Below are 72,089 nucleotides of genomic sequence, written 5' to 3'. Positions count from 1 at the left end.
CAACATCCGTATGAATCATATCAAACAGGAATTTTTGAGAGGCAATCCGAGTGTCCAGTTACGTGAACCAATTTCACTTTTGCCTTGTCACGTATCAATGCAGGACGCAGATACACATTCGAAAAACGAGCACTTTTATCCATAGGATGTGTAAGATTATTTGATCCGTTTAGCAAGTGCAATGCATATTTATTATCCTGTTTGCTACAGTTTACAAACGTCTTCTGTGAGCGAACACAGGCAGTTAGGACTTTCATGTTTCTGATTACAACTGCAACTGAGGAGATAATAAACCATACGAGTTGCAGTCTGTAAGAAGAGGATTTTTCCGTGAAACGCTCTTTGTGGTAATTGAACGGATAATCTGTATGTTCAATACAGCTATAGGTTCTTTATAGTGAACAAACTATGTATCGGGCAATCAAAGAATCAAGGCGATCTTAACTCACATGCATTCGTCTAATAAAGACCCGTTGTGTTTCTTATAAACATTAGGTATGCCCGATAGTTTATCTTTAATAAGGTCACCCCTTCATAAGCTGCTTGCCATAATGTAACAATACATTGCGAGAGATACCAGACTTATTTTCCTATCATTTCTCTTCTTGTGAGCTGCTGCAATGCGAGTTAAAGGCATTTTTGTCAAATATAGAGTAGATCACGTGTGCATTTTCAAACAAAATATAACATTTTAAAATCCAGGCTATGAGTGTCAGCCGCTGCCAATATTTTGATCATATGCTTAAGTTAGATGTTGCCTGTTCTGATCAAATCGACATTATCTATAGGTGGAAAATTTCATCGGAACTCCCATCGCGATATTTTAGAATGCAAACAATACTTTACCACCACATTAACTATTAAGACACTGATTTGCGTACTCCTCGCCTTCTTATGCAAACTAAGAGCCAATAACAAAGGAAGAAATAAGCAATGTAGCTATGAATAATAGCGCTTATAAAGGATCGACGGATCTTGTATGTATATTCTTATCTACGAGTTACTGACTGCAATCGTTGACCTATATATACAACTTTATTCATGACAGGAGATGGATATTTTAGTATTAACAGCCAATTATTTATATTATTAAGGTGTAATCTAGATATGTCATCTGTGTCTATTTATAGGTTTTACGGTCGAAACGTCTGATGAGCAATCAACAGTAAATGATGACCAAGAGACCGCAAGCAAAATGACGGGTAAATCTTTTACATGTTTTCACTACTTGTAATTTCGTTTGCCTGATTTTTTCAGCCTCCACCTATATATGAATGTCTAAATCGATAAAACGGTAGAGAAATACAGTATGTGGATATGCAGGGAATTAAGTAAACAAAACATTTGTTAATACTAGGGAATTACGTCTGTCTGTGACGTAAGGGGATGTTGCGTGTTCAAATGTATATAAATGTATTTCTGTCTATCTGCATGTCCGTAACTCCTCTCCTAAACAGATAGACGTACATACTTTTCCATTGTGATAAACATGCGTCACAGAGATACAGAGATACCATATATATATATATATATATATATATATATATATATATATATATATATATATATATATATATATATATATATATATATATATATATATATATATATATATATTCCAGAAGAGGACAATATCTACTCATGGAAACTCATGAGTCTGGTGGTATGTGGAACTGGGTCAGACAGAGCATTCAATAGGAAATGTGAGATTTTGACACTGTTATGTATAGCACTAATATCAGATGGCTATATTGGAGTATATTATGACAAGTGTGGCCTTGTGGCCACAATGATGGATTAACATTAGGGCTGCCATTTGGAAAGTGTGGTCTAATGTTGACATTTGGAATCAACATTTCGTCCATAAGTATAACATTTTGTGACCGCATGTCCTCATGGTAAATAGAATGGGATACTATGGGGACAAACGGAATGAGAAATACGTCAATACGATTAACATTGTCAGACGGTATGTGGGAAATGGGAACTACAATGTTACAAACTTCCATAGAATTAATATTGAGGACGATACGCTAACAAAACTGACTTTCTGCCGGCAAGAAATCATGAACATAAGTCAACAGGAATAACGTAAATAGAGTTCTAGTCCAAATGCAACATATGTTGATAGGTACGTGTAACTCCTTCGTCGCAGACGATCTGGTGCAGTCTCCAGAGGACGACGCCGGAGTTGTGATATGAAAAACGAACCCCAGTGTCCGGTTACGAGGACCACTTTTACTTTTTTGCCTTTCATATACCAACACTACGGAAAAATGGGCGCTATTATCCATTCGACGTGTTTAGCAAGCAATCTACATATACGTTGTAATATTTGCTTCTGATCATATGTCTGAATAACCAGCTGTTAGGACATTCAAAGTCCCGAATGTTACTGCCACTGAAGATAGAATAAACCATACAGATGGCTGCCTGTCTTGAGCGGTAGTCCCAGTGAAGTCCTCTTTGCAGTGGTTGCACGGATAATAGATATTTGCTGGTACAATACAGCTAACGGTAACTTACGGTGAACAAACAATGTATTGGGCAAATAATCAAGATGATCGCAATTCACCGACATCTATTTGCTAAATAAATATCATATATTGTCCCTTGTAAACTTTGAGTATACCCGATTGCTGATTTTTATGAGGACCCACTTCAAATGCTGTTTGTCATATTCAAGAGAAACAATTAGAAGAATGTTATTTGTCTTGATATCACTTTCCATCTTTTCTCTTTCTGCAATGTGAAATAAAAACATTTTGTTCATACAGGAATTAAGTCATGCATCCATATTGTTATGTATATCGATATTTTTTGTTACTCCTGATACATGGTTTTATTTAATTTTCGCAATTTTTGTTCATGGTTGTAAACTGTACAGAATATGTTTTGTTATAAATGGTGTACATAACCTAGCTTTGTTAAGGACGCAAATTACATATGATCTATCAATATCTGTTTGCGTACCTGTTGACAAATATTAGTACTGATCTTAATAATAAGCCTTACAATAGCTATGACTTAATTTATGTGACTGATGGGATTTCTACTTGTTCAAATTGATTTTCTAGCTTCCCATTCCAACTTGATGATACTGTTCTGTATCTCTTGCCAATAGTTATCAATCCTCTTCAAGCTAGATATCGTGGACTTTATACATTAAAAAAAAAAGTGATTTAAATTATATCAACATTACTGGGAGGCGGATACAGACATAAATCCGCCACCAGTTATATACGTACTTTGCAGGAGTATAATGATCGATATAGCTTTGTAAATCATTCAATACATTTAGTTTTTCCTGTCTCAGACAGTGAAGACTTAAATCATGACGTACAACATGAATGTAATAACTTTGGTTATCAGTCTTCAAAATTATGAAATACTTAGAAACCTGGACAATACATTTTCACATCTACACACGTCCAACAAGAGGGGCGACCCGGGATATATCCACGGGGCATGGGTCAGGAAGGAGGCACATGCCAAAGAACACTTTTTAATTTTGTGAAAGAAATAGTTCGTTTGAACAAGAACTAGGACAGGCCCAGCTGTTTCTTACACGAGGGACAGTGATCACTCTCGACGGAAGTGCATCTACAGCCACAGGAGAATGCACTTTCCCGTGTATAAGATTTTGATTTTACTTTATTTTGTATGTATTTTGTATGCTCATTATATTGTGTTATGTGTGTGTTTGATTAATATGAAGAAAAAATCTTAATTGCATAACATTCTTTTCGTTATGATGGGATGTATTTTGTACTTTTCGTAACTCCTGGTACGTGATTTTATTAATTGTTTGTAAATGTTTTTCATAGTTGAAAACTGTGTAGGGTATCGTTTGTTATAAATTTTGTACATAACCTGGCTTTGTTAAGTACGCAAATTTCACTAGATATTTAAGTATACGCTTACGCACGTGTTATAAGAAGACTCAAAATGGCGCCTATGGCGTAGTTTTCAGTGATTACAGGGATTTCTACTTTTCACAATAATTTTGTAGCTTCATATTGGTTGCGCGGGGTCACGTGAATATTCTTTACAATAGTGTATGCTGTCACGTGGGCCCATTGAGAAGTACAGTCGCAATATACGGTGATTATAGGGAGACAATTAAGCAATGAAATTCGTTACGATTTTTTTAATCAAGCATACTTGCTGTGTTCTTGTTCGAATTCTACAGATGTGTTTTTTAATGTTGTACTTAGATATTTTTCTAGAGGAAAAACATTTGTTTGGCCTGTTCAATGGAAATATAAATTGCTCATTATTTGAACTATAGTAATATTGTGGAACTGTTGAAAGTTATTCAAAGGAGTTCTGGAAAGCGACATCTTGACAACGTAACGGTTTTTGGACGATCAGTATATTTCTGGAATAGAGAGTGATAAGGAACTTTTCATTCATTTAGGATTTAGACCTTTATAAGGTCTAGTCCGGATTTACTTCACAATAATATAATTTCGTCTCACATATTTAATTTTGACAAATAATTGTTAAGATCTATGAACTTGTTGGTTTTTCTTCTTTTCTGTTACTCAAGTTTGTCACAATAGAATCGTAAAAGAAACATTCTTTTCTTATAGGGAGTAGCAAATTATAACTTGTTAAACCTAGGCGACGAATGTCAGTCGCTGCCAGTATTGCGATAGTATATTTAAATTAGCTGTTACCAGTTCTGAGCAAATCGACATTATATATAAGTAGACAGTTTCATCTGAGCTCCCATGTGACATTTTAGAATGCCGATACAATGTAAGACACAGGTTTATGTAATTTGTACCTTTTTGTACAATAGAGATGTAGAGACGTCATATGTGTATACTTATAGACATCACGACTGAAACCTCGTATCAGGAATCGACCGAAATTCAAGTCCAAGGGCCTTCACGCATGTTTACAGGTAAATCTTCTGGCGTTTTCCAACCACCTGAGGTATGCCTTTATGTATCTGTCGCATGTCGATATATATATATATATATATATATATATATATATATATATATATATATATATATATATATATATATATATATATATATATATATATATATATATATATATATATATATATATATATATATGTATGGAATTAGGTAAATAACAAAATGTATTTACAGGAGGCTTATGTGTGCGGAAATGATATTTCTGCTTCAGAAGGATTATATCTGCTAGCTGACTGAGTCGTAACCTTGACGGGGGATGTCAGAGAATGTACATTGTCATTATGCATATATTTGTGTCTCCTCATCTGTCCGTAACTCATCTCCTCCTAGACAGATCCATGTACGTATGATGCCCATGTGATTGATATATAGCCTTCCTTCTGGAGTCCATGGTATTGCGTTAAATACCAATTAAAAAGAAAGTGCCATCAGAGGGACATTTTAATAGCGAAATCACACGCTGTATATGCATTCGAAGTAGAGGACGATATTACTGTGATTACCGAATTCGAGATACCATCACTTTATCACTGTCCAATGGGTACGGTTGCCGGTGGATCTGGGATGCTGAGAACATATAATAATTGCATGGGGATTCGCGATGGTTAAGGATATAAGTAAATATTGTCAAATGGATAAATGAAGAATGATTTACTGACAAATGTGGCTCTATGCTCACAGTAAGTATTAACAATACGGCCTCCATTGTGCAGGACTCACAGTACTAATACAGATCCCATAGCAAGTCTTTGCAAACACGATGATAATAAATATTTAGTAACTTTAAATTTTTGAAGGGTCAAAATCAAAACTATGTTTATCAGTATAGAAATATCCATACTGACAGCTTCTGTGTAGAGAAAACTATCTGAACCGCGTCTGTTTGTGGATCTACGTGTGTTTGAAACATGTGTTTAAAAACTGCACTATATAGTCAGCTGCTAATTTCAGTAAAGTGTTTTCCAATTACATTCATTATCAATTAATCGATTCCACCCAAACTAATATGTACTGTAGTTTATGTTCACGAATGTATAGATTGATTTCATTATTCCACACCATTAGCACCATGAGTCCTATATCCACCTATAATTTACCAGACATTCCTAAGATTATAGTAGAACGCTTAAGTCAACATTGCACATAATTTCTACACCAAACTGAGCAATGGTGCATTTCTGGTAACATTAAAGTATTTGAGTTTCAGTATATATTAAGATTCAAATATTGTATCAGCCTTGCCATATTATGCAATAATTGAGTTAAGGTCAAGGTGACAATCTATTTGTGTCTCTATTACTACATAAAAGGATGTTTAACTTATATAAATTACCAAACAATCTGCCATCCCAGATTTAAGTAAAAAGTAAAATAATGGAGGCATAAGTCAATGAAATACAAAACATGAAGTTCAAAAACCTTCATATAACAAAATTGATGGCCATAAAATCATGAGATGTCATCACCATTAAGCATGCTGTTAAAGCCCTAGCTGAATGATAATGTTTAAACACAAAATTAGAAAGTATCATGGAAACTATATACAGGTGCTTGCACATACATTAGCCAATGTGCAAAAGAGTCCACCAAGCATAGTCAAATCAACACACTCTACCCCCCTCCCTATTCAGGTCAAAAGGTGCCATATATGATACATGTCTAATATCCCACTGAAAGATACTTTAAAGTATATATTGTATTGATTTTGCCTGTTCTACACAACTATAATCATACTTTTGCATTGATGGTAAAGTTATTCTTATATAGATATGTAGTAAAAACTCTAGCGTTATTGTTCTCTGTAGCATTCAGAATACTATATCGGTTCCCATTGTAAACCTATGCAAAAGTCATATTATAAATTCAATAAATTACAATTCTAAATTCAGTAATGAGTGTTCCTAACTCAGGTTTGTAAAATGACTGAAATTTCATCAATAAAACATTGTCTCTATTTGTGTAATTTACCTTTTGGAATATGCTCTCAAAGCTGTATGTACGTGCATATTAATTTCAGTATATGTTAATAATGGCCAGCCAAATCCAGATATACTATATTGTACGCTCAGCCATCTCTCTCTCTCTCTCTCTCTCTCTCTCTCTCTCTCTCTCTCCCTGTCTCTCTCTCTCTCTCCTACACACACACACTCATGATGAAAATGAGCTTGTGAAATGTCATGTCGAAAGAAATTTATAAACATATTCTAAGATCACTTTTTTCTTTTATACTTGGACAGGTCGCTGCAATCAGTTCCTTGGTTTGACAGACGGTAACGCTCGTGCCTTAGGGCTTAACTCATCTTCGGAAGATAGCGTCTATTCACTCAGTCATATAGGGCTGAATGACATCGGGTGGTGTGCGTTCTCTGAAGACCTAAATCCATTCGTGCAGGTCATTGAACGTCACTTATAGATCAAATCATGTATTTCCCTAGAACACAAAGTGTAAACGTGAAAATAACACGCTATTGTGAATTACATCTAAAATAATCCTATAATAAGGATCATAATTCCTAATCTATAAAGTTCTGAACAAAATGTAGTGGTATTCCAAAATAAATCCAACGCTAGAAGTGTTGATGTGCCAGTGATGGCTTGTGTCTTGGTGTTGTAACAACAGTTGGATCACAATAATACATTCAAAGCATATATCCTTATTTGCAGTTTCACTTTAAATCCAAGATATGTTATTTCTGACACTTTGAATTTCCAGAGAAGAATATCTTGAATTAAATGATTTGAATAAATACATTCCATACCAATGAAATGCTGGACACAACAATAATACAAATGATTCTACTCAGATCCAAAAGCACCAAAGTCTAATTTTCCAATAAACAAGATTTTTATATAAAACAAAGACGCAAAACAATATCCTGTATGTAGGACAAAAGTTCATTTTATCAAGAACAATACTGGTTATTATGAGAAAATCCTTTATTAAAATTATACTAAAGAAGATGATATACATAATGTTGTTGACTCCGACAAAGATAATGATCGTACTATTGAACCCACACTCTTAGAAAATATAAGCTACGTTTTAGTCTTCTACAGAATTAAAAAAAACAAGGATTTTTGTCAGGTACACAATGAACTTGATTCTGAAAAAGGACATCAACATGATACCAATTTTCATTACTACTAGCATATAATAAAGTTATACAAAAAGGATTGAAAGAACAACTAACCAACAATGCAAATTAAACACGCATACCACAAAGTAACATCGCATAAAACACACAAACAATGCATAATGGTTAGTCGTAAATTGCCAGTTACTTTGTACACAAATGACATGCCACATATTGAGAAAAGTGAGGGGTTAAAGAAGGAAAACCGATACACAAACAAACCGTACATTTGATGTCTAAGCAATCGCATGTTTCTAAGTAAACTGGGTCTGATCACGATACCATAATCATTGAAAATATATGTGCTTAATACTGTTGTATGTTTAAAGCTTTTTAAAGGTCGACCTATTAATTGAGACGATTGTTGAAGGACTGCGGGTTAAAAACCGGCTTTTATGTATCGATGGAGAGGGACAATTGAGGAATACATCAAATATGGCTAGTGGTACGAAGTTTTTCGTTTCATATGGAAATCATGTAGAAGAGCTTCTGAAATACAAAGACGTCAATGATACTGATCCTAAGGTAAAATTACTGCTACGACGATATAATAATAATAATAATAATAATAATAATAATAATAATAATAATTCCAATAAGAATAACACTTATAAACTTTATTGTTTTGATGTAGGTATTGACGACAATTTCGTAAACTTGTTTGCAGATGATATTAGTGTATGTTCTTATTTTACTATCTCTGTGTTAAAGATAATGAATTAATCGATGACAAACTATAAGACTATCAGTAATTAATGTTTTCAGTCAACAAAATGTTTATATACGTGGACATTCAAATGTATAAAAACTAATCAAATTATCTACGTTTATCACCACCAATACGCACATCCTCACACATTCACAATTACGTTTACATTACGGAAAGTCCTTACCCTTTACCTACATAGATTACCCCATCTATCATCCATGTGATGCAGTTGATAGCCATACAGGAAAACAAAAGATATATTTGTCATATTCATTTAAAGACTGGGTTTCAACTGGTTCTTCTTTATGTTTTTATATTATTTGACCTATATTCGTATAATCGACCTTTCGTTTAAACAAACTAAACAAACTGTTTGTACGTGCTCCGCTAGCAATCTTTATGTCTATGTGTATCTGTCTCTCTCTCTTTCTCTCTCTCAATATATATATATAGATATCTTTCTATATAAATGTAATGCTATGGCTCAGCTGAACAATTTGGCATGCCATATTTACGGATAAGCACCAGCAAAACAAATATATGTTTGAGCAAGTCCAAAGAGGTTTGAAAAATTAAATTTATTTAGCATCAAATTATTTAATGTAAATTCTTAAATATATTTCAGATATTTTCCTTGCCTGACTTCGGCTCTACAAATACTTTATTATTTCCTAGACCATTTGCTTCACGGTATGTGAAGCTAGACTTTTTGAAAGCATGGGACAAACCTTGCATGCGACTGGAGATCATTGGCTGCAGAAAATCAGGTGAAAAATATGGATATAGATAGGAGATGCTACACTTAGTTTCCAGTGCAATCGTTTCACCTCATTCATGTAACCACACTCGGTTAAGCATAAGGAATGGATCTTCCTTTAAATCAAACATTTAATATATATATATATATATATATATATATATATATATATATATATATATATATATATATATATATATATACATATATGGTGTCTTCAGAGAAAGGAATACAGTTGCATTATATATACAATTGTCTGCATTGTTCGACAAACACCAAGACAAATTTTAGGATGTCCACTGGTATGGTTCTTATATTCTAGCTACATCAGTTTTGTTACAGAACAGTGGGATAAAAGTGCCAACTTTTTGCTCGATGAATAGTTATTGTCAACAAGATAACTTTGTCTTTTCAATATGAAGGGTTTAATAGGCTCATATGACACACATAATGGGACACTTGATCATAATGAACAATTGTTTATAGTGAACACCCACTCATAGCAGACACACGTAGTTTATGACATAATGAAAATCAGCTTTTTCATGTTGTTCATATTAAATTTACACTGACAACATGTATAATGTTTCCTTCTGTCTGCAGTATTGTATAAACCCAACACAATGACGTCTTTGTTCTCCATGTCAAACCAACACACATGCAAACCTTATCGACATAAAGACTTCCCTGATACAACAAAGTTACATTAAGTGAGAAATATATATTAGACCAGTCATACATTTTTCATAACGTAAAACCTAGTAGACATTGAGGAATTTAAATTTGATAATGTGGATCAGATAAGGACTAACTGGAGAGCACTGAAATAGCGCAATATTTGTATAGTTGAATGGTTTTTATAGAGGTTGCACAATGGAAGATACACAAGTTACTCATATTGAAGAAAGCTGCCATTTTGTTTCAATTGCCATCACAGTAATAACGTACATAATTATAACTATTGTACTTTGGAAAATATTTAAAATAAACAAATTCTACAGCACTTCGGGGCTGCAATATGTGATTTTTCGTTGCACAGTTGGTTAGCATTCCTCGGACTCTATTATTAGATTTTGACGTGCCATGAGGAATTAAGATTCACTTCGCTCATTCATTATTGATGGATTTTGCTGAGGATCTGCCGTTTTGTTTTCATGTTTACGATTCATCATTGTTAATTACAGAGTCGATAACAATAAGGAACATCATGTTGAGTACAGTCAGTGTTATGTTGTTTGTTCCTCCTCTTCATCTATAGAAATACGAGATGTTTTTTATTCTGATTTCTAGCTATCCTCCTTTTCTCAACTATATTTTGGTTGAACGTTTGTAAATCAAAAACCAGCTGCTACTAATTTAACAAAAATATGTCCCAGAAATGTGATCAAGGTGACAGCAATAAATAGCATCGTATAGTGTATTCCTTTTGAAGCACAATATATCTTACTTTTCACGAGTATGTACATAACCCGAACCTATGGAATAGGTACGTGTATTGAATTGTTTAGACTTTCTAAATGCTCCCGCTGTAATGTATATCAACATGGAACCTTCTTCAATAGGTCCTTTGAAAGATTTTCGTAACCTTTATCCAGCATGCAATATACACTATTACAAACGTTGATATAAAGGGAAAAAAACCTGAGCAGTTCCAGACAATATCAGATTACATGTTTCTATATTATTAGTTGTTACTTTAGCATTGTTTGTCTTATTTTGTGGTGCTATCAAACTTCAGAGTTCCCTTCAAATCTCTGTAACATCACAATACTTTTATAATATCCTGGATGAGTAGATATCAGTTGCAATTTATGTTTTATTTTACTTTGCCTAAAAAACTGGGTTTTAATCGTGCTTAGAAGCAGTTTTAACTTAAAATTTATGGGATGTCTTGCATGTTTTGATGGGGAAATAGGTGATAGTGACAGAGATAAATAATATCAGTGTGTGAGAGCATTCATGGCGCATTAGGAAAAATAGCATGGTTCATATACTGTGATAAATAAATAGTATGAAAACATATCAATATATATATGTGCCCTTAGAATGGTATATTTCCTACCGTATTAACAAACTTTATAAATAATCAAGACAGTACATCATGTATAATGTGTCTTCCGAATTTCAATTTAAGTCACAAGCTCAAATCGATATTATTTATGCTATCCATAATACAAATAAAGCTGTATTTTCAGTAATTTGTTTTATCTTATTACATCTATATTTCATGGATACATTTAGTGGATTACAGGTGTAAATCCAACAGCCTCCGCAAAGGTTGGTCTTCCAGTGCTGATGGGTTTGTGCGGGCGTCTAAACTTTATATTCACGGCATAAAGTCTTCAGAAGCATGTGCTGCGGAAGTCGACACCAGAAATGCTGTTGCTTTTCAATATACCCCTGAGACACAGGGATGCATAATTTTAGTGGATAACATGACTACTTTGACTTGGATACAGAAGCAAGACTACATATTAAGGATATGTCCCGAAGGTAGTACACGGGTCCCCTTGTTATAACGCTACATGTTTGCAATAACAACAAGATACACATATTTGCAAATCATTACCAATGAAAACATATTTGTGAAGTTCTATGGTGATCATAACTATTTTCTTTGCGGTGAAATTTATATTTAAATTCATCTATTTGTTCTATTAACTTAACTTCCACTTGGAAATATTAAGTTGGAATTAATGTGTGCATATGTAACAGTAATGGCAAAGACGAAATAGAAAATACATGACTCATGGTAAAATTGGCAAAGAATATTTATTTTTATTTGATGAAGGTTAGTGCGTGAAGGTAAATTATGTTTGCCATACCCCACAGACCGGGGCACAAACCTCAGTGGGAACGAATTGAAAAGTCTCCAATCTGGATGATAATATTCATTCTTAGTTTGCTCTTTCGCTCTTTCATCACGCATCCTCATTCAGAATCCACTGATAACATTAATACCCTTTTGCTAGGAGACATTCGAATTTGCAAGTTTCCGAATCTTCTCCTTTTTACAACAGAATAAATTGAGCAAAACGTTGTACATTTATGTAAAGAAAAATTGAAACATTTTAATCTTTCTAAACTATATTCGAAACAAAATCGAATGCCTGGGAAGTCCTAAATGGCTTTATGGAATTGTTTTTTGTTTTCAATTGCAGTTGTGAGCAGTTTAGAAACGCGGATAATTTCCCAGATGGACGGTCATACAGTTTTCGCAAGTTATGGTTATCCCTTCACTTACAACCGATATGATCGTATGACATGGACTGTAGAGATAGATAAGTACATCTATCCTGACATCTATTTCATCCATATATCCCTTGTACGTACAACGAGGTAGACGAAAATGCATTTATTGATCCATTCTTTCTTAATAAACCTTTATTGCAAAATTAGATTTCCCAAAGCAACTGCATTCCCAATGTAGACGTAATGTGTTCGTGGAAAGGCGTTTTGTGTGCATGAAGTTTTGGCAATTATTTGTTATTACTATGTTATCTTATGTAGAAACGAGTGCTAGCTAACTGTTTGATTATCTATGACATCTGTGTCAAGATATATGCAGTGTTATCACTCGTTGCTTTGATAGTATTCAGCATTATCAACTTGCCTCTGTTTTAACATCTTCTCTTTTTTTCAAAACACAACAGAGTTTTTTGTTTGTTTAGGAATTTCGTTTACAGTTTACATCCAACATCACATTCAATATTTTAATTTTGTTGCTTTTTTGGCAAGATAACACATTTGTATCCGAAGACCCTGAGAATAACATTTCAATCCTATTTAAATGTATGTCTTTCAATTTATTATAAAGTTTTTTGCGTTCAGATCAAAAATTTTAAACATTATTGTAATTTATCTGCATAAATCTTTAGTTTTTAAATTCTCTGAAGATTACAATTAATATCAATTAATATAAATATGCAGACACAAAAAGTAGTTGTTATCTAAACATGACATGTCAACATTTCTTTGCCTGAATTTAGGATATGCAAAGAGACGTACTGGCTGTTTTGGGCTACTTTATACTTTATATTTTTTTATACCAGATGAATTTAGGATTCGTCTAAGTCTGGTATTTTTTTTACAGGATGTCGGGGACACAATTCATATGATGCAAAACAACACATCTACGACAAATAGTTTAGGTTTCCAACACATCATCAACAGTTCTTTGAATGGAAACCAGGTTCGGCATCTCTCGCCTTTCCACTCCTGCACAATCATCTTTGTAACCCGTTCATACCGAAACGTGAATACGAGGAATGGAAGTGGCTTTATCGCGGTTGTGACGTCATCTAGTAAGTATTCGCCACTAAATGTTAAGAGTATATAATTAAATAAAACTGTATAGTTTCCCTTTAATTAGGAGATCTACGTAAGTATTCGATAACAAATGTCAAGAGGATATAATTAAATACAAATTTATTTTTCCCTTTTAAATGAGACATGTACTGTATGATCAAAGTTTTTACTTCAGACTTTAATATCTCATAATTCTTGAAGAGCAAAACTTCACAAGATAACAAAATCAAACCATAACATATCTAAGTATGAATTGTACCTAGCCAGGCGTGTTAATTTTCATTAATTTAATACGTTGATAACTTATACCATTATTAATCCAATACAGGTAACCTCCATTAAAATAGGACTAGATTTAAAAATGCCTATATATTGAGTCACAATTACTCAGGTTAGATATCAAGAAATGTCTTGAGATTAACATGTACTAGTTGTAAACAAAACAAGGCGGGATTGGTATTATATTGACTATTCGTCTGAACAAAAGGTAGTAGCAGAATAATAGCAATGAGATCAAGTGATGTATTGTTGACACGTGAACAAGTCAAACGTACTTAGCAGAAGATCATTGCAAATAAGACTTTCATAGCAGTATGATACCCACTGGTTAATGTTATGTAATCGACAGATTTTTGTTAAAGGAGTCGGTTTAACTCTATTTTGCAGGATACAGACGATATGTCGATGCGGTCAATTACTTCGATGATTTGCCTGGATTAATCATAAGTAAATCTCTACTATATGAGCCAGGTCTTTTCAATCATCGGTTGGAAGAGGTTATAACGTTTGACAATGCTGCTCCTTGTGGCTGTATCTTAGAGTTATACCCCGTCTACCTGGATGCAGTATGCAGTTCATCAATGTTACTTGTCGAGAGGAGCAATTACATCTGGAAATCCACAGAGTCTTGGTGTAACTTGAACAGACCACTCATAACTGAGTCGAAACGGGTCATGCCAAGAGGAAACCTGAAAATCACATTTCGCCCAAACCCAGTCAGTGATAAACAGGAGGGGTTTGAATTGAAATATATATATAGTGGGTACTTGTATAATGATCATAAATTTGTTTTTAATTCTGCGAGTTTCGGTAATCAAAGTCTAAATAAATAGTAGAGCAAAAACTGCTTATTAGGTTAATCTTTCACTTTTATTCCAGCGATGTCGATGACACGTAAACGCATTAAAAATATGCTGCACGTTGAAAAACGGTTGGAAAAGTTTACCGTATTTAATTTTTTAATTTATCTCTGATCTAATGAATACCAAACGTGGCCACATCTAGCAGTAGGAATAATAATAATAATAATATACTTGTAGAGGATTAGGCTTATGCCATTAAGATCTGTTTCGCCCATGTGTTAGAGTAAGACGCGAATAAAGTCATTAACGTCAGGGTAAGAATATAGATCGCTTTCAAGAAATCTTTGATTTCTTTCCTGCAAGATGGAATAAAGTGAAGCACACCCGTTTAATTTTATCTTATTTTTGTATATTCCAGATCACACTACTCCTCAATGCATGATGCTGAATAGTGGTATGTAAGATAAAAATAAAACGTAAAATTGTTTATTCTTGAATTTTAATTAGAACAAACTATTATACAAAACTAATTCATATATTTTATCCTGCAATCGTCATTACTATATAATGAATTACCCTTAACCACTTGTTCATAATTTACAAGACCTACCATATATTTTCAATGAATATGACTGATCGTTTTGTACAGAAGGAATCAATGACCATATTCTGCTATAAAATGGAGTATGGAAGCACACACCTAACAGTCGCAAGTGAATAGAAAGGAACCACGCCACAATAATCTGAGATGAATAAAACGCATATATATATGAGTCATTTGTGTCAGGTCAGTCAGGTCGCTAAGTGTTACCAATTTATATAGTGTCCCATTAGTTTGATAGACTCCATGTCTTTACGTTTATCCTTATTTGTACACCATAGCATGACCAAGAGGTTTTGTCTATCTGTGGAGTTTAATAAACAAAAACCCACGTGGTCTCAGGCGAATGAAATTTGCGTCAGTAAACATGACGGAAGACTCGCTACCCTGCATACAGAGGGAGAATTCCAAATGGCACAAAAACTTGTTCATCACTCAAGAGCATATTTCCATATGCATACCAGTTTTTCTAGCTTTGCTTACATAGGTATGTAGATATATCTTAATCGATATATATATATATATATATATATATATATATATATATATATATATATATATATATATATATATATATATATATATATATATATATATATATGTATATATATATATATATATATATATATATATATATATATATATATATATATATGCATATATATATATATATATATATATATATATATATATATATATATATATATATATATATATATATATATATATATATATATGCATATATATATATATATATATATATATATATATATATATATATATATATATATATATATATATATATATATATATATATATATACTATTATTTAAGGTGGGTCGTGGGCAGTTTTGTCGTCCTCGGACTGGTATCGTGGGCAGATGAAAGCTTCGTGGGCAGATGGAAATCTGCCCATGAAGCACGTCGTCCTTTTCTGCACTCTTGCCACAAATATAAATAAAATAAATGCATATTTACGCTGCTGAATGTTAAATATTCGTTAAATATTCATCTGCAAAATAAATAATTGCCTTTTTACCTATTTATTTCCATTTTTTCATTAATGAATTGAATTGAATAGCACAACTTGAGTTACCTCCCATTATGTACAAGCATTTCTTACATGGTAAAAATAGATTGACCCGGAAGTAGTATGTTTCAAATTTACTGCCCATGATGACAGGGGGTCGTTACAAAGAAAATCAAGGGATGGGGTTCTAACCTGTAACAATATAATATGTTAATATTGTTACAGGTTAGAACCCACATCTGTTGATTTTCTTTATAACGAGCCGCTGTGCCCGTGATTATTATTGTGAGAGATCACAACTGCCCGGGAACCAGGATGTGGAGTGAATAATCTGCCAATGTCGCCAAAAAGCACCATACATAATTACATATATACTATTTATTATGATATCTAAGAAGTTTTCAATAATGCTAATTAGTAATGTACATGTACTGTTTAAGGTACAAAACTGTTTTGCATACTTCATAACTTATTTATCTAATAGTGCAAATAATAGGAGACAGAAGACAGTTAGAAAGAATTAATTTGTCAAAATAAGTTAAATATCAAGATTAGTTTAATGGACGTTTGAAAATTTAGTATTAAAGTAAAATTGCCTATTTTTGAGAGAAAAATCCTAATAGTAATACATGTACTTTTATTTAAATTAACAGTAATGTAGAGGATGCTGATTTATTTATGAAATATACCATAAACGTGTGTTTCATGTTCATTACTCCAAAGTAAAATAGCCAAGAACCACCTCAGAAAATCAGTAATGACATATTCATGTAAAACACAAAACACAATTCTAAAAAAGTGTTGGAGATGCAGTTATCAGCTGTGAGTCACATAGCTAACACATGTTGAGTAGCAGACTGGATGCTTGGTATGGTAGGAATTGTATTTGCCTTGTCAGAATAGTTGGTAAAGATTGTAAGAGGACTTCCTGGTTGGAAAAAAGTGAATTTGAGAAATGTATTACTTTTTTCATCGTATGTGTCCTTGTTTCACTTCATTAATAATAATGATATGACTTTTGACAAATCTTTTTGTCTGCGTGACTCAATGCTGATATGTGTAAAACAAATGTCGAGGCTGCGACAGATGTGTCCTCTGTAGAAATGGGTGTTTATTAAACTAGGTCAAAATTAGGTAGTGTAAAAATGGGAAGTGGAACAATACACAATATGGAAAACGCTCGCTTTGGAAGACATTGGGCGGACATACAGACACATCAAGATGTACTTAATAAGATTCATACACATATTATATACTGTTGTATAGCTGTCCTTGTATGCTTCAGATTTATACTATTAACATTGAAGTTTGTGGTACCGAGGCAAACGGCAATGGTAGATGCACGTATCAAGGATATAAAGATCGTTAAATTCACAACCGATATAGAGTCAAAAATACCAAAAATTTCATATTGCATTTTCTTACATTTCTACTATCACAGATCGATTTAGACTGATGCGAAACCTATCAATTTATATCAAATTTGTCAAAATCGGGGTTTATTTACTATTGTTATGAGTTATTCACCTGTATGGAAAACGATCGTATAGGAAGACATTAGGCGAAATGACAGACAAAGGAAGACATACTTAATAAGATACATACACATACTATTTACAGTTGTACGGCTTTAATTATATGCTTTAGCTATATAGCAATAGCATCGAAATATGTAGTACGATCGCAAAACGGCAATGGTAGATTCACGTAGCAAGGATATGAAGATCGGTAAAGTCGCACCCGATATTCAGTAAAAAGAACAAAACCTTCTATTTTGCATTTTCACACATGTCTATTGGCACCGATCGATTTAGTATGATTAGAAACATATCAATTAAAATCAAATTTTTCATCTGATATCAAATGTGTCAAAACCTTGTTTTTGCGATTGTTATGACTTATTCGCCCATATGAAAAACTTTCGTATGGATCGGATCTAGGCGCACGGACAGACAAATAAAGACGTGCTTATTAAAATATATACACACATTTTATAATATTGTATAGTTTTAATTCTATACTTCAGATCTCTAATATTAGCATCGAAGTATGTGCTACAATCACAAAACGGGAAGGGTGTATTAAAGTAGCAAGGATATGAAGACCGGTAAAGTCGCACCCGATATTCCGTAAAAAGTGGAACTTTTTTATTTTGTATTTTCACACACGTCTACTGGCACAAATCGATGTAGGTAGATGAGAACCTATATATTAATATGAAATTTGTCAAAAGCTGTGTTTGTTTACTATTGGTAAAAATTATTCACCTATATGGAAACCGTTCGGATAGGAAGGCATCGGGTGCACAAACAGACATATGAAACCGTACTTAATAATATACATACACATATTATTTAATGTTGTACATCTTTAGTTATATCATTCAAATCTATAGTATTAGTATCCAAGTATGTGATACTATGGCTAAACGTGAAGGGTAGATGCACATATCAAGGATATGAAGATCGGTAAAGTCGCAAGCCATAATGAGTCATAAATACCAACTTTTTTATTATTAATTTTCTCGACTTTTTTGGGGGACAGATCGATTTAAACTGATGAGAAACCTATACATTGTTATTATATATGTCGAAATATATGGTTGTTTAAGATTGGTACAACTAATTTACCTATATGGAAAATGTTTGTGTTGGAAGGCATTTGGCGCACGGAAAGCCAAATGAAGACGTACTTAATACTATATGTAAACATGTTATATGCTGTTGTTTAGCTTAAATTTTATGCTTGAAATCAGTAGCATTAGCATCGAAGTATGTTGTAACCCCCCTCCCCTTAGTACGCTACTGCAAGCAGACTTTGTCAAATGCTAAGAGACACTAACTTGCTGGAAAATTATAATTTTAATAATTTTGTGGACTCGTATATTATAACCTTATAATGCGCCTTCATTTTCCATCAGGTAGGTCTCCAGGTCAAGTTGTCATGAAAAACAGGAACCAGTATCGTACATTCTTTTCTAAGCGACTTCTCCGATGGTGCAATGTGTCTATAGAGCGTCCGCCTCGGATGCGAGTGGTCGCGTATTCAAACCCCGGCCGAATCATACTAAAGACATAAAAAATGGTACTAGCAGCTGCCTCTTTTGGTGCCGATCATTAAGAGGTTAGTGTTCGGATTAGCCGGCCTGTTGTCAGGATAGTGTGACTGGGTGGGACAAGTTTGTCTTGTGTCCGCTAAAATGCAAAAGCCTACTGAACCAAGTCAACAGGAAACAGGATACGTATTATACAACTTATTTTCGACGTTTCAGCGCCCCCCCCCCCCCACCCCTTAAATGCGTACATTTATTATCAGCATACCTCCATACGCAAGCCTATGCATTTGGGTTACCCCCCTCCCCCCTCTATGCGTACATACTAAATGGACGGCCCCTAACCATTTATGAGATGGTATTGATTCAAATTTATGAGTGCGATTGTGATGTACGCATTGCCCTACACAAACACGGGATGGTATTATTCAACCGTACATGTCCACAAAACTATATATATTTATAGATATATGTATACAACCATGGTACAACAATTAGGTATCTAATTACATAATGACAGTGTAGTGGTTAGCAAATTTGAGAAATATACTTTTTTATTCAGACACCATGCCAAAAGGAAAGAACTAACTTACAGTTTACTCTAAACTAAATTAAATTTACTATTTTTGTTTCCAGCATGGTCGGAATATGTTTAAATGTTTCATATTATGAAACAATTTGCATTATGGCTAAGTATATCTTAGAAGGAAATAAGATGTTCTTACGAACTCTTATTTTGTTGGTGTATTGGTTACCTCTTAACATATGAACCATTCTTTGCCATCTCACGATTATAATCCGTATGTACTTATGTGTTGTCTCATTTGTAGTATTAATTTTTAAATGTATACTTTGCTTGAAAAATGATCCCACTTTATATAAATGTACAAACACCGCAATCGTGATGTGCTTACAGGAATACATTCTTCTGAGTTCTACTGAAGTCAATTATTCAGTATAATTTGTAAAACGATATGGACTGATTGATAAAAGTGACTGTTTTCTTTACTTTGGTTTGTCGCAATATTTTTCTAACACAATACTAATATACACTGGTCACACATGACGCCCCAAAGAAGCAGTTGTAGTTAATTCTTTTTTCCCTGTAGTAATGGGATTTTTACAATATATGGCAGTGGCAGATGTACGTCGATTATCAGACAGTGGTCGGCTTTTGCATTATTCACTTATTTCCCTACTTCGAGTGCGGACTGATTGACCGTTAAGCAAAATCTCAATTAATCTCTGCGATTTATGTGTTATAATTTTGATGCAACGTACGATATTGTCCCCAGTGTTTATTTAATTCCATCATCGTTTAACAAAACTTCTTTTCTTATCCACTCTAAATCAACTTTTGTTGACCAAAGACAATACATTTTATAAGCAAGGCAGAACGCAAAATCACATTGCCCATCCACGAGTACAATGAAAATATATAAACAAAAATAGTTAATAAAATTCCAAAGTATGTATAATATTGTGATATATTTTGGAGTATACGCATTTGTTTACAGCTCTCCATTTTAAGGATTCATTATATACTTGCTTGAATATGGGAAGTCGGTGCTGGGATTATAGTCTTTAGACCGAAATAATTAGCCAGTTACTAGGGGCAAACGTTACGGAGTGAAGTGTAAGTGAGTTTCAAGATGACATGGTTTACTTTTGGTGAATTCAGGTCAGAGCCGCATGAGTGTCCCTGTCACTCAGTAGTCCCTATTCAAATCTAGTTGCGTGAATTGATCGTGTGACTCCAGGTGCAGTATTTATGACTGGAGATTGGTAAATTATACAATGGAATCAACAGGAAAGGACTGTTCCGCCGTCGGCAGGCGCCATTTATTGTTGCTATGGTGGTAAATATGTTACAAAGTTACAGGCGTAATTAAGCAAAAAAATCATGATTTAAATGGCCTAAGGTGGCGTAGTAAAAACGGTTCCCTGTATTAGGTTGTTGAGTTGTATAGTTTCACGGCGTGAAATACTGGTGGTAAGTTACGGAAAGTTAACGAAGAGAAGCTTTGCAGTTGTGACCTTGACATTCAATTGGGAAATTGGGATTTGTGGTCATGTATTAATTAGAGTAACATTATTGATAGAATGGACGCGTTGGACTTTCCAGTTTGCAGAAGTAGTTGTACAGGATTCCTTTGAATCAGGGGAAACTTATGACTCGTAGCGGGATTCGCGCAAGGGCTTGACATCGCTCGGTCAAGAAACCCCTTTGGTTGATACAATATTTCTTGCGTGAGCATAATGCAAATATGTATACTGGCTTGCACTGTTTTCAGCTATGATGTACGATGTTGAGATCTCAGTCGGTCAGAATATTCTTTAACAATGGTATCTTTTATCCTAACACGTCTTTCAATACGGTTCTATTTCAATAGGGTACCATTTACCCCTTGCAATAAAGTATATCAGTTGGAGGTTGAGGATGAACTAATCGATATTGAATTTCTCTAAGTACTGTTTGGTCAATGTTCGGATCTCATTATCTTGTTATTGCAAAAAATATATATTGGTTATAATCAATTACACCTTTAGTTTTATGATTATTTAGACATTCTATTTAAATCCAGCATGGCATTAGTTAATATTTCGACGATATTATTATATGTGACCAGTACATTTGAACAGGTATGATTATAAACAGTAAATATAGGCATTTAAACTGTAGGATAAAAAATTCTACTGAAAAATGTTTTATCAGCATAAAAAAATAAGGATTGTCAAATCCGAGACTAGACAACATTTTATAGTACCTATATTTGCTCTTTTCAGGCCAAGTTCTCACATAATGGCTTGTTTTAGTAGATGTTTGAATTCACTTGCTTGTTTTTGTGTGGGTTTATTTGTGCTCCCACACAAAATGCGCATGCGCGGAATTTAATTTCCGTTGCCATGACGAATAAAAGTTACCGGCCATGCACCAACATTTTTCTTTTTGCATCAGATTTGCATGACATGATTAAAAGTAGTTATACTTGAACAAAAAGAACCAAAAAAAAAAAAACTATCAAGTGTACAGAAAAAATAATTTAATTTCTCGAAATAAAAGTATACATCACTGTTACTTAGCTACGATTTTCCACCTATAGAGGACGCCAGCAGGAAATGACGTACATTTATCCCCACAAGACGAAGTACTGGGGTGGGTGGGGGGTGAAGGGCACCAGACAGATCCCCCCCACTTTTCCAAAAAATTACGGTGTTTTATGTGTATTTATTCTCCCCCCCCCATGTGTTGTATGTTTTATATTATGCAAAAGAATTTAGGTAAAAAGCATTTAATTCTAATTTTTAATGGGGTATTTTTTTTAAACTTGGTTTTATCTATAGGGTTGTTTTCCGAGTAGGTTTCCATCTTTCCATCACCTGACTTGAAATCCCTTCCCTATACTCTTGGTTGACCTTGGCTAGAGGTCGCCTATATCCCGTGTGTGCTATATGTATATATGCTATAGTTTGTGTATGCTATATTTTGCTTCCATGTTGGGATAGCCTATATTTTTTTTCCCCAATTCTCCCCAGTAATCTTAGGACCTTATAATCGGATCAAGAAAAGGTTTATTTTTATTTATTTAATATATTTTGGAATTTTGGCGAAGTAACGGTGTATTATAATTTAATTAAGAAAAAAAAACCTTAATGTGTTCTGTGTGCAAATATATTGTGTCATTATTCACATATTGAATTTGTAAATTGAAATCCGCTGTACTTGAGTTGGAGTCCATACACTTTTTTATTTGCTTGTATTTCTCCCACCAAGAGTTAGGCCGTCTCAAATTATTCATTGGATTTCTGCCAAAATCTCTAAAAATGGTTGTTCTTCCCCCCCACACACACACACACAGTGGGGATTTACCGTGCAGTGCGAGAGCTGCACATTTAGAGCGAATAGAATTAGAAGAGAGACTTATTAGATCCTTTGTTTTCGTGTTTGTATGTAAAGTTTCCTATATGGGGTGTTTTCCCCGACTCTTTCATAGCCCCATGACGTCATTATCTCGTACTTTTCCCATATAGTTTCTCTGTCCCGATAATTAAGATTTGTGATAGGTTGCGTAATATAATTAAAGTCTATTTAATTGTTTAATTTTAATTTTAATGGATAATAAAAAAAAACTGAAGCTTTTTAGGAAAATTTATAAGAAATTAAAAGGGTGGCGGCTACAGCAGATTCCAATCCGGGGTGGGGGTATGGGGGCAAGGGTTCACTTTGTGGTGGTCCCCTTTAAGGGGAGACTATCCATTGCCCCATCTCCCTCCCCTTCTTTTCACCCTTTGCAGCCCCGTCCCTCCCATTCACAAATCTTCCTAGAAGGTCTTTTTTCTAATTAATTTGAAAGGATTACAAAAAAATTGGCCTATTCATTTTTTTATGTTTATGACTTGGTCACATGCCATCATGGTTTTAGTTATGTAATCTGTTATTTTTCCTATTAAATTTTTGTTAAAGTTGCCGTCTTGATATAAAATTTGGTTTCTTCTGTATTCTTATTTCTTGGATATCTCCATAATAATTGTATCCTGTCTTGTTTCCTAAACTCGCACTGTGCTATCGCATGATATTTTGTGGAGTTCGCACATTTGCACATGAGATATTTTACATGTATGCGTATCATTCTCCTTCGGAGTGCCACTTTACCAGTCAGCCATATGTCGTGTAGATATTTGAATATCAAGCTTTGTATTTTTGGAGAGCCGATGTTGGTCCAGAACCTCCAAGGTCTGTCCCAATTAACCGAGATATTTCCTCCTCTACTTTATTTTTAATTTTAGAGGTTAAGTTTTCCCTTATCCAATTATATGTTTCCTTAGATTCAATTCCCCAAAGTTCCTCATTTTCCCTATATTTACATAAAAGTTCCTTTATACTTCTAAAGGTCCTTGGTTTTTCTAGTCTTTTTACCAGTTTATTATTTTTGCTATAACCAAACCCGTAAATGTATAAAGCTTCCTAAGGGGTTTTGGGTTGGATATTTACTTCTTTTACATTATAAATGAAATACTAGAGAGGAAGCCTAACTCGAATTGGGAGAAACACAAATAAATAAAGAAAGTGCGGACCCTGACTCGAATACAACCTGCCTCATTTTGAAAATAGACTTTAATGTGAGAAACGCCACACCATAGTCACTCACATAAAACAATAGGTTTTATTTTAATTTCAACTGGTAGTATACCGTTCATCTCGCCGGAATTCTAAATTGAAATTAATTCAAAAGCAACTAAATTTATACCAGGACAAACAAATAAATTTGAAAAGTCCATAGAAAAATATATATTAAGACAACAGGGACAAATTTGACATAGTATTGCTGTCCCTATACACAGACTATGTAGCATACACACACCATAGCATTGATACACATAGCATACACGGAACATAGGAAATCCTTGGCAAAGATCACTAAAAATCAAGGAAATCTGAAAATGGGAATAAGACCCATGTTTCAGACTACTACCCTTTAGAAAACACTGGGACTAATTATAAACTAAACGTTTGATCAAAATTCCTTTTTTAAAACTTTAAACAAGCACACACATCTTGGGGTATACAAGAGTACATGAAACCACTTTATTTTTTGTGGTGGGGGGTGCATCTGTCTGGTGCGTCCCCCCCCCCCAAAAAAATAAAAATAAATAATAATACTTTCGTAACCCATACTAGCGAAAGATTATCATTTGCAGTCACATTGTATGTTCTTTAAAATAATGATTTTTTTTATTATTTGCGAGATATCGTCGTATAGTTAACCTGGATACAATACAATCTTGGTCCGTTTGCACCTTGTAACTTATCATGCGTGAATGGCAGGCGCCTTCAAGCAATCTGGTGATATTTTCGTTTCTTTTGCGATATTTTTTTTTTATCTGACATTAGCGATACACACACAGTAAGGATGCATACGCATGCCGGCATCCGCTACATTTACTGAGTTCGTTGATATATTTTGTTCTCTAAATTTCGCATGATGAAAAAAGAAGGAATACATTATAACAATGCAAGGTTAGTTTCTTTTATTTTATTTTCAATCAAGTGTTTGTTTATTGTACCGTGCCGGGGTGGGGTGGGGGGTGGGGGCACAAATTCCACACAAAATTAGTTCCTTTCTTATCTGCATGGAATAATGGAGCAAATATGATTGACGATATTGACTAGTAATAACAAGCTTTCAATTTACACACACGAAGACAACTTGAAAAATAGAAACAAACAATAAAATTAACTGGTAACTTCGCACTTGTTCAAGGTTTTGTAGTTACAATGGGGGGGGGATTTTCTTTGCTATTCTTTGGTTAGGCATGACTATTTCGCAGAAATACAAACAAATCTTTTGAGATGAGCATAAAAGACAATTTCTTTTCCTCCATACATTTACGATGCTTTCAAAGGACCCACATATTTAGGTAAAATTATGACCGTTACCAGGCGTTACTGAGTTGAAAAGATGCCGAGTAAACTTACGAATTACGCCACGTACAATGTATAAACAACACTTGGCAACTTTTAATGATAAAAGTTGGTGTTTTTATTTATTTACTTATTTATTTAGTTATCAGAACTCTTTCAGAATAACAATGTAATTGCCGATTATACAGCTCGCCTCTAAGAAGATTTTCGTAGTTTCCAACTGCCATGCATAAAATAAGTTTATGCCAAAGTGATCGTGACCTGCATAATGTTGGCCATTGTCACAGGGCATAACATTCATAAAACAATAAAGAACATTCCTTTTTGTTCTATCAAAGCAGCGGAACCATAATGAGTTGATAAAACACAAGGATATTTGTTGTTGTTTTGCAAACCATTGCTAATAAAATCAGCTTCAGAAACTATTATTATTGTCCGCCCTAGAGGAAAGATTTTACAAGGTGGAAATCACTGACTGTCAGTATCCCTGGAATGACAACCAGTATGACAACTATAACTAGTTTGTGCATCAGTAAATAATCTTGAGTAGCCACTGCACCTGAAATGCGTGCAGTCCATTCATCGAATACCTCCTATTCATTTATTGTATAATACACATTTTACTTACTAAGAATACCCTATCACAGTATAAATGTTTAGTCATAAATCGGGAAAGTTTACAACTGGATATGCATATTTATTTCTATTTTAACCGTACTGTCATAAAAGTACTTCTGTGGAGGCTAGTGTGTATATGTCATGGTGAAAGGTTATGTCATCAATAGTTTTCTTTCTTTGCTCTTTACAAAAAATCAAAATAATAAGACTTTCGTTCATCTTTTGTTAGATTTCATATTTTCTTGAGAAATTTTTTTAAAATGTATCTGGAAAGTAAACATAAAAAAATACGATAATTTAAAAAATGAAATTTGGGTCTCCATCTAAAGAATTTATATATTCTTAGTTACTACTCAGTAATTTTTAATTATTCATAAATGATTGTAAGAGAAATTAGTTTTGCAATGTAAAAGTGCGAGTTTGCTCCGTTTACAGAAGGGTTTACTTGCTTTTCTCTTTGTATAATTCTCCCAGCTTTAAACTGCAGAGACAGAACATTACATAAGACAGCGAATTTCAGTCTTAACCTAAAGCTCGATGCTGGAGAAGAGGTCACTAAATTACCGTTTCCATAGTTACACACTGATCAGATAGAGCAGTCTCCCGCAGGTATCATTCCCTATGGATGAATTAGAGGCCAAGTAAACTGCCTTCATTTCATGAGCTATACTAGTGTAGTATAGATGAAATAAGTTTTAAATTGCAAAAGTTGTCTCTTTTGTAACAAAGTTGTCTCTTTTGTAACAAAGTTGTCTCTTTTGTAACCAAAGTGCAAATCAATAAAGGAATATAATGACATGTAAAATTACATGAACAACAATGAAGGATCTTTTACGAGAGTCGCAAAAGATTGAAACTATTTAATGAATTTCATAAATTTCATTTTAAATAATCTTAAATGTAAGATTATGTTATGTGTATCACATGACAGAAATGATATTCAATAAAAAGCATAAAAATAGGTTACATAATTGACTTTAAATTACATTCGTCATTACACCTTCAATTCATATGTCGTCATGCCGGCATTTGCTGAGTTATTGGGTGTTATTAAACGTATCATATAGTTACGTATGATACTGGAAAATATCATATGGGTATATTAATCTTAAGAGGAACCACATTGGCTCAGTGGTTAGCGTCTCAGACCTGCGACCGAAAGGATGCAGGTTCAGCCCCTGCCATCAAATCAAATCCTCGACCTTATTGGAAAATAATGAGATAACAAGTACATTCTACAAAGACATGGAACCTATTACTTCCACTGAAACGTACGAAATGATCATCTAAATTTGCAAAAAGTGATCAGGAGAAGTGCGATCTGTTGAACTCGCAAGTTTGATATGTTACACGTTTAAAAAATTATGATAAACAGTTACCGCATTTTGAAGTTAGAAATCAAACTTTTATTTCTGCCATCATTATATATAAACAAGAAATTATTGATGTAATAACTAGTCTTGACCTAAACAAAACCGCTGGAACCAATCCAATAAGTAATAAACTTGTACAAGTATAGTTGAAGAAATGTATGTTCCATTGCAAATACTTTTAAATAAATCACTCCCAGCCAGCGTGTTCCTAACATAGTGCAAGCTAGCGTATGACATACCGATGTATAAGAAAGGAGATAAAACACTACCGTCTAAATACAGACTAATTGTTGACTTCGGCTAAATTATATACACTATTCATAAGTCCAACCTTAGAATATACTTCTGGAGTCTGGGATAATTGCTCTATTGAAGATTCGGAAAGATCAGAATAAAGGGGGGAAAATCAGATGGAAGATGCACGGATCGTTCCAGATCTATACCCATTAATTCTTCTAGATAGTCTCTTTATGCGGAAACTGTTTGGTTTGCACAACGAAGGAAAAGGAAGAGATTATGCAGTATGTATTCGATTATAAATACTCAAGTACCTAACTATTTAAGCGAACTTCTTCCACAAAGGAGATATGAGGCATCTAATTATCGTCTACGTTACTCTCAAAGTATCACACCAATCTCTACCAAACTTTATATTTTCACACGACCTTTTACCATATACGATTCGTCTTTAGAACTCTCTCCCTGATGCTATCCGAAATCCTCCAAATCTTTCTATTTTTAAGAAAGGTTTCTCTAATTTAACTAACGGGTCATCACACAAGCAGAAAGACATCTTACTGTAGCTGGGTAGTCACGTCACTTTTCAATGATAAATCTAGACTTAACCAAGAAGTGTGTTGAAAGGTAGAGCGAAAGAGCTGGGATCTTTGGCATTAGGTAAGGGGCAATAGACAAAGTACTCAACTTCTTCATTATCATAAGCACATGCACACGTGAACGAGTTAACTAAATTCACCATGTAAAGGTCGGAATTCAGGAGACTACCTGCTTATCTAAGTTTAGTACGTAGGATATTAAGATCACATTTGTCAGTAGCATAATTTTAGCGTGATGACCCGTTAGTTGAATTAGAAAAACGTTTCTTAAAAACAGAAAGATTTGGAGGATGAGAAACCTATAAATTGATATCAAATGTGTTAACATCGGTGGTTCTTTACAACTGGCATGACTTATTTGATTATATACAAACCATCAAAAAACGGCAAGGGTAGAAGCGGGTGGCAAAGATATGAAGATCGGTAAGTCTCAAGCAATACCAAGACAAAAAAGGCAACTTTCAAGGTAGCATTTTCACACATTTATATTGACACGGGTCGTTTTAGACTAATGAGAAACCAATAAATGGATATCAAATATGTCCAAATCTTTGTGGTTTTTTTTACGATTAACATGACATATTATCCTTATAGAAAACGATCATGTTGCAAGGATATAGGTGCACGGACAGAGAAATGAAGATGTACTTAAGATACATACACATAACTTTTACTGTTTTATTGCTTAAGTATATGCTTCATATCATTAGTATCAGCATCGAGATATGTGATACCATCGCAAAACATCAATGGTAGAGGCACGTAACAAGAATATAAGATTGGTAATAGTAAAGTCGCAAAGGATAATGGGTAAAATATATTAACTTTTCTAGGTTGCATTTTCACACATTTCTGTAGGCATAGATCAATTTAGACTGATGAGAAACCTATCAAATAATACCAGATTTGTCAAAATCTTTGTGTGCTTACGATTGGTATGACTTATTCGACTCTAAGATAAACGTTCGTGTTGTAAAGATCTAGGAGCACTAACATTCAAATGATTATCATCGAACTATATGGTACCATCTCAAAGCGGCAAGGGTAGAGGCACGTAGGTAGAATATGATGATCCGTTGATGATCCGTAATATCGCAAGCGACACCGAGTAAAAAATATCAACTTTTTTACTTGCATTTTCACACATTTATATATTTCACAGATCAATTTAGATTGATGAGAAACTTATCAATTGATATCAAATTCGTCTAAATCGCGTTTTTAAAAAAAATACTAATGTTGTAACTTATTTGCTTATATGGACAACGCACATTGAGAAAGACATTGAGCTGACATACAGACACATAAAGATGTACTTTATAAGATGCATACACATATTATATACTGTTGTATAGCTTTCCCTATATGCTTCAGATCTATACTATTAACATTGAAGTAGGTGGTACCGTGGCAAACGGCAATGGTTGATGGACGTATCAAGGATATGAAGATGGTTAAAGTCGCAACCGATACCGAGCCAAAAATATAAACTTTTTTATTTTGCATTTTCGCACATTTATGTTAGCACAAATCAATTTAGACTGATGAGAAAATATCAACTGACATCAGATTTGTCTAAATCCGGGTTTATTTACTATTGTTATGACTTATTCACCTATATGGAAAACGATCGTATAGGAAGAGGGCGAAAGGACAGACAAATGAAGACGTACTTAATAAGATACATGCACATATTATTTACTGTTGTACAGCTGTAATTACATGCTTCAAATATATAGTATTAGCAACGAAATATGTGGTACGATCGCAAAACGGCAATGGTAGATTCACGTACCAAGGATATGAAGATCGGTAATGTCGCATCCAATATTCAGCAAAAAGAACAAAACGATTGATTTTGCATTTTCACACATGTCTATTGGCAGATCGACTTAGTCTCATGAGAAACCTATCAATTGATATTAAATTTGTCAACATCGCTGGTTGTTTGCGATTGCTATGACTTATTCGCCTATATGGAAAACGTTCGGATAGGAAGGCACTGTGCGCACGGAGAGACAAATGAAGACTTAATTAATAAGAAACATACACACATATTATTTACTGTTGTACAGCTTTCATTATATGCTTCAAATCTATAGTATTATCATCCAAGCATGCGCTATCATCGCAAAACGGGAAGGGTGGAAGCACGAAGCAAGGACACGAAGACAGGCAAAGTCGAAATCGATATCGAATAAATATATACCAATTTTTTAGTTTGCAATTTTACACATTTCAATTGGCAAATATCGATTTAGACTGATGGACAAAATATTAATTGATATTAAATTTTTCAACATCCGTGGTTGTTTATGATCAGCAGGACTTATTCGCCCATATGGACAATGTTCGAATCGTTCGGATCTTGGCGCACGGACAGACACATGAAGACGTACTTAATAAGATACACATAATATTTACTGTTGTATTGCTTTAATTATATGCTTCAAATCATTGGTATAAACATCGAAGTATGCGATGCCTTCGCAAAAGATCAAGGATAGAGGTACGTATCCAGTTTATGAAGATTGGTAACGTCGCAAAGGATACGGGGTAAAATATACCTACTTTTCTAGGTTGCATTTTCACACATTTCTATAGGCATAAGATCGATTTAGACTGATGAGAAACCTATCAATTAATATCAAATTTGTCAAAATCTTTGTTTGCTTACGATTGGTATGACTTATTCGCCTCTAAGGTAAACGTTCGTGTTGTAAAATGCTAGGCGCACAAAACAGACAAATGCTTATCATCGAATTATATGGTACCATCGCAATGCGGCAAGGGTAGAGGGCACGTAGGTAGGATATGATGATCGGTAATGTCGCAAGTGACACCGAGTGAAAAATATCAACCTTTTTACTTTGTATTTTCACACATTTATATTGGCACAGATCCATTTGGACTAAAGAGAAACCTATCAATTGATATCAAATTTGTCAACATCGGTGGTTGTTTATGATTGGTATGACTTTTTTGCCTATATGAAAAATACTCTTTGAGGAAGGCATTGGGCGCACGGACAGACACATGAAGACTTACTTAATAAGATGGATATACATATTATATACTGTTGTATAGCTTTCCTTATATGCTTCAAATTTATAGTATTAGCGTTGAAGTATGTGGTACCGTGGCAAACGGCAATAGTAGAGCAAGTATCAAGGATATAGATCGGCAAGGTCTAAATCGAAACTGAGTAAAAAATACCAACTTTTTTATTTTGCATTTTCACACATTTCTATGGCACTAATCGATTTAGACTGATGCGAAACCTATCAATTGATATCAGATTTGTCAACATCGGAGTTTTAAAACTATTATTATGACTTATTTGCCTGTATGGAAAAAGTTCTTTGAGAAAGACATTGGGCGGACATACAGACACATAAAGATGCACTTTATAAGATGCATACACATATTATATATTGTTGTATAGCTTTCCTTATATGTTTGAGATCTATAATATTAAAATTGAAATATGTGGTACCGTGGCAAACTGCAATGGCAGAGGCACGTATCAAGGATATGAAGATCGTTAAAGTCGCAACCGATATCGAGTCAAACATACAAACTATTTTATTTTACATTTTCACACATTTCTGTTGGCACAGATCGATTTAGACTGATGAGAAACCTATCAATTGATATCAAATTTCTCTAAATAGGGGTTTATTTACTATTGTAATGACTTATTCACCTGTTTGTTAAACGATCGTATAGAAGACATTAGGAGAAAAGTCAGACAAATGAAGACGTACTTAATAAGATTCACGCACATATTATTTACTGTTGTACAGCTTTAATTATATTCTTCAAATTTATAGTATTAGCATCGAAATATGTGGTACAATCGCAAAACGGCAATGGTAGTTTCACGTAGCAGAGGATATGAAGATCGGTAATTTTGCACGCGATATTCAGTAAAAAGAACAGTCTTTTTTATTTTGCTTTTTCACACATGTCTGTTGGCAGAGATCGACTTAGTCTCATGAGAAACGTATCAATTGATATCAAACTTGTCAACATCGCTGGTTGTTTGCTATTGGTATGACTTATTCACCTATATGGAAAATATTTGGTTAGGAAGGCACTAAACGCAAGGACGTACAAATCAAGACGTACTTCATAAGATGCATACACACATATTATTTACCGTTGTGCAGCTTTTATTAATTATGTTTCAGATTTATAGAATTAGCATCGTAAAAATGTGATACGATCGCAAAACGGGAATGGCAGATGGACGTAGCAAGGAATCGATGATCGGTAACGTTGCAAGCAATACTGAGTGAAAAATATTAACTTTTCTATTTTGCATTTTCACCCATTTATATTGGCACAGATCTATTTAGACTGATGAAAAACTTGTCAACTGATATCAAACGTGTTAAAATCGTTCTTTGTTTGCGATTGGTATGACTTATTCGCCCATATGGAAAACGTTCGTATAGGTCAGTAGTAGGCACACGGAAAGGCAGATAAAGACGTGCTTAATAAGATACATACACATATTTTATAATTATGTACAGCTTTAATTCTATGCTTCAGATCTATAGTATTAGCATGGAAGTATGTGCGACCATCGCAGAACGGGAACGCTGTATGAACGTAGCAAGGATATGAAGATCAGTAAAGTCGAACCCAATATTCAGTAAAAAGTACACTTTTTTGTATTTTGCATGTTAACACATGTCTATTGGCACAGATAGAGTTAGACTGATGAGAAACCTATATAATAATATGAAATTTGTCAAAATTGGTGTTTGTTTACTATTGTTATGACTTATTCGTTTATATCGAAACCGTTCGTATAGGAAGGCATTGGGCGCACGAACATATACTGTTTATTTACTGTTTATACAGCTTTAATTATATGCTTCAAATCTATAGTATTAGCATCCAATTATGTGCTACCATCCTAAACGGCAAGGATGGAAGCATCAAGGATACGAAGATCGGTAAAGTCGCAAGCGACAATGAGTCACAAATAGCAACTTTTTTATTATTCATTTTCGCCATATTTTTTTATTGTGTGTGTGTGTGTGTGGCATAGATCGATTTAAACTGATGAGAAACCTATAAATTGATATCAAATCGGTGGTCGTTTACGATTGGTACAACTTATTTACCTATGTGGAACATGTTCGTGTAGGAAGGCATTTGGCGCACGGTAAGACAAATGAAGACGTACTTAATAAAATATATTAACATGTTATGCTGTTGTTTAGCTTTAATTTTATGCTTGAAATCAGTAGTGTCAGCATCGAAGTATGTTGTAAACTCCCCCTCCCCTTAGTACGCTACTGCAAGCACACTTTGTCAAATTCTAACAGGCACTAACTTTCTTGAAAATTATAATTATCAAAAAAATTCTGGATTCGTATATAATAACCTTATAATGCGCCTTCATTTTCCCTCAGGTAGGTCTCCAGGTCGAGTTGTCAAGAACAACAGGAACCAATATCGTACATTCTTTGTTAAGCGATCGCTCCGGTGGTGCAGTGTCTCTACAGAGCGTCCGCCTTGGATGCGAGAGGTCGGGGATTTAAACCCCGGCCGAATCATACTAAAGACTTGTAAAAATGGTACTAGCAGCTGCCTCTTTTGGCGCCCATCATTAAGAGGTTAGTGTTCGGATTGGTCGGACAGGTGTCAGGATAATGGGATTGGGTGGGACAAAATGCTGTATGTTTGTGGCATGATGCCACATTGCTACACATCATTATAAACTGTCACAATGCAGACATGGTAGCGATATGATTGCATTTTTTTAAAGCTACGTAAAAAATTACACACACACACACTTTACTAGGGTATTTGCTATTTAAAGAGATGGAATCTTGTTCATATTTCAACCGCTTTTTATTAATGATTATAGCTGTGACCAACATATACGATAATAATAATCCCGATGATGATGATGATGGTTGCTGTTCATGATTTGTTTTATTACTACTGCTCCATGGTTTTATTATATATCGAACTTGAAAACAGAAGCACTACCAGCAATAAAGTAACTTTGAAAACAAATCGCACTTAGTCGATATAAATAATATTGACATCAAAATGAACGTCAAATGCTCTTGTGCAAATGTATCGAAATGAACTATCACAAGCCGGGTTTTTATTTTATTTTTATAATTTTTTTTATTTTTTATTTTTTTTAATTTACATTTCTAAACCGAAATAAGTAGTACTTCAAGGCTCTGTCTATGGTATAAATATGTTCATGTACACTTTTCCATTGTAACTTTAAGTGTATAGACTGCAAATACGATGAAGCACAAATCGAGGACGTCGAGTGGTAACATTGGAACAATATTACTACTTCGGTCCAGAAGGATAGCGACCTATATATATATTCCTGCCTACTACCATGTAGGATGTATCAAACTGTATATTACTCAAGCGCTCTTTGTCGAGCGTGCTGGTGTGTGTGTAAATATAATAACTTTAACTGAAATATATACAATTAAATTATATTTAAAAGTGATGCGGCACCTGGGAGTAAAGCAAAAATGGAAGAAACAAACTTCCGGATCGCTACTATCAACAGCAAGGGGATATACACAGCGAAAGCAGACAAAATAGCCAAAGAAACAAACTTTGAGATAATAATGATACAAGAAACACACTATGGAATTAAGCCAGAATTCAAAATTTTAGTAGAAGACAAACTTAACGCAATAAAGATATGCAACAATTTTACAAACAATGATATTAGAGTGGGTTGCAACAATAATATTTTTTAATAAAACAGGCAGTAAGCTAGTAAAGGTTTGAGGTGGGGGAATTTTTTTAAGGGACGGTTGCTACATGTTAAAATGTTGAATTGCCATATTATAAATCTGTACATGCCAGCTAATAAAAATAAGAAACTAATTTTAAAGAAAACTTACATACCTACCTACAACAATATTCGATGGAAAATCTAATCATAGGGGAAGATTTCAACTGGGTAGGGGACGAAATTGACAGAACGACTGACCTAACAAGTGACAAAATATACCGAACTGAAATGGTAAATTTATTAAATAAACACAATTTACATGACATTCATAGAAAACTGAACATTTTAAGAAGAGAATTTACCTTTAACTATAAATAAAACCAGTCTAGCAGGTTTTATAATTTTTATGGGAATTTTTATGATCCATTAATATATATTAATGCTGCAATAACCAACCAAAAACTATCAGACCATTTCATGTTCATTATTGACCTAAAAATGAAAAAAAAAAAAATAATAGAAAAATATGGGCCAAATAATAAAATAAAAAAAGAAATTGAAACCTTCAAAAATGAAGAAAATATTAATATAATAATTGATTGGGATGTTTTTGAAAAACATAATAAAAAGAATATATATTCAGTACTCAAATAGAGGGCGGAAAAACAGAAAAAAGACAAACACGAACTCAGATTTGAACTAAGCAAAACAACAAACGACGATGGAGAAAAAAAACGATTGACAGACAAAATTATAATCGTTGAAGAAGACGAAAATCAGGGGAGAATAATAAGGGCGGGAAAATTTATAGAGATCTACAACAAGGCAAAAAACTTATATAAACGAGAAGAATTTAGAAAAGATGGTGATACAATTTTAAACAAAATCAAAATAAACAATGTAACCCATACTGTAAAAGAAGATATCCTAAATAATATTTCCCAATATTATAAAGAACTATACACCACACAGAACATATACTTCAGCACAATCGACAGCTACTTAAAAAATGTCGACTGTGAGATGACATCAACAGAACATAGAGACCAATGTGATGACGTCATCTCAGATGAAGAAATCACAAAAAGTATATCTACACTCACAACAATCGCCAGGGAACGATGGACTCACCGTGGAATTCTATCAAAAGTTCCACGGTGAACTGACCCCGATCTTAAACGCTTTGTATAACAATATATTTTTAAGTAAAAATAAAATGACTAAATCTATGAGGGAGGGAGTTATCACACTTATATACAAAGGGAAAGGGGATAGAGACGAGATTAAAAACTGGAGGCCCATATCACTTTTAAACACGGACTATAAGATTTTAAGTAGTATTTTAACAAATAGAGTAACGGGTAGGATAAACAAATAATTATTGTAAATCAAACTTGTGGGGGGGGATATACAAAACAAAATTTTAAACATTAAAACTATAATTAACTACATAAATGAAACATGTATGATGAGTGTTATGGTACTCTTCGACCAGGAGAAAGCTTTCGACCGATTTGAACAAAACTATATAAAGAATGTTTTTAAAAAATTTGGTTTCAGACCCAGTTTCTGAAATGGACCAAAATCCTACAAACTGGGATAATTTCATGTGTACAATTAAACGGGAAATGCACGAAATAATTTGAAATAAAACGATCAGTGAGACAAGGATGTCCACTATCAATGCTACAATACGTAATGGCAATAGAAATCCTAAGTCACACGATAAGAAACAACCCAGAAATACAAGCAGGGGCGTATTAACCATTAGGCAGACTAAGCACTTGCTTAGGGCACCAGGGCCAAAGGAGGCACCACAAAGTTGAGAAAAGGGTGAAAAGAAAAAAAAAAGCGAATGAAGATTTGTAAAAACAAATTGATAAAACTAGTGCCAATTGATCATAATGTTCTGTTTCTTGATCATGGTACACCCTAGGGTTATCTTCCCAGGTGTACGTTGAAAGGAGGGGTCACCAAGATTTGTCAGTGCTTAGGGCACCAGTGAGCCTTAATCCTCCCCTGAATGCAAGGCATACAAATACCAAACCTAAAAAAGAATAAAAAATGCTCTAACATGCATATGATTGCACCAACTTTATAAGAGAGGGGAAATGCTATATGCATCTAGTAGAAGAATTTGAAAAATTTGGTAAAGCGTCGGGTTCCAAAATAAACCACAACAAGCACGAAATCTTAAAAATAGTTAACTGGAGGGGCAACCACCCTGGATTGACCCCCCCCCCCAGCACACACACACACACCTACTGAGAGACACGGTAAAGGCTCTAAGGGTTTACTTTGGTAAAAAAGAAAAGAAGCTGTAGAAAACTATGAACATATTATCAACAAAATAAGAGAAAATATGAAAATCTGGCCATGGCGCCATTACGTATCATGGAGCGGGCCCAAGTGGCCAAGACTTATTTATACTCAAATATTAACTACATAATTAAATCCATATATATGGATAATACTATTTTAAACAAAACAGACAAGGAAATAATAGATTATATATGGAATCATAAAATGCATTATGTAAAAAAAGAGACATTATATAGGGCCAAAAGCAAAGGGGGCTTGGGGTTGCCGACCCCCCTACTACTATAATTAACTAACATAATCAATAGATCAAAATATTGCAATCAGACCCGGCTACAGCGTGGGAAGCACTGTACATCTACTGGTTCGGCTTCACCTTGAGAAACCGACCAGAGATATACAAAAATAACAAATTAATATAAAAAAATTGAAGTGCCACGCAAATTTAAATATATAAGAGAACTAATTTTAAAATATAGAGACAAAACAGATTTATGGAAAATAGAAATAAGTAAAAGTGACGCTTGGATTAGAGAGGAGGTAACCAAAAATATAAAATGTAGATTAGAGCAGGACAACTGGGGGGTAAATTGGACAAACACTTGGAATAATTGGTGAAAATAAGATCTGTCAAACACAAAGTATAATTTTTTAAATACCTGCACAACACCTGGCTAACAGACGAAAAAGCAATCAAACGTCGTATGCTCAGGATAATACCGAAATGCCCTTTATGTAAAACAGCGAACTTCACCAAACTACATACGATTGCCCAATGTGAAAAAACTAAACATAATAGGATAAAGTTAATAATGGAAATTTGCAAAAAAAATATAAGTATAACAAAAATAACATTTTATTCATAGATGTAGACTACGAAAACAAAATCGTTCTAAAAATGTATAGACTATATAGTAACTACGATGATATCCTGTGAACAGGTGATAAAGATTTTTAAATAGGATACGCCGTAAAAATAAGAATATTAACCACAATACGAACTCAGTACGTCTTACGACGAACAGATACTTACCGTCAGGCTGATATAACGCAATTTATGTTGGAATTGGGGGAGAGAGGAATAGGTATGACAGACCGAAGGGTCGCGTAGCGCAATTGCGAGCTGATGCCATACCCATACCCCCTCCTCGCACCCCACAACAGCCATATTTTAAAGAAAATTTCAAATTATATTTCAAATATTTCAAAGAAACCCATATAACTTTTTTTTTAAAAGAGAAAAGGGAAGAAAGGTAGAAAGAAAACAATAAAAGAATTTTGTAATTTATTTTTTTTTCTTTCTACGAAAAAAAATTCTAAAGACATATATAGTAAGGGATACAGGGAAAATATAAGGGGGAAGTAAATAGCGATGACATCATGGGGCTAAGTCACATGGCGCTAAGCGAAGTGGACAGGCCCATCAAAAGTCTTTGAAAACACGCCATGTAGAACATAAACAGACAAAACAGAGACACAAATACATACTGTATAACACTTAGTTTAAAACCCTACTAACTTCTTCTATATCTTAAAATCCATACAGCTCCTGCACTGCATGGTTGACCACTGTACAATAATGTGGTCTCATACATACGTTTGGATCTTTCAATAAAGCATAATCAGATAAACTAAATGAAGGAAGCCTAACGCGACCCAGGAGAAACACATAAAGAATAAAGAAGCGTGAACCTTGGATCGAGCGTAACCTACCTATCAACATCTTTTAAACCTATTATGAGGAACGACACATATTATCACTCGAATAATAAAATGAGAAATTATTTTTTTTAAACAAAATCTAAATAGTACACCATTCCATCGTCAAAATTAGAAAACCATAAAACAAATTAAAAGATACAATATAACATCATAAAGGAAGAAATACAACTGGGAAAGATAGTTGATCTATACTTGCTGTCTCAAACATAAAGAAAATATAGCATACATACAATATAGCACCATTACATATAGCAAACACTGAGACCTAGGCGACATATAGCAAAGGTTACAAAATATTTCAAGGGAAGGAACTTCGAGCAAGGTGAGGGAAACCAGACTCGGACGAACAACCCTTTAGATAACACTATGGAAACATAAATACCCCATCAAAATATCTACAAACTAAATTTTTTTATATAAAATTTTGTTTTAAATAAAACATACAACACATCTGAGGGGGAAAGACACAAACATAAAATACTTTTTAATTTTTTGGAAATGGGGGGGGGGGCATATTTCCGGCGCCCCCCCCAAAAAAAAAGTGTGTTTGTGTGTGCGTGTGTGTGTTACTATACCCATTACATTACTTACAAAATATATATGGTGCTGACATTTTCGGCAAGAGGGAGACATACCGATATTCTGCATATAATTATTTTAATGTTTGTCAGAGCGAGAGTATTGGGGCCTGATCTGTTCAATATATTTCTCAACTGATATAGCGGGTATAATAGAGCCCCCCCCCCTCGAGTTCGCCACAGAGCGCTCGTGTAATATACGGTTTAATACAAAATACATGATCGTGGGCAGGAATATACAAATTTTAGTCGATATACATGATCGTTGGTATCTATACAAACGAGGGCCATGAAATACATTAGCAAATCCCTACAGTATTTAAGGCAGGCGATTACGAATTATTTAAACCACATTCTTCATCTGTCACAGATTTTATAATCATTTTGAAGTGGCTGCTTTATCTCGAGGAAAACGAGCGGTAAGTGTTATATAAAACAAAATCTTAATAGCAATTTGATCACTTTTGCGTCATTTTACAGTAAGAATAGTAACAAATAGAGGATAATTTCTTTTCCTACGTTAGGCCTAATACCTGGTATGTTTCTTAGTGTGATACACACACACAAAAACCAAAACAACACCAACAACATTTTAAAAAACCCACAAAAACGAGTGGCGCGCCGAAGCCACAGGCTAAAATGTTTTTTTAAATATTTATTTATAGTATCAATCACAAATTGAAATATATCCAGTATTAGCGTTGGAAAAGAAAGTTTTATTTTTGTTATATTTTTTTAAAATTATCTCATCCTAGCGAAACACTTTCTGCAAATGACCTTAATAAAGGAAAATAATAAATTAACCTAAACCACTTTGAATGTCGACCGTAACTTGTATTTACACGGCATCATGCGCGGAAGAAAATACCAACTGAACCGGGATTTCAGACAGCAGATGAACTTGATTCATTCAACTTCATGAGCACAATCAAACAAATGCAACAGTGAAAAAGTGGAACTATGAAAAATCGAGAATGTTAGATTTGCGGAGGATTTATTCCGAATTATTGTCTGCTAATAAAGGATTCATGTCAGTTGCTGTGTCAGGGATGTCCACACAGCACACCGTCCAAATGTGAAGTTGCGTCGTGCTGAAAGACATAACACTGTGCCATAATTTATCTTATGTCATGTAAAGAAGCTGCTTAAATTATAGTATTTAAAATTTTCTTCATTTTGTAAGAGCGCAAGAAATTAATTCTGGTTTGAAAGACAAGATGACGGTAAAACTCAGAAGACGTAGCTGTACAGTACCGTTGGTGTTTGAGACATCATAAAAAAGGTAACTGCGTTAACTTCGCTTTTTGTTTGGTAATATGTTGGAGATCATCTTTTGCAGATCTTCTTTGAGCTTGGAGTAGCTTTTACATTCTAAACATTTTTATTTGCACTTATCTGCTTAACATGTATTGCTGGGATATCATATAGAATATGAAGTCAGTATAATGGTACTATATTTTAAATATTTGAATGATAAATTACTTATAAATGATATAATGATAAACTACAAAATAAATAATTTGCCCATTATCCAAAATATGTTAATTAAAACAAACATTGAATGTAAATTCAGATATAATGAGCAGTTGTAAGAAGTCAGAAATAACATTTTATCAATTGAACCAGTTATGTGTTATCATCATCAATTGTAAAATAAACACATGGAGACAAGTATGCTTAAATTCTAAAATGAACACACACACACACACACACACACACACACATGGTATTTTAATTTAATACAGAAAAGGTGACATTGATATATGCAGACCAATAATTTTTTTCTTTTTCAGATACAAATTAAAAAGCCTAATTCTGAGAGTTTCACCTACAACATTCATGATGGGAAAGGGCCACTAATTAAGAGCTGACATATGTGGAAGAAAAATATCATCCATGTTGAAAAGGGCTAGAGGTAATGTGAGAAAACATAATTTATCAATCTGAATTAACATTATTGTTGCTATTTTATCTCAACTGGTCAAAAGGCTAAGTGGGTTTATGTAATGGTCCAGAGTGTGTTATTTATTTCACATCCCTTCTGTCTTTCAACAGTAAGAAATTAGCTACTTTGGAGTCCATAGTTCTGATCAATTTGTTTATATAAAACTTGGTTTTGGGCTTAAATCAATATCTTGGATAAATCTAATAATGAGCAAAATCCAAGTATATACACGAGGTGATCATGTATAAGATTAGTTGAGTTCTTTTATCCAGCCTAAAAGCCATACTTCCACAATATAGACTAAAATCATTAAGTTGTCCTCGAAGTTTGATGAGTGTTAACCATTAATAATAATAAAGTGATCTTTCACCTGACTGAGCATGTTACCACCGCATGCAGTATTTATGCATATAGTGCAGTTTTTACTAAATTTAGAATACATGCTTATATAAATGAGATCTAGATTGAAGAAGTGAAGATGCATACAAATACACGAGGTTATAACCACTACTGCTGATTCAAGTTTGATCATACTTGGCCATTGGGCTTGTATAGTCAAGCTTCACAATGATGCTTATTATGAGTGTGATAAAGATATGTTAATGAAGTGACCTTGCATCTGATTGGCAGAGTTTCTTGCGACTTGCACAACAGTGTTTATGGTCAAATTTAGATCTGACTTGTTTAATTATTTGCTTGTATGTCTGAGGCTGTAAGCAAATTCTATGCAAATAATGTGGTGGTTCTACATCTCACTCGCCATTCTTGCTACTGCTCTTAAAACTATTTCTCATTAATTTTATCAGACTTGGTAAATAGATTTATCTCATCAAGATATAGCAAAGGAGCAATTTTGTAAAAAAAATATTCATTCATATTAAACTCAAATTCTGCATCTGATTGGTTGACCTTGCAAATACTATAAGGGCTCTATTTCTGACAAAAAGATTATTTTGATCTAATGTATCAGAAATGCTTATATGATCAAAACATCTAACATATTTGATAACAAATAAGAAATAGTTTTTCATGTAAATTTGATAAACATTGATAAATCGGTTCATATCATTAAAAGCTTGGAAGAGTTTGATTACATGCGAGACCTTCACATATTAATCATGCTTTATTTAGAGAATTATTTTTGTCAGGATTTAGTAAAATAGGTAAAATCAATATGGACTGGTTTTGTTATGTACAGCAACACTAGTTGTTTACTGAGTACTGAGGGAATTGGAGTAAGGCAAGGGTACATTGCAGTAGGTAACCTGGTTGACTTGATAACAGGATTGTAACACAAACATTTTTATCAGGAGTCTATCATACATACCATTGATTCACTGCAGATCCTGCCCCCATTAGTTACCTTTTAATACATAAAGCATTTGGGTTTTTTATGTTACAAATCCCATAGGGATTAAAATTAACATCAAAGGTCTCACTGGATAATTTTGTATTTTGACATACACCTAATTTTTAAGGTAGAAGGCATGAACCTAATTATCACAAGCCTAGCATTTCTAAATTCACACATAAGCTAAATCTATAATGTGGTTTAGATTTACTTTGAGTTAGGCATGGAAATAGGTTGGCTTGTTAGTGACTGCCTGTCACAGTTAGATGAGCACTGGAGATCAAATGCTTGATCTGCAAATGAGCTGCTGACCTTTATGTGTGTCTGCTACAGAGGCAAATATAAAAAAATCTAGATGGTTGAGGGTTGATGAAAAAAGTATGCTAATTTGTTATAGTACTAGTGAACTTTATTCATGCATAAGCCACATACTGATTCTTTTAGCTGCCTTGTCACAGAAAAATATTGAAAATAGCTATTTCTTGTCAAAAATGAATGTAAAATTTAGGAGATGGTGGCAGTGATGGTTCAGTTTAGAAATCAATAGCTGCATCAGGAATTAACCTGATTACTGCAGTCAAAATCTCACATGTATGCTTTCTACAAAAATCATTAGTTTGTTTTTGTTAGTATCTTCAGTGTAAAATTATTCTCATTTTTCTGTAATTGGTCATTGTCGGATGAAAATTCACCAGATAAACTGTCCAGTGAGACCATAAAATACACAATTAGAAAATAAAATAAATTTATTCTAGAAAGAAATATTGCATGCAACTCTGTGACACAAATGAAATTAATGAGAAAACACTTAAACAAATGGCTAACATTACTCATCTGGCTTATATAACTTAACAGTTGGCCATTTCACTGTGAAGTAGTCAGGTATATCTAGTATTGTAAGAACAGAGCCTAAACAGTAATCTCAAAACTTTTATCAGATCAATTGCATACTTAGGTTTGGAAAGTATTACATGGGAATTATGTTAATTTTTAAAGATCAAAATGTACCTGCATGTTTTGACCCTACCAGAACCAAACTAAAAGCTCAAATGTGTGCAGTGCTTTTGCTCGTCACAACATAATTGGGATTATAACTGCTAACCCTACCCTCTAGCACACATTTAAGATCTTTAGAGTTTTTAAATACAGCCTTCTAATTATATAAGTTTCATTACATTGGTTAATAATTAGTCACATGTGATGACACTTGTAACTAATCAAACCACAGCCACTGAGAGCAGACTAAGCACTGATGTTTATATGGTACAGTGGCAATATACAGTCTGTCTGCTGCACAGTTAGTTACCTGCCCATTAAACTGACAACACATGAAACAAACTGGACAATTCTGAAAGCCTTGAATTTGACTTTATTTATCTGTATGGTAGAACAGAACATGAGTTGAAAAGCTTTTAATGAAAGACCTTGATATCAAACCTAATAATAACTGCAGGAGTTATATTATGGATAATTAACCATTCTCTCAGTTTCAAACTGGGCATTCCATCCCATGGGGTTCTAAATGTAAACCAAGTGTAACTGATATCCTAATGAACTGTAAAGACCATAGCAGCACAACAGCAGGGGACCAGATATGTCCAGATCCAGGAATCATAGACCAGTTTCAAACTGATAATGAGCCACATAAAAATGACACATCTGCTAGAACTTATGTGATGAAGATAACTTAAACTGCATTATTATTAATCCTCCTCCTCCACATCATCATAATTGAGATGCATCATATATGTTTTATTGTAAAATAGTTTATGCAACATAATTCAGTGAAGACCTTTACTGCCAATTTACCAGTGAACCATTTGTTTCAATGAACATATTTTATGTTGTAACAAGGAGCATCATTTAAACATTATGATACACTTATCATACCTGTATATGAAATCTTAATACTAACACTTATACTTGCAATACTACTACTAATAAAAACACCTGCATTGATAATTTGATTATGTTCAATTGGACTTGTATCTAAATGATCACCAGCTGTATGAAAAGACATATTTTAATACATAGATATTGGATGGAATACTAGTTACCACAATTGAATAGTCATATGATAAATGATATATTATTATTTTAAACAATTTATATTTGCAGTGAAACATACTTTTACATTATCTTCCCTTAAATTTCATTTATAGAGCAGTATACTCTGCATTCATTAAATTACTGAAATGGTTAATAATACAACAACAAATACTGCAACTTCCAGAACCACAAAAATCAAAAGATATAAACAAAAACTTCCCTACATGTATCAACAGTTGTCACTTTATAGACAGAACCATGAAGATTTAGGACAGGATGTTAACAAATTAGGTATTCAAGTTAAAAAGAAAAAAATACCAAGTAAGCTTACTACCAAAAATATCAAACATTAACAGTGAATTTTAGTACATTCCCAGGAAACAGAATATATAATTTTTCTTAACTTGATCTGATACATCTTAAATCTATAGAAAATGATTCATATTGTATGACTAAAATATTATGTAAACAAAAATTCCATCACTTTTTTCAGATGCAACATGCATACCCCAACCCATCCTTCTTGATCATAAAGTATACCAGCATTCCACTATAAGATGGGGAGCTGTAGTTGCTCAGTGGTTAGCTTTCTGGACCTGTGAAATAAGGTAGGTTCAAATTCTACCATCGGACCAACCTGGGTTAGCTACCATGGTGCGTCCTTGGGCAAGGCACTATACTTAAAGTGCCTTGGCACTAAATAACTTACTTGTGTTGCTTTACCATAAAAAGCCAAACCAAACACAAAACAACAACTTTAAAATATGAGTTGTGTCACTACTAAGTAAAGGAAAATCATACTGAAGAAATGTTTTTGTTAATACAATTTAATGGATCTAAAAATCTCTTTCTTCTGCAGGAGTTTAAAATGTTAAATTAAAAAGGTCATGGTACACATTGCTTTGTTCGTACACATCAGGCTCCGTATCCCATATCCAGCTAAAATTTTCAGTAGAGTCTGAATAAAAAATATTTTAATCTGGATGATAATATTCTTTCTCCATTCATATATTACACCAGCAAGATTGATCCAGATAAGATTACATTTTACTATAACACTGATGATGAGTATGCCTCATAACAACTGACAAATGTGGAGAGAATGGAGTTAAAATGAACTCTGATTTCTTTTCAGCCATAACACAAGATGATCATTTATTATGAAAAAACCTGAATAAAGTTGGAGTTCATAACCATGACAGTCTTGATATAATATAAATTCAATATATTATTGTTGTCTTGAGGTATAGTTCTGTATATTACAATCTCACACAAGATCAGGGTATATTTTAGTACCATACAGTTAATTCAGGATTGTATTAATACCTATTCTGGTGAATGAAAACTGAATAAGTTTTACTATTTTGGAACCAGTTGCAATAAAGTTCACTACACAAGAGAAAATATGACTTTACTGTAATATCTAAAATGTAAAATCTGCAAACGGAATACTTGCTTGACTTTACACTTCAACTATATCATAATATTTATTTGAAATGAATTTATACAAATGGCATTAAATTGGGTTTCAGGCTGGTAATGACAATGGTCACACTGACTTAGACCCAGGGTGGGCAACCTTGTCACCAATTGCCACAAGTGGCAAATTGGCCATGTAAGTTTGGCTCAGTTGTGGCATCGTATGATGTTTTTCACTTCTCATTCGCCACGCCTGTGGCTACATTGAAAAATAGTTTGCCCACCTCAGACTTAGACAACTAGTAAATTATGAAAGAAAAATGTCATTAAATTATGCTTTTCTGGATTGCTAGATTAATAAGTTATTGTTGACTTGAAGTTAGAATATTATGTCAGTGAAGATAACACTCACAGTGACTTTGACATTTTGAGCTTTTTGTGAAGACATTGGAATTATGTGTGTGAAGTGCTAGATTAAGTGTGTGTGTGTGATTTGGATTTGTTACATTACAAAAAAATGTAATGTAATTTAAAAAATTACTAGTTTAAAAAAACCTCAATCATATAATGGATTAAGTAATGATTAAATTGTATTGCAAAGATCAAATCAGCAAGGATAACACTCACAATGACTTGGGTATTCTATATCCCTAAGAACATTTTTGGACCTATACTGTATAAGAAATTGAATCATGTATTGCAGCATAAGAAAAATTTCTCAGGCATGGAATTAGAGTCTTAAATACAGAAAATCAGTACATACAAAATAAACGTGTTGGTATGTGAAGATAACACTCACTTGACAATATAGCCAAGTTCTTATAACAAATGATATAACTATATGTAGTTTGCTTGTAAAATAAGTTAGGAATGAATATTAATTATATAATTTAGAATAGAGAAAAGCACATTAAATTCCATCAATAAATATTTTGTGCTTAAATAAAATCTTAAACAAAAATGTACAAGTCCAAAATATTTTGTTTTAGTGCTATGTCTTACTACCCAAATAACGGCCATGTATATGTGTTCCAATGTCAATTGTCATCGGAATGAGTAGTCCAAGTTTCAGGAATAGCTCACACACTTGGCAGCCTATATCGACACTCTTCCACTAATTTATGTGTAATTAATATACTTACAGTGCTGTCTTTATCCTGGTGGAGTGAAAATATGACACTAGCAAATGGACACATTTTCATGTTCCATTGACATACATTTGAATTTGTTGCAATGCAACGGTAGTCGAGGTACGCCAAAGTTTGTTTAAGTAGGTTCATGTGAGGAATATGTTTCTTGAATGAAACAAAACATTGCTTACAGTTCCAATAGGCAAAACATATTTTTATTTGTTTCCTTAAAGAATAATGTTTCAGCTTAACCCGATTTTGGCATTCCTGACTTTCATCGCTTTCCAGCCAACTGAAATGTGGGCCAACAAAACTTGAAAACAGGTCCGGTTCTTTTGTGAGAATTTGAATTTATTAGAGAAAAGACATCAGGATAAGTAAAGTCTGACAAAAACATTATAACTTTACTTTGTAGAAATGCATTGTTATTGGTTACCAGTTGTGTGTGATATTTCTGAAAATTTGACTTTCATTACACTGTTTGTCGACATCAAAACGCTCCACACAGCACCCTTCGTTAGGCAGTAAGACCCATCAGCCCCCCAACAAATATATTGGGTGATGTGTCTTATGTTATCGGACTAGTCCAAAATATTGCTTAAAGTTTCTAAACTATATACAGAACAGTAAGAAACAACTTAAAGAAAGTAAATAACTTTTAAAAAAGCTCATAGTAATTGCAATATTAGTTAGAAAGCTGCTGAGCTGTCTTCATACATGCAGCCCACAACACCTTATATACTTATGACATATTGCATAAAAACCCCAGCTTGTTAGAACCTTTAAACAAACATGGGACTTAGTATCGCAAAAGTACATTTAGTAAATCTGCACAATAATTATATTTAAAAAATTACCAACTTAATAGTTTACACATTAGTACCTAATGATTTTGTAGCCAAGAAGAAAAAAAGTTGATTTCTAGTGGTACATGCCATGTTTACTGCTGCTGCTCATAGCAAGAGTTCGAAACCTGTGTTAAGCTATGCACTTTTACAGTATGATCGAGATACACCACATGACAAGATTAGTCAGCATGTGTTTGTATCAAGTGAAATAAAACAGAGAAAATCAAAACTTAAACACAGTGACATACAGAAACTTAATATTGGTATAAACACATTGAGAGTAGTGAAGTGGGACGATATAGCGTCAATGGGACTTACCATTAAAAACCACCCTGGGACGATATAGTGTCAATGGGAAATTTAACATTGTGGAAACCCCTGGGATGATATAGCATCAAGGGGAATTTAACATGGGAATATGGGACTGTTTAGCGTCAAGGGGAATTGAACAGGGTGGGACTGTATAGCGTCAAGGGGAATTTAACATGGGCAAAAAAAAAAAAAAATCTTGGGCCTGTTGAGCGTCAAGGGGAAATGGAGCAGGGTCGGGACCCTATTTTAATAAGGTCCCGACCTGATGGGTCTATGGAAATGGAACAGGCGAAAATTGAAACAGGGAGGGGTCTCTATTTTTTTTTTTTTTTAAATAAAAATAAAAAAAGGGTAGGCAGTGAAAGTCAAGATCTTTTTGAGACCTATGAGTGGCCATGAAAAGGGCCTTTGGGTTTATGTTAATATGCCCTTAACATAAAGGGCATCTGTGACTTCTTCTTGTCCTTAGGCTTCGCCTGACTGCAGGACCATAGACTAAAACTCTTTTGAGACATCCTTGCCTCTCCACATAGATCCTACGTATCCATAGGCTGGTATCTGTCCTATGGACAACTGTCCACTTGGATCGGACGTACATCGGTATGTCTGTCCTGAACATCATCGAAGACACAAGCGTAGAAGATTGAACGTTGGTCCACATGTTGAGGTGCCGAGAACAGGTGGAGGAATGCAGTGAACTGCACTTATTTATAGGGAGAGGAAGGATTGAAACGGAGTTCACTGACCAATCCAAACACGCGTTACAAAATTCAGTCAGCCCACATCCAATCCGAAGAGAGCAGTCTGTGACGTCATGTGGTCTATATAGATTTGCTAGCACCTGTGTGCAGTCAATTCATGCGACAGTTTTTCAACATGACGGAAACTCAGAAAACGATAAATTGGGGTGCACCAGCTGTGGAGACTACCCAAGGGAAACTGGACTTACTTTCAGAAGAGGTGAATTGGGATTTTGTGGATTTTCTTACCTCGCAAGAATTTGTTCCGGAACCTTCGTCACCTTCTCCTTCATTACCACACGTGGAGAAATTTAGACAGAGACAGAAAGATGAATTGGAGAAATTTATACAACAGCAAAAGGAAGCGGAACAAGCTTTTCTCCTACAGCAACAGCAGCAAAAAGAAGAGGTAAGAAAAAAACAAGAAGAAGAAGAAGCAGCAGCAAAGAAACAAGGGTGTGAAAATCAAATGGTCACGGTACTGTTAGACATTTTAGCGGAGTTAAGAAGTCTGAAACAAATGTTATCAGACTTCTTTATTACGACCAAAGAGAATACGACCTTCCCGAGCTAAACACTCCAACCCTGTGACTAAGCCTCCCATGCCACCCTTAGTGATTTCAACCAAATCATCATCATCAACACTACGCAGTCCAGAAGTAGGCCTTGGCCATGGCAAAGGCTTAAGGCAGTTAAAGTTAAACTCACCCCTACACCAAAAAAGGCCCTTTTCAGGGCCACCCACGTCTGTCGAAAAGAGATAGACTTTCAATTGCCAACATCCATTCAAATTATAAAAAAAAAAAACATTTTACCTCTATAGTACGTGTGTATGATTGTGTGAGTGTAGGTTCTTATTTTAAAATCAAAACCCAAAGACACTTACTTTTTAATACCTAATTTATTCTTTTATAAATATTTACAATCCAATTCACAATTCACAACAGAGCACTTTAAAAAGTTCGTAAACTTCTTCTTTCTCATTGTTCACTCTCTCAGTTTTTTGAATTTCTTCACCACCACAGTCTTTTCCTCCTATTCCTCCTCACTTTCTTCTCTTCTTCTTTTCTTCTCCTGTTTCTTTTTCTTCACCTGTTTTCTTCCTCTTCTTCCTCTGAAGAATCGCTCTCTTCTTCTGACTCCTTGTTTCTTTTTTGGGCAATCTGGAGACCAGTGTCCTTTTTCTTGACAATAATAACAGGTATCTTGACTTTTGTCTTTTCTAGCCCCTTTTTTTCTTTTTTGACGGTCTGGACACTCTGAAGATCAATGCCCTTTCTTCTGACAGATATAGTAAGTATCTTGACTTTTATCTTGAAAGGAAGGAGAGTAGTCCCTCGGCTGGTCTGAAGAGAATTTTCTAATGACCCCTCGCAAAGCTCTGATGAAACGTTCGATCTGGGTAGCCTCTTCCATCGTTGTGCTCGGTTTGAGAGTGAAATGAATAGTGAAAGGACAAGACACATACCCTTCTATATACGCTGGTCTGCTATGGCTATAAATTAGTCCATGGTGTTTAAACTTTAGTCATTTGACTTTTTGCTATCAAGATGAAACGATCCAATTCATTTGAGAAGAAAGAAGAAGAAAGTAAGAGGCAGAAACGTGCTTTATCGCCTCGTACCAGGGCTGAAGTCTTGGCACAAATTCATGCCAGTGATTTTGAAGAGGACATGAGTGAACCAGAATCCAAACCCTCTAAACAAACTTCACCACCCTTAGTCAACCCTGAAAAGTACTATTCCATTCAAGAGACGGAAGAGCATCCCTCTAGAAAATTTAGAACTACAGCTTACAAATACACGGTGAAGTTTAAAGATTTCAAGTCCGAAGTACTGTTAGAGAAAGCAGAAGGGTTCATCACCGAGATGTGGATTGAAATGCTCAGCATGTTTGGCCTCTCCACCCTGTCTGAGCGAAGGACAAGAACGAGTGCATTGTTCAACTGGTATGCACACGTTTGTCAGCCCTGTCTGTTACCAACAACATTTGAAGATGCAAGGTTCACAGAAGAAATGTGCTTGTCAGCTGCTGAGATTGTGCCCTACCTGGCATACTTACCAATAATGCCAAGGCACACCTATGTCGAGGAAAGAAAAAATGTCACATTTGCTGCCACATCGTGGACTTGGAACACGAATGCTATGTGCAAAAATACCAACCCCAACCAGAGAAAGAGATTGGTCACAAGAAGAAAGGCAATTTCATCTTTTTCGATTTTGAATGCATGCAAGAGACTGGTATTCACATTCCTAATTTCTGCGTGGCTCATCGAGCGTGCGAGAAGTGCATTCAAGAACCTATTTTCAGTCATTGCCCTCACTGCAGCAAGATTTCTGGAGGACGTGAAAAAATCTTTTGAGGACCGAACACGCTAGCTGATTTCGCTCGATGGGTCTTACACCCCATCGACAAGACATGGAGCCAAGAGGACATCGAACGTTACGGAGATTGTCATCGTCATGCCACAGTGATGGCTCACAATTTCTCCGGATACGATGGACAGTTTCTTCACAGATACTATACAGAACATGGCACCGAACGTCCTAAAGTCACTTTGAATGGAGCCAAAATCATTTTCATGCAAGTGGGACAAGTACAGTTTAAAGATTCGATGAGTTACTTAGCCATGCCTTTGAGTCGAATGCCTAAAACGTTTGGAATGACAGAAATGGCTAAAGGGTGCTTTCCACACTTTTTTAATACGGAAGCCAATCAACACACCGTTCTACCTCATTTGCCTGAGGCTCACTATTACGACCCTGACAACATGCGTACCGAACAACGAGAAGCTTTCTACGCTTGGTACCAGGCTCACGCCTCTGACCCTTTCGACTTTCAGGAAGAAATGCTAAAGTATTGTCGTTCCGACGTGGACATTTTACGGCGTTGCTGTGGAAAATTTCGAGAACTGTTCATGGAACACGGAGGGGTCGATCCTTTCAAAGAAGCTTGCACCATTGCCAAAGCATGTTCCTTAGTGTACCGGCAACGATTCATGCCTGAAAACACCGTGGCTGTCATCAGTCCTCAAATGACCAACTATGTCAGACGTCAATACTCGGTCAAAGCCCTACGCTGGTTACATTACTTGTGCGACAAGGAAGAAAAATGGATTCAGCATGCCCGCAACGGAGGGGGTGAAAAGACCATCAGAATGCATTCGGTCGATGGTTGGGACTTAGAAAACGCCAAGATTGTGTACGAGTTTAAAGGTTGCTTATTTCACGGATGCCCCGTCTGTTACCCTGACCGTGGCACTAAAAATCAGTTTTTACAATGAACCATGGAAGACTTGTACCAGGCCACATGTCAGCGACGCCTAAAGTTAGAACAGGAAGGATACTAAGTGGTGGAAATGTGGGAACACGAGTACCATCACCGTTTGAAAACCGATCCCGAGTTTAAACACTTCGTGGAAAGTTACCAGTTCGTGGACCCCCTAAACACTAGGGATAGTTTGTATGGAGGAAGGACCAATGACACCAGTTTGCTGTACCAAGCCGACGAAGAGAAAGGAGAAGAAATCAAATACTTGGACGTGTGTTCACTGTATCCCTACGTGTGCAAATATTGTCGCTTTCCTGCAGGGCACCCACAATTGTTGACGGAACACATCGATTTGAAAAACATTCGACAATACGAAGGCTTGATCAAATGTAAAGTTTTGGCTCCCACTGACTTGTACCATCCCGTTCTACCTCACCATTGTCAAGACAAACTGATGTTTCCTTTGTGCCGTACTTGTGCTGAAACGTGCAACCAAGACCAGCCTTGTCAGCACACCCAGGAAGAACGGGCCTTGACGGGGACGTGGGTCAGCGTAGAATTGTTCAAAGCTCTGGACATGGGATACCAACTGTTAGAAGTGTATGAAATTTGTCACTTTCCCAAGACAGAACAATACAACAAGGGTGACCCCACTCAGAAAGGCATTTTGGCAGACTACGTGGATGCCTTTTTGAAACTAAAGCAAGAAGCCAGTGGTTATCCGTCCTGGTGTCACACTCCCGAAGACCAAAAGACATTCAAAGAGAAATACTGGGCACAAGAAGGCATTACTTTAGATCACATCGAGAAAAACAAAGGCAGGCGATCGTTTGCCAAAGTGATGTTAAATTGCTTGTGGGGTAAAATGGCACAACGACCGTGTTTACCCAAGACAGAATATTTGACAGAACCTTCCTGCTACTTCCAGATGATTCACAACAAAACTAAATTCATCAAACACGTGGACGTCGTTCGCGAAGATTTGATCTTAGTCAATTACGAAGAAGATCTGGACTTTGTAGAAGCCAATCCTTTTGGAAATGTCATCATTGCAGCTTACGTGACAGCTCATGCTCGCTTAAAACTGTACGAAGCGTTAGGGGAACGCGTCCTGTACTTTGACACGGACAGTTGCATCTACATCGATCCCCCGAGTCAACAGCACCCTAACATCGAAGGAGACCGTTTAGGAACCTGGACAGACGAGCATTCTGACGACAAGATTCTAAGTTTCGACAGTGGTGGTCTTAAAAATTACGGCTACGAATACCGGGACAAACAAGGAGAAGTGCACACGAAGTGTAAAGTGAAAGGATTGACTCTGAATTATCGTACCAGTCGAGTGGTGAACTTTGGCGTATTGAAAGAAGCTTTGCAGTCTAGAGAAGATGAACACTTTAAAGTGACCACCTATCAACCGAACAAGATTGTACGTTTACCCACTCACCACATCGTCAGTCGACCCTTGGAAAAAGTCTGTCAAAACGTGTATCAGAAGCGAGTGCAGCTTCCCAATCACTTTACATTGCCATATGGACATGTCGGTATAAAACATTGGTTGTAAGTGGATAGCCACTCACCAGAAGCATGACTACGCCACAGCAAGAATCAAGTGAGAAACCTGATGAGAACTCTACCATTTTCCAGTCTTCTTACCTGACTATTGTGATTGTGCCCGTCGATTGGACACATTTCAGAAATAGTTTACGGATAGGGAAGGATTACCTTCTTCGCATGTTTTAGCTAGAACAGGATTTGTCTACTTGGGACTTGAGTCAGGATTGGGATACGAAGTACAGTGTTTTGCTTGTGGACTGAAGTTACGAATGGATCTATGTATCTATAAAGGTTCAGCTATTCTGGAACACACTTGATGGTCTTTGCACTGCCCTTACCTTTCTATGGCCTTTCCACCCATTGCACTACGGTACAATTATGACGGTACCTTAGAAACAGTACCTTCAAAAACTAGATATAAAAAAGGAACGATGTACAAGCTTGAGACTGCATTGTGACTAGTATAAAAAGGGGCTATGGTCAAGATCGATAGTTCATTGTGACTACCAAGACCAAGCGAACAAGATGAATACTTTCAGAGAAACACAAAACAAGTTCAGAAAGGCACAATTCAAGTTTGGGGCTTCTGAAGTGGAATGTGATTGTGAGCCTTGCGATGGGAACGATGCTGTACGCTGTGACCTTAGCGATGCCGTAAAGCATCATGAGAACTTTGTTCTCACTACCCCTCTCATGGAAAGTGATGCTGTGCGTGTCAAACCTGAGAGATGCGAAAGCGATGCTGCTCGTCCTGTTGGACACTTTACTGGGTTTCATTTTAAATGTGGATGTTCACCTTCACGTCTACCCCCCTACGGATGTCATCCAGCCCTGAGCAAACTCCTGTCCATGTCACCCAACCCTCATCGAAACGAACCTGTGAAAGACAAATATTCATTCCCTGTGTGTTTGTCAGAATACTGCGACTTTGAAAATCGTCTTCAATCATTCAAAGGAAAATGGCCTAAGTATCTGGGAGGACCAATCCCCAAAGAATTAGCCAGAGCCAGATTTTTCTACTTGCACGAAGGGGATAAAGTCAAGTGCTTCAGTTGCGGTGTGTCACTTCACCACTGGGAACCACAAGATTCGGCCTATCTAGAACATGCTCGTTGGTCACCGAATTGTCATTACTTACCCTTAGTGGGACCGAGACATTGAAGTAACTTACCATGTCGTTAAAGAAGAAACCAGATTGGTTAGGAGTTAAATGTTGGACATCATCGAGACCAGTATTTAAACTTCATTTCAAAAACGATATTGAATCATTACCTAAAGAACTGCAAGAGAAGATTTACAAGGAAGTTTGGCAGGGGCTTGCCAGAGTTAAATCTCAATGGGTAACTGTAGAACTTTTATTCCGAGAAATTCACAAGAGATAAGTGAAAAAAGTCAACCAGTGTGTTAGATTTCTCTGGGTCAAGGGTGCATTCATACTATTATATCGCTTTAGACCGTTTACATCAAAAGAGTTCAATGAGATTCTTGAACGTTACCCTGAATGGCAGTGGTCTGAAATTACTCACTATGTGGATTACTTTTGCTCTAGGAGAAGATTGTGAATTGTACGTTTTAAGTGATGATCTTGGTAATATAAGATTTTAGTCTTAGGGGATGTTTTCCTTCACGTCCGCGCTTTAAGTATAAGAACCCACAGTATTCGTCATTCAGACCGTGTGATCGACGAGAGAATCTAATCCGAAACCGGCTAAGCAATGAAATTATCTAAATTACACTAATAAATACTTACATAAAATATATATATATCAAATTTGGACCAATGGCGAAGACAAGGATTCGGTCTCCCTGAACTCTCCATTTATGAGAGGCGAGTGTGATCGACGAGGGAATCTAATCCGAATCTAGCCAAAAGTATTACAAAATAAATACACTCACAAAACAAGTACCAAATTCTGAACAATAGAAAAACTCATTTTATCAAAACTAGCCCACTGACTGATAAAACTCTACAAACAAATATCATTAAATTAAAAAACACCTAGTTCAAATACCAGGAAGAAATATACAGGGGGTGGGTGGTGGGAAAAACAAAACAAACCTTCTCCACTTCTCCTAACTTAATACTCACCTAACACCCTAACTAACAGCTCCAAAAGTCTATCTTCTACATAGGTGACAGCTAAGACAAAAACTAGGTATAACCATATAGTCCCAAAATAGAACGTATAAGGTGGTCGCAAGAATAGACCATCAGGGATCCCCCGTATTAAGACCCTAAACTTACACATATAAGGTAGTCAAAAAAACCCAACGACTATCGGGCCCGGCGGCACAATGCTGCAAATATAACAAATATATAGAATACCACCCCAAAAATTACTTGTATAAGGTAGTCAAAAAAACCCAGTGACTATAGGGCCAGCAGCACAAGGCTGCAACCAAAATTTACAACTAGATAATTAGGACCCAAAAACAATTACTCAGTAAGATGGAAAAAACACCAACTCCATCCAGGGCCAGCAGCACAAGGCTGCAAAACCAATCGACAAATACTGTCACCTAAAAGCTAACATCGACCTCAATAGACTCTATCTCTCTTAAAAACAGCACAGAGTTTTTATGATTCAAAATTCCAAAGACGGAAATTTAGAACAAAAATACCCTGGATCAGAAAAATCCTGCGACGGAGAGACATCAAAACACATACGTGCAGTGCACGCATCATAAATTAAAAATACGGACTAGATCGGGTCCAATCCCACTAGTCGCTAATCAATGCAAATGAATGACAGAGTGTGTGCTGGGTCCAATCCCACTCAAACAAAACATAGGCCTTACAATCAGATCGATGTGTACACAAAAGTACCTTGACCTGACGGCCCAATCAATTAGTGTTCTGTGAACACAGATATGCCTGGAGAAAGTGGCTCCATTCCTTCCTCCAAGGAGTAATCAGTTAGGTGCCTGTGGCATCATAAACCAGTGGTACATGCTCAATGCGAAGCGCACGCCACTATAATTCAACTCAACAACAACAACAATCGTTCAGACCATTCCACGGAATAAACAAAGAAGATGGAGGTGACAAAATTATTCAATCTATTAAGAGATATCTACTTTTGGATAATGGATGTTGAATATGTTGTAGGAAGAATAGAAAAGGAATGGAGTGATGGAAATAGGCAAGACTTGTTAACTATTCAAGTCAAAGGACTAAAGGTGGCCGGAGATCTCATCGCAGGGATGATAGAAGAAGAAGTCAACAAGTCAAGAGGATTTACTGACCCACCTTATGTCAGAGTGGGAAGTTTGAAGGAAGCACTGGACCATGTCATCCAAGTCGGGTGCTTCCTGGAAAAAGTATTGTATTGGATGGAGTGGCGATACGTAAAATGGGGGTTCGACCAGTTGACAAAAACGGAAGAAGTAATGAGGAAAGTGCTGACGGAAGAGGTAAAGAACATCAAAGAAAGGTGGTCTAAGGAAAGAAAAGAAGAAGAAAATAGAAAGAGAAAAGAAAGCTTTGAGAAACTCAACAATAACTGGATAAGAATACAGGAGAAATTCCGAGTGATAGGTCATCCTGACTGGATGCCTGAGTCAGAAATAAAGAAGAAGATGACAGGAATATTGGTAAAAGTTAGAAGATGGTTGAAGAAGTGGAAGAGTTAGAAGAAGAAGAAACCCAAAGGCCCTTTTCAGGGCCACTCATAGGTCTCGAAAAGATCTTGACTTTCATTGCCTACCCTTTTTTTTTTCTTTTTTTTTTGTTTTAAAAAAAATAAAAAATAGAGACCCCTCCCTGTTTCAATATTCGCCTGTTCCATTTCCATAGACCCATCAGGTCGGGACCTTATTAAAATAGGGTCCTGACCCTGTTCCATTTCCCCTTGATGCTCAACAGGCCCAAGATTTTTTTTTTTTTTTTTTTTGCCCATGTTAAATTCCCCTTGACGCTGTACAGTCCCACCCTGTTCAATTCCCCTTGACGCTAAACAGTCCCATATTCCCATGTTAAATTCCCCTTGACGCTATATCGTCCCAAGGGTTTCCATAATGTTAAATTTCCCATTGACGCTATATCGTCCCAGGGTGGTTTTTAATGGTAAGTCCCATTGACGCTATATCATCCCACTTCACTACTATTGAGTATATATTTATAAATCTGAAATGGTTAATTAAAAATAGTTATTAGTCAAATTAACAAGGATGCCAGTTACTAGCTTTGATACCCTGTTTTTTGTTAACTGAAAACATGTAGACTCAAGCCACATCTATAATGATAATTTCTGGCACTTTCAAGGCTGATATAGCCCTTTCATTAAAACCTGCAAACATTTTTGACAATTTTATCTGCACACATTGCTGTACATTTTATACACATCTGACTTGCCAGTATTTCTCCCAGCCATTGAGCTACCATTGGCAGAAGAGGTCTTTTTGCGAAAAATATTTCCAAATCAAATCCTGTTTGGTTACTTGTAAATCGACATGGAATAGCACAACCCTAGCACAAATATTACTATCCCTACTTCGTGGAGACATTGAGGCTATGACATTGTAGCTACTCAACCTTCTGTCCTATGACCATTTTTAATTTTGCGCTAGATATGGCTGTTACCAAATACCGGTGTCTAAACAGTACATAGGTGCTTTCTGGAAAGATTTGCATGCAGTAAGATTGCACATCAGATCCACAATATTTCCATCAATATCAACACAGATTGGAGGGGGGCCTTTGAAATTGTTTCTACATATTTAAACAGGTTTTCAATGAATTGTTGCTTTTTGTTTTTATTAGCAGGTATTTATACATTTATAAAATGAGTGTCCTGTATCACAATATGTATCAATCTTCCTGCAAAAAAGTTTCCCTTGTTTTTTTGCTCCCAAGTTACTCCCATTTTATTCTTGATAAAAGTAGCTACCCCTCCCCTTACATCTCCTTATAATCATTCACAATTATAACCCCATTTAATTTTTCCTCATATGAAGTTATTAGTTCTTTAGTCAACTTATTATGTGTTTCTTGTATGAAAATCATATCATAATTTGTCTTGTTGTTTAGTTTAATTATTTTTTCCCTATTTATTCAGTTTAAATTTGCTGAGGCTATATGGAAGTTTTTTATATCCATTTTCGCCTCTCCACCAGGTTGTTGCATTTTTGGTTATACATTAAGTATTATTAGTTTTAATTTAGAATTGAAATATCACCTAGGGGATCAAATAGTAATTTATTAGTCAACATGTAGACCCACTCCATGACCTTCTTGAATCTGTAACCCAGAAATTCCGATTAACTATGCATCTTTTAGAATCATACAATACATTATATAAAATATGGTAATGTATACCTTAAAACAATACTGCATTTTAATCCAAGTTTCCAATTTTGCAAGAAGTTGTCCCGCACATGCAAAATCATCTGCTACCCAATATGTAAACTTGTCGCCAGAACATAAATTCTCAAAAAATTCCCCAGCGTATAGTCTGTTTCTAAATTCTTTAGTAATTTTCCCCCATCAACAAGATGCAAACACATTGCATCCTATTTCATTGTTGTTTCTCTTCCACATAATAGCTTATTTTTTATAAAATGTTAAACTTTACTAATCTTTTTTCAAGATCACTTTAGTTTGCAAAAATATATCTTGTCATTTATTGGCATTCTACATTGAATTTTGTAAACTAGCTATAAACCTGACCTAATTACTCAACTTAACTGCTGACAGAAACAGTCTACAGTAAATGTATTTCATTTCTATAGCTCGATGGATAAACATTACGTCTTTTCAAAGCTGTGCACATAATAGGCCGACATATCACGAGTCAGGAAAACATGGGGGTGGTATCCCCTGTGTCCAAAATTAATATCATTTTAAATAGAATATTCTAGTGACAGTTGCCTCTTTTCAAATGGTAAGCATTGCTTTATTTTATTTTCGTCAATCTGTCAAATTCGGTATGCATTTTGCTTTAATATTTGAGATGGAAACCTTAGGTGCATAGAAATGTCAGACAGCATTGTACATCATGGATGGTGTCCAACATACTTTTATGATCAGAAAACAAAATCCCATTGTTTTAGTTATGGCCACTGATTTTAAAAATATTCATCCAAGCTAAATATAATAATAATAATAATGAGGACTTTGTATAGCGCCTAATCTTTAGAAGTTCTAAGCGCTTTGCAACTTTCGACAACATAAAAACATACACAATGATATGATTACAAAAACAAACACCATGAAATTAGAAAACATAAAAAACATGCTGAGAATATTTAAGGTAGTTAACATTATTAAGTTTTTAAGTTTGTTTTTGCAGTCAGAATAAGTAGTTTTGAGAGCACTCTTGAATGGGATCACTGAGTCTTTGTGTCTAAATTCAGTGGGCAATTCATTCCATGTTGCTGGGCCCTGGTATGCAAAAGAATGCTGTCCATATGACTTTGTTTTCATAGTGAGAATAATGAGTATATGATTGTCGGAAGAGGAGCGTAAGTATCTTGCTGGTGTGTACACATAGGTGAGGTCGGATAGGTATGTTGGACTAGAGTCTGTCAGAGAACAGATTTTGTGTTTGATTCTGCATCGAATGGATAGCCAGTGTTGGGTACAGAGCAGTGGGGAGGTGTGCTCTGATTGTGGTACTCTAAGTATGATCCAAGCAGCTATGTTTTGAACTTTTTGAAGTCTCTGCAGTAGATATTAAGATGAACCAGACAGAATTGAGTTTCCATAGTCCAGTCTTGAAAGTAGTAATGAACACACAAGTGTTTTAGTGGCATCAACTGAAAGATATCTGAGAATGGAGCTGATGCGTCTCAGCTCAAGATATGCAGCCTTGCATATGTTCATGACATGTTGGTGCAATGTGAGAGTACTGTCCAGAGTAACACCTAGGTTTTGTACTGATTGTGTGAATTTAATATTGATGTTGCTGATATTTATTGTGTGAGGTAAAGGATGTGAATGAGAAAGTCTTTGTGTTGTGATCAGAATGGCATCAGTTTTATCATCATTCATCTGCAGCTTTTTACAAGTCATCCATGATTTCACATCAGAAATGCACATCTCTACACCTTGGATGGTAGCATCAACTTCATTTGGGTGGATAGATTTGTATATTTGGGTGTCATCAGTGTACAATTGGTGAGACACTGGATGATGATCTGTGACACTTGAGAGCAGCTGAGTGTACAGAATGTAGAGAACAGGTCCAAGAACAGACCCCTTTGGAACACCACAACATAGATCAGCTGGGCTGGAGTGTAATCTATTTGCAGACACAATTTGTGTCCTGTGGCAAGGGCGATATGCAGATTGTACATTGCTAAAAAGACTGTTTGAATTCAGACAAGATACAAGCTGGGATCGAACAACCTTTTCTAAGATTTTTTTTATGAATTGGAGATTAGAAACCGGGCAGTAGTTCTTTAAATCGTTATGGTGTAGTGTTAGTTTCTTCAGCAGAGGTTTTACAATGGGAGTTTTGAAAAATGATGGAAATTATGCTGATGAGAGAGAGGTATTAATAACATCAGTTAGTGAAGGCAATACTGGATCTAAGCACTGAAGCAGCAGTAATGTTGGAATTGGATCAAGTTCACATGACTTTGGTGCACTCTAGGATTATTACTTAAGAATGCATTTATTGGTGGTGAGAGACTAAATACATGACTTGATACTTGTGTTTAGCATTAATTGGAAAGCTGAAGATTAGTAATCTTTTGACATACATATCTTAATTGTACCATTTAATTTGCAAAATTCAATGTAATTTGCATTGGTAAAATGTGTAGCACAAGAAAAGTCATTATGAATCAGAGATAAATCATATCTTTGCTTTGTCTGGAGCTTGACTAATTTATTGCACATTTCTGTACACTATTTTGTCTTTGATCCAGGATTATTCACTGCATTCGGATGCATTTCATGGTGAAAATTCACCAGCTGGATTTAAAAGTGGTGAATATTGCTAGCGATTGTTCTGCAAACCCTGTATGTCACAAGGCGTCAGTGTATTCAAGGACTCATACAGTATTTACAAATTCTCATTGATATTTCAGATGAAAATGAAGAACTGAAAAAAAGATGAAAATCTCAAGTGGAAACCTTTCTGGTCAGCCATCTCATCCAAAACCTCCTGAAATGGAGAGTATTTTGCAGACTTCAAGATTTCCTCTTATCCTGCTGGTATGTTTTATTTAGTTTATCTGGTCTTTTTTCATCAATTGCTTTTATACCATACCACAATTGGAAATTCCTTATCAAAAGTATGTATAAATTTCATCATTTTTCTGTCTGTTTAATAAGATGTGTTTAAGAGTACTTACTTACTCATGATGCTGTATATATGAGATTAGATGTTTTCTTAAAAAAGAATGCATTTTGTGATATATTGTATCACTGCCTTATATACAGTGGTCATTGCAACCAGTATGCATTTTGTTTACATGCCAAACAATTCAGTCAGATTTCTTTGTTTATTTTTTACTGCAATTAAGGACTAGTGATTATTTTTATACATTTAGCTGCATCCAGAAGGACAACACCATCACCATCCCCATCCACTCTGGAGTGGAGAATATAAAGATTTATCTCTGCCAGTTCCTCTGCAAGTAGTAAGTATTGAGGATGGAAATAAATGTACATTATAGAATAATGAAACAAATACTACAGGTGTTGACTTTTATATAATCTCTTATTTCATTTACAGCTCACTAAGTACGAGTAAGTCAATTATACACTGTATTCATAAATTTAATTCTCATCTAAGGTAGTAGAACTGTTTTATGTGTGACAAAATGTTGGGTAATTTGTGGCAGTACACTAAAAACACATTTTGTAGCATTTAAAAATGCTTATGTTCAGTGCACGTGAAACTCATTGGTTTGTTGTCACTTCAGTTGATAATAGTTTTGTCATCTTGTAGACATTTTGAATGTTAGTGTTCAATGCTAAGGTCATATACATTGAGTCAACATCAACATTTGTTTGGAAAATGGAAGATTATGACATGAAAGCACAAGCTCTTGTAGCTTAGATACTGTTATTTCAGAACATTGTGAGATGTTAATTAATTAAATTATAGGTCATAAAACATACTGTTCAAGACTTATTTGTGCAAATAAACAATGAATTGTTTTTCATTGATGTGTCGACTGTTCATCATTCCATTGGTTTTTTTTATTTTCCTTTCTTATGTATACCATTGTTTTCTGTAAGTCAGACGCCTAAACCATCTACATTGAATGCAGACTTTACAGACACCAGCAGTGAAACAACATATCCAGGGAATAAAAACATAAAGGATTATAGGGAAAAGTTTTATTTATTTTCAAATAAACTGTACAAAAACCATGTATTTCATTCCATAAATATTTTTCATTGTTAAACCCATGTTCACTGTACAGATCTTTATAAGGAGTTTATAATAATGATCTTGATCTTTCAAAACTAATTTCATCACAAATCTCTTACAGATTTCCAGTTCAATTTACTTATGAAACTGGACACAAATGTTGAGAATTTGTTGGAGCAGCTGGCCCTCCAAGTTCAAACACAAGGCCCATACACAGAATATAGAGAAGAAATTCTTGAAATGCCATGTGATTCAGTGGAGGAACTAGAGGGCCTTTGCCAGAGGTTGGAGGAGAATCCCAAACTCTCCAAGAAGATGGTAAATTGGGGCCTTATTTGCTATTTAAAAAAACTGTTATAACCTTTATTTGCTGTTGTGAACCTCAATATGCATTATGCATGTTCTGCGGTGCCTGTATAATTATTTTTGGGGGTGGGGTGAACATGTAGTGGTCAGCTGTTTTGTCTTATGGATGTAGGCCAAAACATGTTTAGAGATGAACATGCAACAGGTATTTTACTACATGCACTATTACATATTATGTGGCTATTTTAATTCAATCCTTGAGTGAATGTCATTTATGAAGTTAATAGATTCACGGTGGTTAATTTGGTTTATAATTGCTGTTGGTACATTGTGTTGCATAGTTAATGTTATCAAATTTTTTTCAAGTTAGAGAAAATAAATTTGCTTGCAAAACCATGGCAAAAAATAACCATATACAAGCATATTTTGTCACATCGATCATGAAATACTACTAATAATAATAATATCGAAATCAAAAAATAGTAATATTATTATTATTATTATTTTCAGATATGCTACTTGAGCTCCCTTGGCAGGTTTACAATTGGGGATAGTGTCTGCAGGATGATGAAAAAGCTTGGAACAAAAAGACTGGCCAGAGTATAGTCCAAAGGGACGTAAAGGGAAAAAAGCATTTCAAGAGCTTGTGATATGTCAGGTTTTGATAAGTAAGTATGGCTTGATTTAAATTGTGTTTTTCATGTGACTTGCCAGAGATTTTTAAATGAATTGATAAAGTAACTTGAGACCACATTTCAAAGTACATGTTTTAAAAATATTCCATTGATTATTGCTGGCATTTAGAAAAATGCAATGCATCCATTGTTGTGAAACTTATTTTAAAACATTATATTACTCTTGCAGAAGCCTGCTTGAAAAATAATGGCAAAGCAAAGGCAAATGGAATGGAAGAGGCCATATCAGAGACCCTCCAATATGCACCCAACCAATGCAGAATGATAAAAAACAAGGTAATCCAAATGACTCTTATTTCATCAATATTGGATTCAATTTCGTCTTTTAAAGCATAGTATTTGCAAAGCAGATGCATTTCTAAACTGATAACAAAATCAGCTTATCCTATTGCCCAGGACTATCAGAGCTAGAGTACAGCTAACTACATTATACATACATCTTGTCTGATCGGACAAGTTGGTCCATTTGGAATTTTTATTCACATGAAATATTTGGACAAAATAAATTCATCTTTGCGCAAATTGATTGCACTATCCACTTGCCAGAAATGACAAGTGCAAAGTTATCTTGTATCATGGCTTAACGATATTAAGGGAAGCACAAGTGCAGTGAAGAAAATTTCATACATTTTTATAATGCTGATTAACATGACTTCTGCATATATAAGTAGTGCTGAGATGATATGACTTTATTTAAGCATTACAGTTTTGTTTTAATTTGCAGGTGCCTGAGCAGAAGAAGTAATAGATAAACTTTACAGTGGAGTTGGAGACTGATTCTGATTCATAATCTTAATTAAATCTAGAAAATAAACATTAAAGTCATATTAAAATATCTGTTGTATTGTTTCCTTCTTTCATTTTTCTCTTAAAAACAAATGTCTGAACCTTTAGTCTGTAAATTCAGTGGATTCCTTATCAGCCCATCTACTTTTACCTTACACCATGCTACTTTAAAAAAAAATGAATTATCCCCATTGGGGTAGGTCTTCCCAACCCCTCACCCTACTTTGTCAACTCACCTGCCACATTTAAATCTAATGGAAGGCCCTGCTGTAAAGCCTGTTAGTAAAACTACCCAACAAGAGGATTTCATACATTTGCAACTCCTGGATGGATGGTAATGTTTTCATTTTTGTAATGTAGATTTGGACATTCTTGCCACCAGTATGGAATATGTGTTTCAGAAACACAAGCAGCTTTCATCAGATTTGCATATAGGTTTTATATGTTGTGAGTATGTTGTAGGAAGTTTGTTTTAATAACATTATACAGCATTCCAGCAAGTTCACCAAATCACATTGCCACAACGTTATATGATGTTGCCACAATCTTATGGCAATGTTATTTCAACATGTAACTGTTAGCTCTGTTACACCTCTCCATGATGATGACACCGACAGCCTGGAAGAGGACCCCTCCCACAGACTATTATGAAAGCAAGTTCAATTACAAATTTTATTAAATCTCTCTAGGTCTTCATTGCTTTCATGGCCAAATACATGGAAATGGAGGAAAATGAGGGAAGATCATATGATCTGAAGCCAGTGGAAATGGCAGAAAAGTGTCTGTATTGTTCACCAACTACACCTTGTTCTTACAAAATGTGGCTGTTACACATTCCCATGATGATGTCACTGACAGCCATCAGTGAGGAATGCCCCAACAAGCATAATACAAATTGCTTCTATTGTAATTGTTACAATTCCATTCTGACGGCTCCGATGTCCTAGTGGTTATAGAATCCGCATCAGAAGCGGGAGGTCATGGGTTCAAACCCCGGCCAAGTCATACCAAAGACTTACAAAAATGGTATTAACAGCTGCCTCGCTAGACGCTCAGCATTAAGAGGTTAGTGTTAGGACTGATCGGCCTGGTGTCAGGATAATGTGACTGGATGCAACATCACACTACATGTTTGCAGCATGATGCCCCAGTGCTATACATCACTATAAACTGCCACACTGCAGACATCGTAGCAATATGACTGAAAAATTATTCAAGCTACGTTAAAAATCCAATCACACACACACAATTCCATTCTACGATCCAGAACCGACACTAATTCCATACTACAGTTCTTGCATTTCAATCCAATTTTGCTTTTGAAATGTAGTGCCACTCGATTCATAATGAACCCATTCATTTCAAACACTCACAAATACTTACTATTCCTGTCTACAACTGAAAAATATCTATATAAAAAAATGTGTAACTGTGTTTTATGCAACGCATGGACATGCACAAAAACTTGCACCTGAAGCTTGAATAAAACCCCGACTTTGGATAAGACTTTACCCATCGATTACTCCAGCTTGGGTAAATTCCGACCATGGCGATTTATTATATATCCATTGACTGCTCCAGCTTGAAGGCAAAATCCAAACACATCCCTAAAAAGATAACAAGTATAACTGCTCTTTACCTTCTGTAAATGCCACTTGAGCTTCCTGATGCTGTTGTATCTGCCATTTGACAGAATCACAAACGTGGATATATTTCTTAATTGCCTCTAGTTGTTGAGCTAGTTTAGGTGTATGAAATTCCATAGTGCAGACTCACTTATTATTAATATTACAACAGTGATTTAATTACACATCACCTGTCAGCACACCAATGATAAGTCAGTTATTTTATAACACATCAACAAGCTTGCCCCTTGCACCCCCCCCTTCCCCATTTTATTTGGGCACCTGTGGACATGAATCTGCAAGGCTCAAATTGTCATTTTTAATATAAGATCTCAACATTTTTAAGGCCTTAATTTTAAAGACTGATCCTTAAAAACCCCAAAAGGTCAGTTCATCCCAACCCGTCTGGTGGATACAAGGCTCAGATCGGCATTTTACGAGGTTTGTTTACCCCTGTCCCTGCTGGTTAGAAGTACATAATAAATACAAAGTAGAACCTTGGTATGCATTTTCTTTGGCCATGTTTCTCATTTCCTCACACTTGTTTTGAAATCCTTATGTTATCAACTGGGTCACCAGCCTTCGTTTAGAGTAACAGCAAGTACATATATATTTAGGTCAAAGGAAACACAATAAAAATGTTTGATTTAACAATGACATTTGCCTCAGGTCTGTGATCCTGAAGTGAATATTAACTGTCCATTTATTTTCTTGGCTTTTCTTTACTAGGAAATTGATAATAGAGATTTCTGCGATGGTGAAGGCAATGTAAAAATTGGTTACTATAACATACTTTTTATGCCATGTTTGAAAAAGTAAATCCAATGGAAAGGTTATAGTCTGAAAATCTTCATTAAATTAAGTTAATATGGGGAAAAAACTTTAAGAATTCATAAATATTTTTCAGTGCTGAATAAAGATATAACATAACACTTTCTGCTGTGATTTTAATAGTTTCTGGCAGCATGAAAAATTTCTAGAACTATAATGTATAAATGTTCTCAAAAGATTATGTTAATATGGGGGAAAAATCTGTTATGAAATAAACAGACAAGATCTTGTATGAATTCATGTTATCTTTAAATATGATATTTGTGTGAAAATATCTGGAAGAAAAAACAAGATGGTGCCACTCACACATACAATGTGGTTGCCACAGTGGCCATATTAAGAAACTTTTTATCACTACTTCTGAATGGATAATTGTGTCAGTGTGTCAACATGTGTACAAAATACTTATGTTGATGTCTAGCAGGTCCTGAATGAGAATTATGGTGCTGTACAGACATCCTATAAGGCCAGCAATGTGGCCATCCTGAAAATCTTGTTATCACTACTTCTCCTGAATGAATCGTCATATCAGTGAAAGACTTCTTATGTCTAGTTGGACGTAAATGAAAATAGTGCCAATCTAACCTCCAATATGGCTGTTTTAATGGGCATCTGGAAAACCCTTTCCTTGCTACTTCTCCTAGATGGCTGGTCATTTTGACATTGTGCTTTCACTAGATGACCTATTTGATGTCTAGTTGGCCGTAAATGGAGCTATGCATATGGTTTTGATGTCTAGTTGGTGCTAAATGTGGTTTTTGCTCATAGACTTCTAATGGTATTATAGTTGGTTCCTTAATGAAACTGCTGTACAAAATTAAAAGGCCTTCTCGCTTTCTACCAAGTTTGGATACAATTATCTTCACCAGCTAGGACTTCTTGATCCTCTTTTTTATACATCAACCCTTCGCATATGTAGTTAGCTAAAACAGTATTTTGAACAATTAATTGCCCTCTTGCAAATAAAATCCCAATTGCATGCTTTTACCAATGTGAGAGCTTCTTACATAAGTAGCTAAGTATTCAGTAACTGAATTTCCACATCCACATGCATCAACTCAGAATTAAAAGTTGCAAAACATATACAAATTGGAAAATCTTGAGACATGTGTCACTTTGCATGATGGGTGTTATGATTTAAATGCAACAAGGATTTTGAATTAGGGTTAATTTCTTTAAGCTGTATTCAATCATGGGGCCCTTGGTTATAGAATGGTCTAGGCATACACATCACTCAAACTAATCAACTCTCTCTAGTCCAACCAATGTGTATATATGAGAAAGCTTGTCAGTAGCGTTATGTGTGTTGATTTCCTCCAATAAATATGCTGGCTGCCATGTAAAGCCTATTATGTCCTGAAAAATGGTGTTAAGCTCCATACAAGCAAGCTAAACAATCAATGATGTAATGGAACAGTAGACACCATTTTAGCTAAATATGCCAAGAATTGATTTAGAGACTTGGTTAGTGACGATGACTTAAAATTGGCAAGAGATTAAAAAGATTAAAGAAAAGACCTTTCATGGCACTGTGATATAACAAATGAGGAAAAACAAAAGTTTATTGTATCTGAACCTTTTGCTTTTTCACAGTTTCAATTTAAGTCATAACGCCCCTTATTTTGCCTTACCAAACATATAGCAAGTTATTACCTTAAGCCCTAACACTGATAATGCCTCACAAGTAAGCAGTCTTTTATGCAGTCTCGGGTCTGAGTATATGTCTAGCAATACTTATGTCCAGTTTGTTTATAAAATTCTTTCTTACATGGTACAGTTTTCAGAGAGACACGATAAATTCAACAAGTGTGGTAATGAAGGGACAGGCATTCTTTATTTATGCACACATCCCAAAGGGACATTGCTATGTTTGAATCAACACTGAACTGAAGAATGGAGCATCAGCTGCATCAATTAAAATATTGTGGCCCACACAAAATACTGCAAGGACTGTGAACGATTTATGAGTGCAATGGGCATGAATTACTGTAGCAGACTGGAGGAAGTAATCCGAATTTATTAATATCTTGAAGCTAAATATAGTAAAGTTTTCATCTATAATCTGTGGAATCGTTTTTGCACACAGTTTGCAGGATTTGTCTTTGGGTCATTGTTTTTCTTTTTCTTCATCTTTCTAGCTTATGGTATCTTGATAAGTCTTATGGTGCCGTACAACTGCACTTGATGATTACCATAGCCAGTGACATTGTATCAAATCTTCTGGGATCAGATGATTCAATGTAAATTCCACATAACCTATCACCATCCGACTTAGTAAGATATTTTGCCTAAATAATAATAAAAACAATCTGGTCTGATGTAGTGATAGTGTTCTGAATGACCATAATATATTCTCTGTATCTACCCTAGAAAATTCTGAGTGGATCGCTGTTTGGTTTTAATAAACCAAAGTAATCCAATGAAAGGCACTTTACAGACACAAGTGTCTGTTTCCTGTATGCAGTGATTAAATGATAGCATTATGTCTTTAGTTTTTAAAACTGATGATACATATGATCACCTTCAATATGCAATATATAGTTATATTAATTAACGAGTGAGCAATATTTGAATTTCAAAGATAAAGTGTATGCCATGATCACTTTAGTAGGATGATTTGTCAAGTGAGGTGATCTTTTCTGTTAGAATAAATATTGTTAACTAAACTATTTTCGCAAGTTATGACATAAGAATGATTCAAAGAAAGAAAATTTATTAAACTGAACATATAAAATGTAAGACTGCAACAGAGTCTAGATGAACTATTTCTTCAGAGACATAATCCAGACTCTGTGGCAGCAAAATTATCAAATAGGACACAACTAAGAGACAATCACATTTTCAGTCACAATGGCTTGACAATTATCAATGGCTTGAATTCATTGACTATGAAGGCAAAGTGATTTGTAGTTACAACAAAAACGTTCCCAAACTGTCACAGATTTTAAATTCTACCAGTGGACTTGTAAGTGTAACTGACAAATTCAGGATTTAATCAAGCAAGTCTCATGATAGTTTTATACGTAATAAAGCAAAATGTAGCACAGTATATTCATGACACTTAGGCCAGCATGTACAAAATATTCCTCAAGTTACAGTTGCTAGCACTCCACTAAGAAATGTCATTTTATAATAAATAAAAATGTAATGGAAAAAAATCGATAAAGTGATTGCACTCTTTAACATAGCCTACTACCTAACTCAATAATGAAAATGATTTGGTTCATTATATCTTTGTGTTTTATGAAATAAATGCATACATCTGATTGAATTTTAGGCAAGAGACAACTTTTGGGTTAAGTTAAAATGTATGTGGAACAAATGCATTTTCTAAAACCACTTGTATCAGTGTGCATTGTGACTTTTCTTTAAGATAACTCTAAATGGAACTGGGTATATATCATTTTCTTCAACTGCACACTGTTGTCTTCCATTTGATTTGATGACTTACAGCTATACTGTCTACACAGTAGGCCTCAGCATCAGGAAGAATTCTGTATACTTCAGTTACAGCTGAAATAAGTTTTGCATTAGCACCTGAATCAGACAAAAAAGGTTGTGTTCTGGTGTGTGAATAGAAATGGCTAAAACTAATATAGACAAAAGCCATAAGAGTACACAAGTTACATATGAAAACCACCAATTCGCTTGCATGTGTG

General features: G+C 34.9%; 1 long non-coding RNA gene across 3 annotated transcripts; it reads left to right on the top strand.

Moving 5' to 3' along the window:
• The first annotated feature begins 40,521 nt into the window (after positions 1 to 40,521).
• On the top strand, positions 40,522 to 66,023 carry LOC149773797 (uncharacterized). Of its 3 annotated transcripts, XR_016417268.1 has the most exons (9): positions 40,522 to 41,519; positions 42,031 to 42,152; positions 46,076 to 46,190; positions 62,893 to 63,019; positions 63,358 to 63,447; positions 64,309 to 64,505; positions 65,004 to 65,161; positions 65,358 to 65,464; positions 65,913 to 66,023. It is a non-coding gene; the product is annotated as an uncharacterized LOC149773797 (long non-coding RNA). The 3 variants fall into 3 exon arrangements; XR_016417269.1 differs by lacking the exons at positions 40,522 to 41,519; positions 42,031 to 42,152 and having other exon boundaries at positions 45,958 to 46,190; XR_016417270.1 differs by lacking the exons at positions 40,522 to 41,519; positions 42,031 to 42,152; positions 46,076 to 46,190; positions 62,893 to 63,019; positions 63,358 to 63,447 and having other exon boundaries at positions 63,832 to 64,505.
• The last annotated feature ends 6,066 nt before the right edge of the window (positions 66,024 to 72,089 follow it).

This window comes from Sinohyriopsis cumingii, unplaced genomic scaffold, assembly GCF_028554795.1.
Source record: "Sinohyriopsis cumingii isolate HCF-2022 unplaced genomic scaffold, ASM2855479v2 utg000553l, whole genome shotgun sequence".
NCBI lineage: Eukaryota > Metazoa > Mollusca > Bivalvia > Unionida > Unionidae > Sinohyriopsis > Sinohyriopsis cumingii.
Note: the sequence above shows the minus strand (reverse complement) of the source record. Positions and strands in the feature narration are given on the sequence as shown.